Source organism: Budorcas taxicolor, chromosome 8, assembly GCF_023091745.1.
Source record: "Budorcas taxicolor isolate Tak-1 chromosome 8, Takin1.1, whole genome shotgun sequence".
In the NCBI taxonomy this organism is placed as follows: domain Eukaryota; kingdom Metazoa; phylum Chordata; class Mammalia; order Artiodactyla; family Bovidae; genus Budorcas; species Budorcas taxicolor.
In genome coordinates this window covers 36,902,863-36,974,951 of record NC_068917.1, presented here as the reverse complement: position 1 = coordinate 36,974,951, position 72,089 = coordinate 36,902,863, and the positions used below count along the sequence as shown (strand labels likewise).

The window sequence follows — 72,089 nt, the reverse complement described above, 5'->3', positions numbered from 1 at the left end:
TACAGATAGATATAGATGTGTGTATATATAGAAATCAGTATATGAATATATATTTCTTTGCTCTGTCAGGTAAGAGAGCCTAAAAGAAATAACACCCTGATAAGACTGTACACACCTAGGGACCATATCTTCATTTTGAATGATGTTGTTCTGTTGTGTGTGCTCAGTCATGTCTGACTGTTTGTGATCTCATGGACTGTAGTCCACCAGGATCCTCTGTTCATGGAATTATCTAGGCAAGAATAGTGGAGTGGGTTGTTGTATCTATTTGAGGGGATCTTCTTGACCCAAGGATAGGACTTTTGTCTCTCACAAGACTTCATTGACAGGCAGATACTTTGCCACTGTGTCACCACTTTGAATAATATTTTACAATATTTTGAGAGGGAATTCGTAGGAAGTACAGATTTCACTAACTTCTGAAAGTCAAAGCGCTGCCTAGAAAATCATGGATTACCATAGTTAGGAAAGTGAGATTCTTTCCTCACACAGAAAGCATACTGTGCTTCTCCTTGCATTAAGTGCTCAGAGACAGCTTTCTTTGCAGGTTCCAACAGCACTAGGGTATTGACACATCAAAATCATTTCCATATAATGAGATTGAATGTGGCAGTGATCAATGTGTCTTCAGCAGAGACCAGACAGATAATACAGAAATAGAAGTTTTGATGTCCTGAATTCCACTGTATAAGCCCAGACAGATATGGAAAAGGGTGGGAAATTTCCATGTATTGGAGACAAGTAGAAAATTAATAAATTCATGCTGATGTTCTACAATTGTAAAGGAAGTTTAGTTCAGTTCAGTTGCTCAGTCGTGTCTGATTCTTTGCAACCCCATGAATCGCAGCACGCTAGGCCTCCCTGTCCATCACCAACTCCTGGACTTCACCCAAACTCATGTCCATCGAGTCGGTGATGCCATCCAGCCATCTCTTCCTCTGTCGTCCCCTTCTCCTCCTGCCCCCAATCCCTCCCAGCATCTGAGTCTTTTCCAATGAGTCAACTCTTTGCATGAGGTGACCAAAGTATTGGAGTTTCAGCTTTAGCATCATTCCTTCCAAAGAAATCCCAGGGTTGATCTCCTTCAGAATCGACTGTTTGGATCTCCTTGCAGTCCAAGGGACCCTCAAGAGTCTTCTCCAACACCACAGTTCAAAAGCATCAATTCTTTGGCACTCAGCTTTCTTTATAGTTCAACTCTCTCTTCCATGCATGACCACTGGAAAAACCATAGCCTTGGCTAGACGGACCTTAGTTGGCAAAGTAATGTCTCTGCTTTTGAATATGCTATCTAGGTTGGTCATAACTTTCCTTCCAAAGAGTAAGTGTCTTTTAAATTTCATGGCTGCAATCACCATCTGCAGTGATTTTGGAGACCCCTAAAAAATAAAGTCTGACACTGTTTCCACTGTTTCCCCATCTATTTTCATGAAGTGATGGGACCGGATGCCATGATGTTAGTTTTCTGAATGTTGAGCTTTAAGCCAACTTTTTCGCTCTCTTCTTTCACCTTCTTCAAGAGGCGTTTTAGTTCCTCTTCACTTTCTGCCATAAGGGTGGTGTCATCTGCATATCTGAGGTTATTGATATTTCTCCCGGCCATCTTGATTCCAGCTTGTGTTTCTTCCATTCCAGCGTTTCTCATGATGTACTCTGCATATAAGTTAAATAAGCAGGGTGACAATATACAGCCTTGACGTACTCCTTTTCGTATTTGGAAGCAGTCTGTTGTTCCATGTCCAGTTCTAACTGTTGCTTCCTGACCTGCATACAGATTTCTCAAGAGGCAGGTCAAGTGGTCTGATATTCCCTTCTCTCTCAGAATTTTCCACAGTTTACTGTGATCCACACAGTCAAAGGCTTTGGCATAGTCAATAAAGCAGAAATAGATGTTTTTCTGGAACTCTCTTGCTTTTTCCATGATCCAGTGGATGTTGGCATTTTGATCTCTGGTTCCTCTGCCTTTTCTAAAACCAGCTTGAACATCAGGAAGTTCACAGTTCACATATTGCTGAAGCCTGCCTTGGAGAATTTTGAGCATTACTTTACTAGCATGTGAGATGAGTGCAATTGTGCAGTAGTTTGAGCATTCTTTAAGTTAGGCTTAGAGAAATAATATTTACTATTGTCATGCTTGAACAATGGAAGTTGAGAAACAGAAAACAGGAGATTTCCAAGTAATTAATCATTAAAATTTATATTTCATAAAATTTGAAATGAGGAAGTCCAATAGCTGATAAATTGGAGCTACTCTTAAAGTTAATATGCTCTGTGATCTTTAGCTCTCAATTATTGGCCTGAGAAGATCCAAGAATATTTCTCAATGGAATATAAGGGTATTCCAGAACCCAAATTAAAAAAATATTCCCAATTGAATGATAGGTAAGTTTCCTCCTTCTTATAAATATTTATTTGTTTAAGCCAGGGAGAAAGTTTAATATAGCAACATTGGCTCTAACTCTAGAGATGATGAGAAAATGAGAAAAAAAAAAATCCTTTAGAGTAGCTGAATTTATAGCTTGCCTAGAAGATAATATTTCTTTTCCATCTTAAAACTAATAAAGTAATAATAATATTCTGATCCTTGTGCTCCCTGCCAAGTCTCTCCATTCCAAGTTTCCCAGGTTAACTCTTTACACATCAACCACATACAAAACAAAACAAAACTTGCCTGTCTGAAATCCTTGACTGCCTGACCAAAATGGAAAAATAATTATACTAAAAAAAATAAAAATAAAAAAGAGGAAAATTCTGCCATTTCTACTATAGGCAGTCTATTTCATTTATATATTTTTTATTTTTTATTTCTAATAGTGCCAGGGGAAAAGGCATTAATGTTATTCAGTCTAAGAGTATGAAATTAAAAAGACAATGTTGGGAGGGAATCAATATTTTGCAACTGAATTGCAAGCAGTCCAGGGAAAGGAGAAATATGATATTAAAATCTCCCAGAACACTTCAAATGTAAGCCCCAATGAAGGACAAAACAAAAACAAAAACAAAAACAAAACTAGGTTTGTCATTTACATCAGTGAAGAAGATGCTAAAATCAAATGATTTATCTATTAGTATTCAGTAAAATAATTTAATAACTTTCAAAACTCTTGCCTGGAAAATCCCATGGATGGAGGAGCCTGGAAGGCTGCAGTCCATGGGGTCATTGAGGGTCGGACGTGACTGAGCGATTTCACTTTCACTTTTCACTTTCATGCATTGGAGAAGGAAATGGCAACCCACTCCAGTGTTCTTGCCTGGAGAATCCCAGAGACGGGGGAGCCTGGTGGGCTGCCGTCTATGGGGTCGCACAGAGTCGGACACGACTGAAGTGACTTAGCAACAGCAGCAGCAGAGTCCTTCCAAATGTGTTACATTCTCTATACCTGTACATGTAAGAAGAAACATTTTAGGAAGCAAATTAATATGTTAGTCTTTAAAACATCTACATCTGGCATCATTCTAGTTTGAGATTACTAAGTAACAAAATTAACATTTCCATGGTTCAATCGGTGACAGGATATCATAGGGAGAGGTGGTCGGACAGTTCCAATCATAGGGATATAGCACCATTTGTGGAAGTTTCTTTATGAAATATTTTCTCTAGCTTTACTTCTAATATATGCATATTTTGCAAGCTGAAGAAATATTGAAAAGTGAATAGTTCAGTGCATCGCCTCAGCAATTCTTACGGAGAATTTAGTATGCATCTTGCTTATGTAAAATTTACCTTTTTAAAAGTTTAAAGAAGCAAGGTCTCTGGCTTTTATGAATCAACTGTTCCAAATTCATACTCATGTTCACTTAGAGAGCACCCTCGTAAATCCTTGCAAGGTAGAGTGGGTTACATTTTTCTTTGCAAAGTACAAATGTGTTCTAAGTTCAAAAGTTTGCAAAAAGCCTTTAGAAAAAAAAATGATAAAATTTAATCTGAAGAATTGGTATGTCATTGAAAATCCTAATTAAGATATTCAGACTTTGGTTTCAAACAGATGGAAATAAAAAGATATTTTTCATTCTTACCTCTGAATTCTTTAGTTTAATAAGATACTTTTCTTAAAGACAATTAGCTAGCTGAGATAATTGCTTCACCTGACATGTATAAAGAATTATTGATTTGTCTAGTCTATAATTTTTAATTGTGCTGCATTTAAAAAATGAGCCGTTGTCCAGGTCCTCTACAGAGTCAATGAATGCAAATTATCTTCAGTGTTCTGGCACCTTTCGTCTTACAGTATTTGCTTACCTGCAGGATTTTCTAAGGATCAGGCAACATCTACTGCTTACTTACATAAAGAATGGAGAGAAATTAAATGTCATAAAATCAGTATTTACATGCATTTAACTAAGCTATCTTATATTAATATATACATATGTCACTGAAAAGTAAAATTTTTGTCATGTCCAGTGAAAATTATTTTTAGTATCTTCTTACAATTTTTGAGATATGATCACATTCTTGTTTTTGTTTTGAATACTGAATATTTTCCCTTTAAAAATAACTATCATTACATCAAAAATAAATTTAAAACTTGAAACCGTTAAACTTCTAGAAGAAATCATAGGTAGAAAGCTCTTTTACATTGTATTAGGAGTAATTTTTTGGACAAGACACTAAAAATACAGACAGCAAAAGCAAAAATAACTAAGTTAAATTAGAAAGGTTCTACACACAAAGGAAACCACCAACAAAATGAACAGGTAACCTACTGGATGGGAGAAAAATATCTGCAGATCATGCATCTGATCAGAAGTTAGTATCCAGAATATATAAGGAACTCATTCAACTCAGTAGGAAAAAATCCAACTTTAATATAAGCATAGGACTCAATAAGATACTTTTCCAAAGAAGACAGACAAATATCCAACAGGTACATGAAAAGGTTTTCAACATCACTAGTCATCAGGGAAATGAAATCAAAGTCATGAGACATCACCTCACACTTGTTAGTATGGCTCTTGTCAAAATGACAAGAAATAACAAGTCTTGGCAAAGACATGGAAAAAAGGGATACCTTGTGCACTGGTGACAGGAGATTAAATCAGCACAGACACTATGCTAGGTGAGTAGCTATTTATATTATTTCTAAAATATGTAATTTTAATATAGTAAATAAATATATTTGAAGAATATTGATCATAAAGTGAATTTATGTAAATCATTTTCTTTTTTAACATAAAATACAAAAGTTGGGAATTATTTACACATGCCTGTGTTCAGTTATAGAAAATCTGACTGATGATGAATTAAAATATAGAGACTCAGTTTATCTCAGTAATCTGGTTCTGCTATTTTCCCATGTTTCAGTTGGAACAAGATTCTGAATTGGCATCTATGTAACTCTCTTGACTTTACCTCAGAGTAACAGGGGGCTTTTAAACTTCATTCAATTAAAAAAAAATCAATAAATAAAAAACATGGATATAGGCAGATCTATTTTTTTGACAGTAAGTAAGAATCTTTTCCAGAAGCCCTGCCCTTCCAGTGGACATGTCCCATCATCCCACAGGCAAAATCAGTATTATACAGTTATCCCTAGGTGAAGGGGAGCCTTACTATTACAATATTTATTTAACCTCTGTAGTGGAGGTTGTCCTGGGGAATGAGCAACATAGGTAGAAATTATTTGGTGAACCCATACTGCTTTGTGATATTGTGCTTGTTAAACCATGTTTCATGGAACACTTGATTTGGGAACAACTGATGTAGCGGAAACAGAGATCTGTACTTTTTCCCTAACTGTACTCTTTTCCTTCTAGACACATACTCATATGGCATATTCCAGTTGGAATGAATTTTGGATAAAGGGATGTGGGTGTAAGTGATGTATAATATTCTATGACCTGGCCTTAAAAATCCTTTTTCCCCTTTTTTCTTTAGGTCTAAGTTTCCATCCAAATCTGTGCTATAAACTCTGTCCATAATAGTTTAACAGCACTAAATCCCAAGGATCCAACCTAGAAATAATTACTTCATTCAATAATTAAATGGTACCATTTCTGTGCTAAAGAATTGCCAAAATTTCTTAAAATGGGATAACACAGAGAACAAGATGAAGCTGGAAACCTATAAAATATGGTTCAAAGGAGATTTCAAAATGTTACACACTTAGAGTCAGAAAAAGAATACCAAAATAAATTTATAAGTGGATAGAAAAACTGTTTAATATTTTCAAGGTAATAATCAACTGCAGTCTACAGGACACACTTGTATTATATCAGCATTCTACAAGTTATTTTATATTTCTAGGTATAAAATAGCCTAATTAATGACAAACATAGGCAGAGATAACCCAGAAGGTGAATCTGTTCAGGATATTTACTAATTTTCAAGTCTCTTATAATTTTCCACTACATCAGTAAGAAACTCACAGTTTATAATCTAGTCTGTAGTGAAGAATAATTAGTCATAGAATCATGAACAAGGGGTCTTCATTTGTATATGCGAGCAGGGAGAAACTTTTAGGGGAGATGATACCTAACCTAAAATACATGTAAATATATGCAACTAAATTGTATTATTGTCCATTTTACTGACAAGAAAGGTGAGGCACAAAGGAGATAGGTAACCTGCCCTCAGTTACCAAGTGAATAAGTTTATTAAAAGAAGGGGAATTTTTAAGCATAGATTTCTCTTCCATACTTGGTCTAATGAATGCCCAACTCTATCTGCAACTGAATTTAATTTTGGTAAATGACAACATCAGTGTTTTATCTTAGTACTTCAGGGTACAGATGAGTGGTCTAGGTAATTAGACTCAACAGAATGGAACTTTTGGAAGTGTATGATCTTCTCACTTCACTTCGTGTTGCATGAAAGCCAAGTAGTATTAACAGCAAGTGCCTACCAATAAGGGCAACCCAGGCGGTGCTCAGAGAAGGCAATGGCACCCCACTCCAGTACTCTTGCCTGGAAAACCATAGACGGAGGAGCCTGGAAGGCTGCAGTCCACGTGGTCGCTAAGAGTCGCACACGACTGAGCGACTTCACTTTCACTTTTTACTTTCATGCATTGGAGAAGGAAATGGCAACCCACTCCAGTACTCTTGCCTGAACAATCCCAGGGACGGGGGAGCCTGGTGGGCTGCCGTCTATGGGGTCGCACAGAGTCGGACACGAGGGACTTAGCAGCAGCAGCAAGTGGTGCTAGTGTTAAAGACGTAATGCAGTGGTATATCCAATGCAGAAGATGTAAGAGACGCGGGTTGGATCCCGGGTTGGGAAGATCCCAGAAAGAGAGTATGGCAACCACTCCAGCATTCTTGCCTGGAGAATCCCATGGACAGAGGAGCCGGGTGTATTGCAATCGGTAGGGTCGGACAGTATCGGATAGGACTGAAACAACTTCGCACGTAAGTACCTTTCAATAAGGCAAGTCCACACATTCATAAATGTGTTTATTTTGTTTTCTGTACTTTAATTTCCCCTGGGCAAATAAATATCACCAAAGTGATCAATTCTCATGACTTCTGCAGAGAATTAGAGGGTCGTTTCATGATTACTGAATTTCTCTCTTGCCCTTTTTACTTAATTCCAGCAACACTGTCCCTTCTCTACCTCTCTATTCCATTTGAGTCAAGCATTTATTTTCATTGCTAAGTTAGGCATCACCTCTCCTAAAATATGAATTAATATTAATTAAATGAAAATATGTTGTATTTCTTTATCTCTGAATATTTAGTAGTCACAAGAAAAAAATGTACTTTATATGAGCACTCAATGCTTTATGTGCAGAAGATGGCAGAAGCTGGGAGGTTTTTTTTTTTTTTTTTAGGATATATGTTAGATCACATATAAGAAATTATTTAATATTGTAGAGAATATATTGTTCTGGAAGGTTTTTCCTCATGTTCTAGATTGCCGTAAATATATTTCTTATTCAGTTTTCTGGTATTCCTTCCCTTTAAAAAATCTATTTAAAAAACAGCAGAGTTGGTGTCAGTTTCTGAGAAACAATCAAAACTGATGTGCTTTTTTTTGTGTACAGTGTTCCTTACTCTAACTTCTATTGTTGCATAGCCACATCAAAGTAATCAATAAAGTAGCACTGACTTCAAGAGTAGCTTGACCTCTCTACAATGAAGTGATGTGCTTGCCAAAGCTTAGTGATTTTTTTTTTTTTTTTAACACTTTCCCTAATAAAAATGGCTAATTCACATCAATTCTGACTGGTTTTTCACAAGTGGTAAAAGTTAAAGGATATGTTGAGTCTCTAAATTGAAATAGCATCTGTCTAGCAGATCCTAATATAGACTTACCACATTGCAGTTATAATGTTTTTAAAGACAAATAAAAGACTAAAAAAAAAAAAAAAAAGTAAATGGTTCTGAAAGCAAAAGTGTAGCAAGGGCTTTTTGTTAGAGTGTAAGACAAAATTCATGGAATATTAGTATAAAGTAACTAAATTAAGGAGTGAAAAACCCTGGTGGTTCTAATAATACTTTATTTCATGAAATAGAATCCCATTTCTGTTTATGAGAAAAACAGCAGAAAGCCCTTAAGTCTTCCCTCAATTCTACCTCATAGGTCATGGAACGGGGTTACAAACTTCCCAATGTAAGGCAACAGGTCTCTGAGTTAACAGAATTTGGATAATGATTTTATAAAATGTTTCTGAAGGGCCTTTCACATAGGCCAGGTCCATTTTAGAAAGGCAATAAATAGTGGATATGTGCACTATCTCTGCCTCCCCCAAATCAGCTGGGAACATCCTGTAGATGCTTACTTTCTCCATGTGAAGCCCACAGCCTAACACCCTTCACTGGTTCCAAAAATATTGTCTCATGAGAGATGCTTTGGAAGCACTGAGTCACTCATTGAAGATTTGTGAGTAATGACAAAGGTCAATTTATGCAACACTAACCTTTCCTTCAACATTAATGGAAAGCTATCAGTGGTAATACCCATCAAATCACAAACTCTCTTCTTGGAAACTAAGTTAGGGAAATTATTATTTGATCACATAACCAGTATATAGACAATACATATGATATCCTTCAAAATAGCAAATACTGTATAGTCTAAATAATGGAATATTATGTCAGCATTTAATGTTTTTAAAGAAAATTTAATAAAAAGTGGATTGCTGCCTATGACATAATGTTTAAAGATTAAAACATAAGAAATTGTATAGCTACAGACTAAGATTATATTGTAACTGACAAAAAGGGAAGTGGTTTTTCTATATAATCTAAAATTTTTCAAATTAGTAGAATTTTAAAATTCTACAAATTTAAGAACTTTACGAAAGTTGGGCTCCTAAATTCTAATAAATTTGGTTTACTTAAAAAAAAAAAAAAGAACTTTACAAATTCTTTCAATATAAGAAAAAATACTAAATATTATAGACATAGACTTTAGGGTATGGATAAACAACCAAGATCATGGCATCTGATCCCATTACATCATGGCAAATAGATGGGGAAACAGTGGAAACAGTGGCTGACTTTATTTGGGGGGGCTCCAAAATCACTGCAGATGGTGATTGCAGCAAATGAAATTAAAAGACACTTACTCCTTGGAAGGAAAGTTATGACCAACATAGATAGCATATTCAAAAGCAGAGACATTTCTTTGTAAACAAAGGTCAATCTAGTTAAAGCTATGTTTTGTCCAGTAGTCATGTATGGATGTGAGAGTTGGACTATAAAGAAAGCTGAGTGCCAAAGAATTGATGTTTTTGAACTGCGGTCTTGGAGAAGACTCTTGAGAGTCCCTTGGACTGCAAGGAAATCCAACCAGTCCCTCCTAAAGGAGATCAGTCCTGAGTGTTCTTTGGAAGGACTGATGCTAAAGCTGAAACTCCAGTACTTTGGCCACCTCATGTGAAGAGGTGACTCACTGAAAAAGACTCTGATGCTGGGAGGGATTGGGGACAGGAGGAGAAGGGGACAACAGAAGATGAGATGGTTGGATGGCACCACTGACTCAATGGACATGGGTTTGGATGGACTCCAAGAGTTGATGATGGACAGGGAGGCCTGGCGTGCTGCAGTTCATGGGATCACAAAGAGTCAAACATGACTGAGTGACTGAACTGAACTGAACTGAATATAGTGTTAACAACTTTCTTTAGCTTATGTTGTTCCAGAAAGGAAATTATTGTCCAAACTCACAGTATGGTCATGCAAACTACAGATCTGTATGCCTTGCCTCTTTGAAAATTGCAGACACTAACATTCCTGTTAATATTTGTTAAATATTTTATAATTTATTGTATGGAAAAGACCCTGAATAGCCAAAAAATTTCTTGAGAAGGAGGAACAGACAGGGAAGAATCATTAGCCCTAACTTCATACTATACTACAAAGCTACTGTAATCAAAACAGCATGATACTGCCTCACAATGTGTGCACATATACACACACACATAAACATACATAGACAGACACATAAATCAATGGAATAGAGAGCACTAAAATAAATTTATGGTCATTTCAGCTATGACAAAGGAGGCAAGAGTATACCATAGAGAAAAGACAGGCTCTTCAATAAGTGATGTTGGAAAAAACAGACAGCTATATGTAAAAAATAAAACCAAAATAAAATATCAAACATAAAAATAAACTCAAAATAAGTTAATTAATAAACTCAAAAAGACATAAATATTAGATGGGGAAGCCATAAAACTCTTAGAAGAAAATATAGATCATTTTTTGATATAAATATCAACAATAATTTTTTTGGATCTGCCTCCTAAAGCAAAGGAAATAACAGCCAAAATAAGCAAATGGGATATAATTAAACTTAAACACTTTTGCACAGCAAAGGAGCCATCAACAAAATGAAAAGGCGTCTTACTGAAATTGAGAATATATTTGTAAATGATATGACTGATAAGGGATTAAAATCTAACATATACAAAAAGCTCATAAAACTCAACACTGAAACAAACAACCTGATTAAAAATGAGTAGAAAAACCGAACAGACATTTTTCCAAAGAGGAAATGCAAGTGGCCAATAGGCACATGAAAAGTTGTTCAAATCTCTAATCACCAGTAGAATGCAAATGAAAACCACAACAAATATTATCTCATACATATAAGAATGGCTGTCATAAAAAAGAAGACAAAATTGTTTGTGAGGATGTAGAGAAAAGGGGATCCTCATAAACTGTTGGTGGAAATGTAAGTTGGTGCAGCTGCTGTGGAAAACAGTGTGGAGGTTCCTAAAAAAAATAAACATAGAACTACCATATGACCCAGTAATCCCATCCCTGTGTATATATTAAAAAATCAAAACCATAATAAAAACAAACACACTAATTTGAAAAGATATATGCACCCCAGTGTTCACAGCAGCATTATTTACAATTGTTAATGGAAGCAACCTAAATATCCACCAACAGATGAATGGATAATGAAGATGTGGTGTATAGATAATGGAATACTATTAAGCAAAAAAAAAAAAAAAAATAATAATGAAATTTTGCTGTTTGCAATAACATGGATGGACTTGGAGAGCATTGTGCTAAATGAAATAAGTCAAAGAGAGAAAGACAAAATGTTTGCTAACTATATTGTTGGGCCAGATTTCTTTAGGCCTCCAGAGCTAGTTCTAAAGCCTGCTCGTGTCTGGCTAAACACCAACCTCATGATATCATCTTATGCTTATGATTTTCTCAACCTTTTATTTAATGTCAGTCAATTTTAGATGTAAGATTCTTGAGGAACAACTGAAGGTTATATTTTGGTAGAAGATACTATAAATTAGAAATCTCAAGGCCCAGATTTGATCTTGTTTACCAATAACTGGCTGAACTTATAAGTGCATTTATTTTGGCAGCTTTTATTGGTGAAGTAATTATGGAGGAATAAACCAAGTGATCTCTAATTTCTTTAAATATCCATATTTTCTAAGAAGCTTAGATACCTCTTAAATGTGAAGACTCCCATAGTCTATTTATTTTTGAAGGCTAACTGATTTATTTCTTTGGAAAGTCTGAGTTAAAGGAGATTCCATGACAGGACATAATTTAGAACATGTACCTAAGGTAAGACCTTAGACTTCTAGATATTTTAGGCAGTAATATAGTTTTTGGAAGTGTGTGACAGCAATCAAATGTGCATTTCTGACTATCAGCACATGTTTTGGTTATAAATTATCTGCTGATCCTGTATTTTAATTTCTGTAGCACATTGCTGGTCACATAGTAGGGGCTCCCTATATGTTCATGAATTGAACTTCCCCATTTCTCAGTTAGCCTAGGGCCTAGCAATTAGCTTTTATGTAAGAAAATCTTGGAGGGAATGAGGTTACTTAATTGTTAAACTACTGCCTGTCAGGAACTCAGTAGGTGTTCAGTAGCTCTATTGTGATGATGGATAATGCCTATTTTAATGCAAGACTTGGTTTTATGTGGCTATTTGTCATTGCTTTTGATAATACCTCTTTTGCATAATATCTCACAGCTCAGAGAACAGGTTCTTATTTTTTAAGTTTATACACTTTAGTTGTATGGTGATATTTCAGGAAATTTATAGCCCTTCTGAGCCTCCACAATATGGTCATCCTAATGTAAATATTGTGTACAAAGAGGGTAAACATGTTAAAAAGAAATATAAAAGCAAATATATCAATCATTTTCTCAAAAAGAATGTTATAGTTGTTCCAAATCTACCACACAACAATGAATTTTAGACTTAACTTTCAGGCTTCCCTGGTAGCTTAGATCGTAAAGAATCTGCTGCAGTGCAAAGAGATCTGGATTTGATCCCTGTGTCAGGAATATCTCCTGGAGAAGGGAATGGCAACCCACTCCAGTTTTCTCACCAGGAAAATTCCATGGACAGAACATGGGGCTGTAAAGAGTCCACATGAATAAGCGACTAACACTCACTTTCTTTCACTTTCCCCAGACTAAAAAAGGTAATAGTAAGTCGATGTTGCAGACAAGTTACAGGCTAATTATGGCCTGTAGGTATGGAGAAGGTCTATACAGTAAGCAAAAACCAGACTAGGAACTGACTGTGGTTCTGATCATGAATCCTTATTGACAAATTCAAACTTAAATTGAAAAAAGTAGGGAAAACCACTAGACCATTTAGAGATGACCTAAATCAAATCTCTTATGATTATACAATGGAACAACAGATTCAAGGGATTAGATTTGATAGGCAGAGTGCCTAAAGAACTATGGACAGACGTTCATGACATTGTACAGGAGGCAATGATCAAGGTCATCCCCAAGGAAAAAGGCAAAATAGTTGTCTGAGGAGGTCTTACAAATAGCTGAGAAAAGAAGAGAAGTGAAAAGCAAAGGAGAAAAGGAAACATGAACCTGTTTGAATGCAGAGCTCCAAAGAAGAGCAAGGAGAGACAAGAAAGCCTTCCTCAGTGATCTGTGCCAAGAAATAGAGGAAAACACTAGAATGGGAAAGACAAGAGATCTCTTCAAGAAAATTAGAGATACTAAGGACAATTTCATGCAAAGATGGGCACAATAAAGGACAGAAATGATATGGACCTAACAGAAGCAGAAGATATCAAGGAGAGATGGCAAGAATACACAAAGAACTGTACAAGAAAGGTCTTCATTACCCAGATAAGCACAATGGTGTGATCACACATCTAGAGCCAGACATTCTGGAATGTAAAGTTAAGTGAGCCTTAAGAAGCATCACTATGAACAAAGATAGTGGAGGTGATGGAATTCCAGTTGAGCTATTTCAAATCCTAAAAGATGATGCTGTTGAAGTGCTGCACTCAATATTCCAGCAAATGTGGAACACTCAGCAGTGGCCACAGGATTGGAAAAGTCAGTTTTCATTTCAGTCTCAAAGAAGAGCAATGCCAGAGAATGTTCAAACTACTGCACAATTGAACTCAGCTCACATACTAGCAAAGTAATGCTCAAAATTCTCCAAGTGAGGAAACAACAGTATGTGAATTGTGAACTTCCAGATGTTCATGCTGCATTTAGAAAAGGCAGAGGAACCAGAGATCCAATTGTCAACATCTCTCGAATCATTGAAAAAGCAAGAGAGTTCCAGAAAAAAATATATTTCTGCTTTATCAACTGTACCAAAGCTTTTGACTGTGCAGATAATAATCTGTGGGAAATTCTTCAAGAGTGAAAATATTAGAGCACCTTACCTGCCTCCTGAGAAATCTGTATGCAGATCAAGAAGCAACAGTTAGAACTGGACATGGAAAAACAGACTGGTTTCAAATTGGGAAAGAAGTATGTCAAGGTTGTATATTGCCACCCAGCTTATTTAACATATATTCCAACTACATCATGTGGAATGCCAGGCTGGAAGAAGCACAAGCTGGAATCAAGATTGCTGGGAGAAATATCGATAACCTCAGATATGCAGATGACACCACCCTTATGGAAGAAAGTGAAGAAGAACTAAAGAGACTCTTGAAAGTGAAAGAGCCTCTAGATGAAAGTGTAAGAAGAAGAACTCAAGAGCCTCAGATGAAACTGGCTTAAAACTCAACATTTAGAAAACTAAGATCATGGCATCTGGTCCCATCACTTCGTGGCAAATTGGTGAGGAAACAATGGAAACAGTGAGAGAATTTAATTTTGGGGGTTCCAAAATCACTGCAGATGGTGACCGAAGCCATGAAATTTAAAAATTGCTTGTCCTTGGATGAAAATCTTTGACCAACAGCATATTAAAAAGCAGAGACATTAGTTTGCCAACAAAGTCCATCTAGTCAAAGCTATGGTTTTTCCAGTAGTTATGTATGGATCTGAGATTTGGACTATAAAGAAAATTGAGCACCAAAGAATGGATGATTTTGAACTATGATGTTGGAGAAAATTCTTGAAAGTCCCTTGGACTCCAAGGAGATCCAACCAGTCCATCCTAAAGGAAATCAGTCCTGAATATTCATTGGAAGAGCTGATGCTGAAGCTGAAATTCCAATACTTTGGCCACCTGATGTGAAGAACTGACTTCTTAGAAAAGACCTTCATGCTGGGAAAGATTGAAGGCAAGAGGAAAAGGGAATGACAGAGGATGAGATGATTGGATGGCATCAACGACTCTATGGACATGAATTTAAGTAAGCTTTAAGTAATCCTGATGTGCCGCAGTCCATGGGGTTGCAAAGAGTCAGACACAACTGAGTGAGTGAACTGAAATGAATTGAGGTAGTAAATAGAATGTGGATATTTAGAGCTCTTAAATAAAAATATATCAAGGCACTTCAAAAAATTGTTATGGAAAATACCAGCAGTAGCACAGTGATTTGTATATTAATGAAACAGTAATTTATTCAAAGAAATTTTTTGGACTAGAGTCTATTTGTAGTAAATGCTAAAATTGTCAGTAGCTTTCTGTTCAAAATACCTGCAATTACATATCTTTCTGATTCTCCAAATTCTCTTCTTAAACTTAAAAATCGATATATGTAATAGTTTACTAGACACACTGAAATATCAAGCAATCAGTAATATCAGCTAAATATCTTAATATGTACATTCATTCTATAGTTGAATCTCATCACACAGGTTACTGATCTTATTCATTTACTTATTTCTTTGTTTCTTATAGGCGTTGATATATATGTCTATGAGTGATAGAAACATAATGCAGTTCCACACGATGTTGTTATCTAGTAAGTTAATGGATTGATTCCACATTGATTCTTTTTTATTTTTATTTATTATAATTATTATTATTTTGATTCTTAATATGTATTTAACAATAATAGTGAGTCTGCTATCATTAAGATCCCCTAATATATCAAAATCTTCTTGTTAAGTCAAGCTAAATGCTGTACATCTTACGTTTTCCCAGGGCTAATTGGTTAAAAATATTTTTACACACTATAAGCCCTTGAAACAGATTGAATAATTTAGTTAAGCAAATCAATTTTTGTGGGTACAGCAGGGCCAAAGATAACCTGTTAATTTGTTGATTTTTGATGAAGATAAAGTTGTGAAGGGATATTAACTAGGACATATACATATGCATTTATGAGTAAACTAACTCATTAGAGATGTTATCCATTTCAGTATATGAACATCAATCACTATGATTCCTCAACATCATTAGAATTCATTAAGTAATTATGAATGCATTATACACCTCAACTTAAATTTAAAGGGACCTGCTAAATGAGGATTTTGTAACTTGTTTACAATCTACACTCACACTCATTTATTTCTCAATTTCCATAGTTGAAAATAGATTATATAGTTAAAGGTTTACAAATTAATGCATAATACTTCTTGTTCTCATACTGTGTAGTCTAAATATCTCAATGAACAACTGAAATAAGCATAAATAATAGCTAATTATTATGACCAAAACTCCCAAAAGAAATAAGTTGCTAAGAATCCAACACTGATGAAGTAAACTTAACAGGGGACAGAGAATGGTAAGATCTAAGCAAGTTTACATTTCCCTTTGCACTATATTTCTCAGCCCACCTTGGGTTTGCTACTAGAAAAGACTAGACTGTCAATCATTTGGCAAGAGGTGTAATGAATAATTAGAGAAAATTTGTTTTATATTCTTGTCCTGTATATTCAGTTCAGTTCAGTTCAGTTCAGTTCAGTCACTCAGTCGTGTCCGATTCTTTGCGACCCCATGAATCGCAGCACACCAGGCCTTCCTGTCTGTCACCATCACCCGGAGTTCGCTCAGACTCACATCCGTCGAGTCCGTGAGGCCATCCAGCCATCACATCCTCTGTCGTCCCTTTCTCTTCCTGCCCCCAATCCCTCACAGCATCAGAGTCTTTTCCAATGAGTCAACTCTTCCCATGAGGTGGTCAAAGTACTGGAGTTTCAGCTTCAACATCATTCCTTCCAAAGAAATCCCAGGGCTGATCTCCTTCAGAATGGACTGGTTGGATCTCCTTGCAGTCCAAGGGACTCTCAAGAGTCTTCTCCAACACCACAGTTCAAAAGCGTCAATTCTTCAGCGCTCAGCCTTCTTCATAGTCCAACTCTCACATCCATACATGACCACAGGAAAAACCATAGCCTTGACTAGATGGACCTTAGTCAGCAAAGTAATGTCTCTGCTTTTGAATATGCTATCTAGGTTGGTCATAACTTTTCTTCCAAGGAGTAAGCGTCTTTTAATTTCATGGCTGCAGTCACCATCTGCAGTGATTCTGGAGCCCCCGAAAAATAAAGTCTGACACTGTTTCTACTGTTTCCCCATCTATTTCCCATGGATTGATGGAACCAGATGCCATGATCTTCGTTTTCTGAATGTTGAGCTTTAAGCCAATTTTTTCACTCTCCTCTTTCACTTTCATCAAGAGGCTTTTTAGTTCCTCTTCACTTTCTGCCATAAGGGTGGTGTTCTTTATATTAGCGACCTAAAATAAAGATACCAAGCCCCGATTATACAACTCACAACATCGTAAAATCTCAAAATTACTAGTCAATTCCATGACTAGTAAACTCTATGTGGGGTTATCATTGAAACTTATTTTACTTGTGCATCTGCTATGTTATAGACATAGTCTAGTGATTGTGTACATATCTCGGGATAACAAAGATAAGGTCTCTGTCCTCTTGGAGACTACAGATTAGCAGAGATAGATACTTAAACCGGTTATCCCAAACTGTCAACCATGTTGAAGAAGAAATATATGCTCTTTAGGAAACTGTCAAAAGTAATTGCCGAAGGATTTTTGTTAAGATTTAAAGAAGAGAAACGAACTCAAGATCTGAGCACAGTCCTAAGATGACAGAGGAATAGGACAAGGAAACCACTTCCTCTCCTACAAATTCATCAAAAGATAATTTGAACACTGAGAAAATTCCACAAAACAACTTCTGAACACTGGTGGAGGACATCAGGCACCCAGAAAGGCAGCCCATTCTCTTCAAAAGGAGGTCGGACAAAATATAAAAGATAAAAAGAGAGACAAAATAATTAGGGAAGGAGACCCGTCCCAGGGAGGGAGTCATGAAAAAGTTTCTAAACACCAGGAAGCCCTCTCATCAGCAGGTCTGTGGGGAGTTTTGGAATCTCAGAGGGCAACATAACCGGGAGGAAAAACAAAAAATCCAGTTTACGTGTCTAACCACAACTCCCAGTGGAGAAGTAGCCCAGATTATCCTGTCTACCAGGAGTAGGTGGGGGCTGAATAGGGAGGCACAAGCTACATGCTTAAGGTAAGGACCTGCCTGAATGCCCTGAGGATAATCCAAGGGAGCTAACATGAGATAGCAACCCAAACTGTTGGATAGCCAGAGATAGGAAAAAAAAAAGACAGAGAACATTCCCAAGAAAAGCTATAAGGCACAACCTGGCCAGCTCACAGAACAGAGGATTGAGCAAATGCCAGAGGAGAGCTAGCAGACTGCAGACTAGCCCCTCTCCCTGCTGGAGGCAGAGAGGCGACTGACAGAACTAGAAGGCAATGTGCAATCTCAGCCCCAGAGATGGCATCCTCCAGCAAACTGTGAGCAGGCTCCCAATTGCTAACCAAGTCTTCCTGGACGGATTTAGGATGGTTGACATCTGTCAGGATGGTCGCAGTCAGAGATGAGCTCCCCAGAGGAGACACACGACACACCTGAGACGGAGCTCCTGCTGTGCACCCAGGAAACCAAGGGGTTAGGACCAGAGAGGTGATAAGACACACCGCCAACCTGGGGAGAGTACACTTGCCAAGCCCCTGGTCACCTGAGATGCTTGGACCTGGGAAGGGCACAAAACGCAGGCACAACTGAGTCTGTGCCTTTGTGGAGTACCTGAGAACCTGAACCTGAGAGGCTTAGACCTGGGAAGTGCACGCGACCCAGGGCCCACTTTAGACAATTCCCCTGCAGAGCAACCCGGAGCCTGAGCAGTGTAGACTGGGAAAGCACATACGCCATGAACAGGGGGCAAATCCTGTGGCCCAGACACTGAGAGCTCTCCCCACACACGCCAGTGATATTTGCTTGCAGTGTTCCTCCCTCCCCACAGCACAACTGAACAAGTGAGTCTAATAAGTGACCACCTTCACCCCCTTATGTCAGGACAGAAATTAGACACTGAGAGGTCTCATACAAACAGAGGAAGCCAAAATAAACACAAAAGAGGGAATCGCTTTGGAAGCAAGAGGTGCAACAGATTAAAACCCTGCAGTTAGCATTGACTACATTGGAAGGGGCCTATAGACCTTGAGAAGAATTATAAGCAAAAAAGGAACTATCTGAAACTAAACTGACCCCACACTGCCCTCAACAGCTCCAGAGAAATTCCTAGATATATTTTACTATTATCATTTTTAATTTTTTTATTTTTAAGTTCTTTATTGCTCATTTAATTTTCATTTTATAACCTACTATTACCTTGCTTAAAAGACCCTATTTTTAAAGCAAATTTCATATATATATAAAATGATTTCTGTGATTTTGTTTTTTTGATATTGTGTTTTTGAGAGTCTAACCTCTACTCTAGATTTTTAATCTTTGCTTTTTGGTATTTGGTATCAATTTTGTACCTTTAAGAATCCAATCTTCAGTACTCATTTTTACTTAAGAGTGTGATTATTAGCCTGGTTGCTCTCCCCACCTTTTAACTCTCCTTTTTCTCCCCCAGGTCACCTCTATCACCTCCCTCCCCCTTCTCTTCTCTACCCAACTCTGTGAATGTCTCTGGATGTTCTGGGCTGTGGAGAGCACTTAGGGAACTGTTTACTGGCTAGATCTGTCTCTCTCCTTTTGACTCCCTCTCTTCTCCTCCTGGTTACCTCTATCTCCTTCCTCCCTCTTTTCTTCTCTATGGAACTCTGTGAACCTTTCTGAGTGTTCCATACTGTGAAGAGCAAATAAGGAATTGATTACTGGCTAGATTTCTCTTTCCCCTTTTGATTTCCCCTCTATTCCTCCTGGTCACCTCTATCTCCTTCCTCCCTCTTCTCTTCTCCATGTAACTCTGCAAACCTCTCTGGGTGTCCCTCACTGTGGAGAATCTTTTCACCATTAACCTAGAAATTTTATCATCAGTTCAGTATGGATGGAGAAGTCGAGGTAAGAATAAGACTGAAAGCCAGAGACAGGAGGCTTAAATCCAAAATTGAGAACACCAGAAAACTCCTGACTCCAGGGAACATTAATTGGCAAGAGGTCATCCAAAAGCTTCCATACCTACACTGAAACCAAGGTAGCCAACAAGTTTCAGAAGCCAACAAGTTTCAGAGCAAGACATACCAAGTTAATTCCCCAGCAACACAGGAACATAATCCTGAGCATTAAAATACAGGTGGCCAAAAGTCACACCAAACCCATAGGTACCTCAAAACTCACTACTGGACACTTAATTGCACTTCAGAGAGAAGGGGTCTAGCTCCATCTACCAGAATACCGATGCAAGCTTCCCTAACCAGGAAATCTTGACAAGCCACTTGTCCAACCCCACCCACAGGGAGGAACCACCACAGTAAAGAGGAACCACAAACTTCCAACATACAGAAAGGCCACCCCAAACACAGCAATCTAAACAAGAAGAAAAGGCAGATAAATATTCAGCAGGTAAAGGAACATGATAAATGCCCATCAAACCAAACAAAAGAGGAGATAGGGAGTCTACCTGAAAAAGAGTTCAGAATAATGATAGTAAAAATGATCAAAAATCTTGAAAACAAAATGGAATTACAGGTAAATAGCCTGGAGACAAGGACTGAGATGATGCAAGAAATGTTTAAAAAAGACCTAGAAGAAATTTAAAAAAAAGAGTCAATACATAATGAATAATGCAATAACTCAGATCAAAAACACTGGAGGGAACCAACAGTAGAATAACTGAGGCAGAAGATAGGATAAGTGAGGTGGAAGATAGAATGGTGGAAATAAATGAAGTGGAGAGGAAAAAAAAAATAAAAAAAAAAATAAAAGAAATGAGGAAAATCTCAGAGACATCTGGGACAATATTAAACTCCCCAACATTCAAGTCTTAGGAATCCCAGAAGAATAAGAGAAAAAGAAAGGCCATGAGAAAAGACTTGAGGAGATAATAGTTGAAAACTTCACTAAAATGGGGAAGGAAATAGCCAACCAAGTCCAAGAAACCCAGAGAGTCCTAAACAGGATAACTCCCAAGGTGAAACACCCCAAGACACATATTAATCAAATTAATGAAGATCAAACACAAAGAACAAATATTAAAAGCAGCAAGAGAAAAACAACAAATAACACACAAGGGGATTCCCATAAGGATAACAGCTGATCTTTCTACAGAAACTCTTCAGGCCAGAAGGGAATGGCAGGACATACTCAAAGTGATGAAAGAGAAAAACTTACAACCCAGATTACTGTACCCAGCAAGGATCTCATTCAAATATGAAGGAGAAATCAAAAACTTTACAGATAAGCAAAAGGTGAGAGAATTCAGCACCACCAAACCATCTCTTCAACAAATGTTAAAGGATATTCTCTAGACAGGAAATACAGGAAAGGTTTATAAACTTGAACTCAAAAACAAAGTAAATGGCAGTGGGGTCATACTTATCAATAATTACCTTAAATGTAAATGGGTTGAATGCCCCAACCAAAAGACAAAGATTGGCTGAATGGATACAAAAACAAAACCCCTATATATGTTGTCTACAAGAGGCCCACCTCAAAACAAGAGACACATACAGACTGAAAATGAAGGGCTGGAAAAAGATATTTCACGCAAATGGATACCAAAAGAAAGCAAAAGTAGCAATACTCATATCAGATAAAATAGACTTTGAAACAAAGGCTGTGAAAAGAGACAAAGAAGGACACTACATAATGATCAAAGGATCCATCCAAGAAGAAGACATAACAATTACAGATGCACCCAACATAGGAGCACTGCAGTATGTAAGGCAAATGCTAACGAGTATAAAAGGGGAAATTAACAATAACACAATGATAATGAGACTTTAATACCCCACTCACACCTATAGGTAGATCAATTAAACAGAAAATTAGCAAGGAAACACAAACTTTAAATGATACAATGGACTAGTTAGACCTAATTGATATCTATAGAACATTTCACCCCAAAACAATGAATTTCACCTTTTCCTCAAGTGCACATGGAACCTTCTCCTGGATAGATCACATCCTGGGCCATAACTCTAGCCTTGGTAAATTGAAAAAAAAAAAAAAATGAAATCATTTGAAGCATCTTTTCTAATCACAATACTGTAAGATTAGATGTCAACTACTTGTGGCTCAGACAGTAAAGCATCTGCCTGCAATGCGGGAGACCTGGGTTCAATTCCTGGGTCAGGAAAATCCCCTGGAGAAGGAAATGGCAATCCACTCCAGCACTCTTGGCTGGAAAATCCCATGGACTGTATGTCCATGGGGTCGCAAAGAGTTGGACATGACTGAGCGACTTCACTTCACTTCACTTCACTTCACTTTAGGCTATAAAGAATTAGACTTCCCTGGTGGCTCAGATGGTAAAAGCATCTGCTTACAATGCAGGAGACCTGGGTTCGATTCATTACTGGAGAAGGAAATGGCAACCCACTCCAGTATTCTTGCCTGGAAAATCCCATGGACAGAGGAGCCTGGCAGGCTACAGTACATGGGGTCGCAAAGAGTCAGACATGACTAAGCGACTTCACTTCACAGGAAAAAAAAGCATATTAAAAATACAGACATATGGAGGCTAAACCACAGGCTTCTGAATAACCAACAAATCACAGAATAAATAAAAATAGAAATGAAAATACTAATAGAAACGAATGAAAATGAAAACACAAAAACTCAAAACCTATGGGATGCAGTAAAAGCAGTGCTAAGGGGATGGTTCATAGCGATACAACCTTACCTCAAGAAACAAGAGAAAAATCAACTAAATAACCTAAATCTATGCCTAAAGCAACTAGAAAAAAGAAATGAAGAACCCTAGTGTTAGTAGAAGGAAAGAAATCATAAAAATTAGGACAGAAATAAATGAAGAAGAAACAAAGGAGACCATAGGCAAAATCAACAAAGCTAAAAGCTGGTTCTTTGAGAAGATAAATAAAATAGACAAACCATTAGCCAGACTCATCAAGATAAAAAGGAGAAGAATCAAATCAACAAAATTAGAAATGAAAATGGAGAAATCACAACAGACCACACAGAAATACAAAGGATCATAAGAGACCACTATCAGCATCTATATGCCAATAAAATAGACAACTTGGAAGAAATGGACAAATTCTTAGAAAAGTATAACTTTCCAAATTTGAACCAGGAAGAAATAGAAAATCCTAACAGATCCACCACAAGAATGGAAATTGAAACTAATCAGAAATCTTCCAGCAAACAAAAGCCCAGGACCAGATGGCTTCACAGTTGAATTCTAGCAAAAATTTGGGGAAGAACCAGCACCTATCCTACTCAAACTCTTCCAGAAAATTGCAGAGGAAGATAAACTTCCAAATACATTTGATGAGGCCGCCATCACCCTAATACCAAAACCAGACAAAGGTGCTACCAAAAAAGAAAACTACAGGCCAATATCACTGATGGACATAGATGCAAACATCCTCAACAAAGTTCTAGCAAACAGAATCCAACAACACATTAAAAAGATCATCATACACCATCATACATCATGGCCAAGTGGGCTTTATCCCAGGGATGCAATGATTCTTCAATATTTGCAAATCAATCTATGTGATACACCACATTAACAAATTAAAAGATAGAGACTATATGATTATCTCAATAGATGTAGAGAAAGCCTTTGACAAAATTCAATATCCATTTATGGTAAAAACCCCTCCAGAAAGCAGACATAGAAGGAACATACCTCAACATGATAAAAGCCATATATGATAAACCCACAACAAACATTATCCTCAATGGTAAAAAATTGAAAGCATTTCCCCTAAAGTCAGGAAAAAGACAAGTGTGTCCACTCTCACCACTAGTATTCAACATAGTTTTGGAAGTTTTAGTCACAGCAATCAGAGCAAAAAAGAAATGAAAAGAAATCCAGATTGGAAAAGAAGAAGTAAAACTCTCACTGTTTGCAGGTGACGTGATCCTTTACATACAAAACCCTGGAGACCCCACCAGAAAATTACTAGAGCTAATCAATGAATATAGTAAAGTTGCAGGATATAAAATTAACACAGAGAAATTCCTTGCATTCCTATACACTAACAATGAAAAAATAGAAAAGGAAACAATTCCATTCACCATCGCAATGAAAAAAATAAAATACTTAGAAATAAATCTACCTAAAGAAACAAAAGATTTATATAGAGAAAACTATAAAACACTGAAGAACAAAATCAAAAAGACAAAAATAGATGGAGAAATGATCCATGTTCATGGATCAGAAGAATCAATATAGTGAAAATGAGCATACTGCCCAAAGCAATTATAGATTCAATGCAATCCCTGTCAAACTACCAATGGTATTTTTCAGAGAACTAGAACAAATAATTTCACAATTTATATGGAAATACAAAAAACTTCGAATAGCCAAAGCAATCTTGAGAAAGAATAATGGAACTGGAGGAATCAACCTCCTTGATTTCAGACTATACTACAAAGCTATAGTCATCAAGACAGTATGGTACTGGAACAAAGACAGAAATATAGATCAATGGAACAAAATAGAAAACCTAGAGATAAATCCACACACCTATGGATACCTTATCTTTGACAAAGGAGGCAAGAATATACAATAGAGAAAAGAGAATCTCTTTTACAAGTGATGCTGGGAAAACTGGTCAACCACTTGTAAAAGAATGAAACTAGAACACTTTCTAACACCATACACAAAAATAAACTCAAAATGGATTAAAGATCTAAATGTAACACCAGAAACTATAAAACTCCTAGAGGGTAACATAAGGAGGACTCTCTCTGGCATAAATCACAGCAAGATCCTCTATGACCCACCTCCCAGAGTAATGGAAATAAAAGCAAATATAAACAAATGGGACCTAATTAAACTGAAAAGCTTTTACACAACAAAGGAAACTATAAAAAGGTGAAAAGACAGCCTTCAGAATGTGAGAAAATAATAGCAAACAAAGCAACTGACAAAGAATCTCAAAAATATACAAGCAGCTCCTGCAGTTCAATTCCAGAAAAATAAACGACCCAATCAAAAAATGGGCCAAAGAACTAAACAGACATTTCTCCAAAGAAGACATACAGATGGCTGATAAACACATGAAAAATGCTCAACATCGTTCACTATCAGAGAAATGCAAATCAAAACCACAATGAAGTACCATCTCACACTGGTCAGAATGGCTGCTATCAAAAAGTCTACAAACAGTGAATGCTGGAGAGGGTGCAGAGAAAAGGGGACCATCTTAAACTATTAGTGGGAATGAAATCTAGTACAGCCACTATATAGAACATTGTGGAGATTCCTTAAAAAACTGAAAATAGAACTGCCATATGACCCAGCAATACCACTGCTGGGCATACACACTGAAGAAACCAGAATTGAAAGAGACACATGTACCCCAATGTTCATTACAGCACTGTTTACAATAGCCAGGACATGGAAGCAACCTAGATGGTCACTGGCAGACAAATGGATAAGAAAGCTGTGGTATGTATAGACAATGGAATATTACTCAGCCATTAAAAATAATTCATTTGAATCTGTTATAATGATGTGGATCAAACTGGAGCCTATTATACAGAGCAAAATAAGTCAGAAAGAAAAACACCAATACAGTGTATTAATGCATATATATGGAATTTAGAAAGATGGTAATGATGACCCTATATGCAAGACCTCAAAAGAGACATAGATGTAAATAACAGTCCTTTGGACTCTGTGGGAGAAGGCAAGGGTGGGACAATTTGAAAGAATATCATAGAAACATGTATATTATCATATCTTAAATATATCACCAGTCCAGGTTTGACACATGAGACAGGATGCTCAGGGCTAGTGCAATGGGGTGACCCTGAGGGGTGGGATGGGGAGGGAGGTGGGACAGGGTTTCAGGATGGGGAACACATGTTCACCCGTGGCTGATTCATGTGAATGTATGGCAAAAACCACTACAATATTGTAAAGTAATTAACCTCCAATTAAAATAAGTAAATTAATTAAAAAAAAAAAAAGAACTCAAGATCTGCTTGGATGATTGGAAGTTCAAATATGTGTATTTGATTTAATATTAGGGTGTGTCACAGATCTGATAACCAAAAAGAAACAAAAGTGTGAGTGTAATAAACTGAATTGGGAAAAAGGTTTTCCTTATAGTTTAAATATAGAAGTTAAAAATTTAACTATCTGTAAGATCAACCCTGGGATTGCTTTGGGAGGAATGATGCTAAAGCTGAAACTCCAGTACTTTGGCCACCTCATGAGAAGAGTTGACTCATTGGAAAAAACTCTGATGCTAGGAGGGATTGAGGGCAGGAGGAGAAGGAGACGACCGAGGATAAGATGGCTGGATGGCGTCACGGACTCGATGGACGTGAGTCTGAGTAAACTCCGGGAGATGGTGATGAACAGGGAGGCCTGGCATGCTGTGATTCATGGGGTCGCAAAGAGTCAGACACGACTGAGCTACTGAACTGAACTGAACTGAAGGTAAAAGTGAGTAGAACTGCTTTTAAATGCATGTCCATTATGGGATTATCAAAGTATACAGCTGATTAAAATAATGCTTGAGTACTTGGGTTTGATTCCTGGGTCAGGAAGAACCACTGGAGAAGGAAATGGCAACCCACTCTAGTATTCTTGCTTGGAAAATCCCATGGACAGAGAAGCCTGGCAGGCTACAGTCCATAGGTTGCAAGAGTCAGGCACGACTTTCTTTCCTGAGTATGTCTACACATAACTGAAAACTAAAGTTCACTGGATGGATCTTTAATTTTTATGGATTTTTGTCATTAGAGAGTTATATTATATATTATATCTGGATGTCTTGTCTTTGCAAATAAACACATTAACTGATAATTACCAAATTATAATGACTATATATATTTTCTTATTTCAGTGGCAGTTCAAATGTGTAGTCTGATGATGAAATGTTTATATATATTTAGTTTTGTTATTGGTAGTACTTATCAAAGAATATGGCTTAAGAAGAAAAAAAAAATAGCCAGACTACTTGCAAAAGATTAAGCCTTAAAAATGTTTTTTTAGGATTTAACTGAAAATAATAATAGTTGCTATACATAACATATTACATTTATATATATTCAGACTCGCTATGTTTAAAAAAAAATGTCAATTTTTCCCATTTTCACAATTTCTCCTGTTTTGCATTCTGATTCCTATCTAAATTCAGGGAAAATTCCAGCATCAAATTCGATTCAAATTAATGATAACCATGGAGTCTTAATTAATGGAAAACTACCAGTGTTTCCAGGTTATTCTAAAAATTATACTATGTAGGTGAAGGAACTAGAGTAAAAATGACATTTCATATTAGAGACTTATAACAGTATTGAACAAGCAGCTATGCGACTGACTGGGACATAAAAGGAAAAATATTACTGCAGATGCATTAATTTAAAGTGGAATTAGGTTGTTATAAATTGGAAAGGAAAAATAAAGTATAAAATAGAAATCTTTATTTTGCTGCACTCAAATAGGGATTACAAGGCAATTTCAGATAAGAGGATTTCCTGTTTTTATCCAACTTGAGGTCATTTTATATACTTTGTGCTTCTTTCTTTCCTTTTATTCTTTTGTGTTTACTCAGGCAAGGTCAACAGTCTGGAGTGTTTTGAAGCTACCCATTTATTTTAAAGACTCAATCTTCTGTAATTAAAATACTCCTTATACCATTTTTGAGATATGTTCCTGCCTTTCTCCTTCTTGTGTTGTTGTGTGTAAGCATCCAAATAACAGATGGTTTACTTCCTCCAAAACTTCCATGAGTCAGCAGCCTGTGATTGATCAGTCATTAAATAAAGTTTTATTTTTAACTTTAAAAAATGTTATCTTTTCATTACTAACAGGATTATTCAAGTATGAAAACTATTTCTTGACCTAGGTTCAAATAATTTACTGTATAATGTGGATAATATGAAATATAGCATTTTGTGATTGCTAGTATTTTTAACTGTTAGGTAGTGAAATATAGCAGAAAACAAGAATGAAAGTTGCTTAGTTGTGTCCAACACTTTGTGACCCCATGGACTGTATAGTCTCTGGAATTCTCCAGAGTACTGGAGTGGGTAGCCTTTCCCTTCTCCAGGGGATCTTCCCAACCCAGAGATCAAACCGGGGTCTCCTGCATTGCAGGTAGATTCTTTACCAACTGTAACTATCAGAGACATTAGAAAATAAGAATGCTCTATTCTTAATTCAACATCTGAAGTAGTTTAATGAAAGTAATAACCAGTAATAATTGATCTATGGACAGGGGAAAGGTGAAGAGAATTAAAATTGTGTAAAGTAGAGCACAAATGAAACATAAAAGAAATAAAAATTGAAGTTTCATTAGAGAAAAAACACTTTCCACAAACAATGCCCAAGAGACAACACCAAGTGGCCATTAGGTGTTATTTACTAGCATTATGTAACTTTTACTTTCTATAGAAAGACGATCATAAAAATTTCCTCTCAACTTCTCCCTTGATTATACATATTTGAGGTCAGCAAGATAGCTTATATTCCTTTATGTGCTTTGCAGTGAGTGACACTATGTAATTGCTGATAATGTATAAATTGATTGTCAGTATGGTGTATTCTGAGGTATCCTGAAGAACATTTATGCCAAGTTTCAAAGACATTCAGCTTTTAGAAGCATTTCCTCTTCAATAAAAGTGTATTTCCTGTCGATCTGTTCAGAGCCATGAAGTTATGAAGTTTATATAACTTCAGGATATAAGATATGAAATATAATCCTAAACCCTGAACTTTTCTATGACAATTTTAGGGCAGTCAAAGGAGGACAAGTTCAAGAGTAATGAATATTTTCAAGATGGAATTTCTAGAACTTTACTAAGTAAATCAGAGAATGAAGAAATTGTTCATAACTAGCTTAACATTATTCACAATCAATCATCCCAAATATGTAGAGTCTTTTCAATAGCACAGTTCTTACCATGTAATTTCTCTATTTAAACTCTCTGATGACAAGCCATGTCCTTCAAGATAAAATCCAAATTCACAACAAAAGTGTAGGTGTGTTTGAGGGTTTTGTCTTCTGCAGGTGTTTCTTACTAATCTTTGTTTATTTTTACTGCATATTTATGTCTGCTTCTATGACTTTGGCTAACACACAATTGGTATCTCCTATCTATAGTTTGATTTGGAGAACCAAACTCTACAAATCTGACAACTGGAAATATAATCACCTAACAGTTAATCTCTTAGGTCTGTAACTAACCTCACCATCTTACTTGCAAACCCTGCTTTTCCTAATTTAAGGGTATTCACCATCACTTTAGTATCATCAAAGTCATGGTATAATAGAAGACAACCAGAATATCTCAGTGCCTTAAAAAAAAAATAGACATTTATTTCATTATCTTACTCTTTTGCTTTGCATAGTTTTTACTCAAGGATCCAGGCTGTTAGACACTATTACATTACCAGCAAAGGGAAAGAGAGAGCATGGGAAATTACACTTGGGTTTCTATAGCTTCCTCTGAGAAGTAGAAACTTCATTTCTAGAATTTCATTAGATAAGGTAAGCCATGTGGTTACACTCTTCAACAAAGGCAGCTTCCATATTCTTGGAGAAAGTAATAAATATTGTGATACAGAAGCATTAAAGATGGTCATACCCACCCTCCTCACTAAGCTAAAAATTAGGTAGTCTTTATATTTCTTCACATTATTATTGTTCATATCACATCTTATTAATGCTAGTTTCTAAATATCTTCTCAAATCTTTTTCCTATCTCCAATCCAGCTACTACCTTAGTACTACTCAGATAAATTCATTGTCCCCATAGGTTACTGCATAAGCTTTGTTACACTACAAATTTTCCCTGTCCTAATCCATTCTTCATACTGTAACTAGAGGATGTTCTAAAAGGTGGATCTAATTTTATCCATCCTTTCTTAACATTCTTCAATACTATGGGTACAGTTCAATTTAGTTTTAGTTTAAGCTTCCTAGCTTGGAATATAGGGTGCTTCACTGTTAGGCCTTGGTCCACTTTTCTTTACCAACTCATACCTCTTTTCTCTGACACAGTTTTATGGTCCTGACATAATGCATTTGTTATTCTCAAAAAGAAAATCATCACTTTCACATTGTTAAACATTGCACATACTTTCTTTTCCAAAACGTTCATGTTCTCAAACCTTTATTTATCTTTCAAGATTAATTTCAAACATAAGCTCCTTATCATGATTTTCTTGGCTCTTTAAAATAGCAGAATTAATTTTCTCAGCTTCTGCTTTCAGAGACTAGAGCACTTAATGCACAGCTCTATTAATCTAACTCTCATTATATTTGACTATATGTGCCTGTGAGCTCATTCAGGGCCAAGATGCATCTTCTTTATAGTCCATGGCATGGCTAGGGGATTCAATAAACATGTATGAAATTTAAATAAATAGTTTGATTTTTTTTTCTACTCTTTGTGGGCCATTTTGCCAAGTATTACTTTAAAATGTTTAGATAATTTACCACATGGATTAAAAATTGGGGGGAAGTTGGCCCTTAGGAAGCCAATATTTTGAAACAGTATTTGAACCATAGTCAAATTACTCATCAGAAACTGGATTTAAATAGCATTGTTTCAAAAATACTACTATGTAGGCAAAAAAATATGAACTTTGCATATTGAAATTTCTCATTTATAAAATCAAATGGAGTGGTAATCTAGCTTACAATACAAATTTTAATGTTTAACCTCTTAATCTGAATTTGATTTACAGGACTTTAGAGAGTATTGCGACCATCTGGCTTTACAATTTAGGTCCATTGCTACCTAAAATAAGAGATTCACCTTTCTATTTTCCTAACAATCATTTATCTCACAGAGAAATTACTGTAATTAATTCTGCTTTACATATTTCATAGCAAAGTAGATATGAGGATGTGTAATAGGAAAGATTTCTGGTAAAGTTGATATATATGTGTTGAAAGTTTTCAGTAACTATACCATATATTCCCTGGTGGCTCAGATGGTAAAGTATCTGTTTACAATGCAGGAGACCTGGGTTCGATCCCTAGGTCAGGAAGATTCCCTGAGGAAAGAAATGGCAACCCACTCCAGTACTCATGCCTAGAAAATCCCATGGAAAGAGGAGCCTGGTGTCCATGGGGTCGCAGAGTTGGACACGACTGAGAGATTTCACTTCACTTCATACTATATATACTAAAAACAGTGGGTCAAAGTATATTACGTTTTGAATCATCAACATGATGAACAATTAAGGCATCACATATTTACTGACTACCTGAGATATTCTTGGAAAGATTTTTGCTAAGAATAAAGTAATTAAAATAAACATTGTTTGTCCACAGGAAAATGATAGTCTAGTAAGACAGACAAGAATGCATACAAATGGTTTTACTGAGTATAAGGGGAAATATAGAAAAAGAGCAGGAGAAATAACAAAACTTTCCTCAGTGACCAATGCAAAGAAATAGAAGAAAACAGTAGAATGGGAAGGACTAGAGGACTTTTCGAGAAAATTAGAGATACCAAGGGAATATTTCAAGCAAAGACAGGCACCATTAAGGACAAAAATGGTATGGACGTAACAGAAGCAGAAGATATTAAGAAAAGTGGCAAGAATACACAGAAGAACTATGCAAAAAGATCTTCATTACCAGATAACCACAAAGATGTGATCACTCACCTAGAGCCAGACACGCTGGTGTACAAAGTCAAGTGGGCGTTAGGAAGCATCACTACAAACAAAGCTAGTAGAGGTGATGGAATTCCAGTTGAGCTATTTCAAATCCTGAAAGATGGTGTTGTGAAAGTGCTCTATTCAATATGCTAGCAAATTTGGAACACTCAACAGTGACCACAGGACTGGAAAAGGTCAGTTTCATTCCAGTCCCAAAGAAAGGCAATGTCAAAGAATACTCAAATTACCACAAAAATGGCCTCATCTCACATGCTAGTAACATAATGCTCACAATTCTCCAAGCCAGGCTTCAACAGTACATGAACTGTTAACTTCCAGATGTTCAAGCTGGATTTAGAAAAGGCAGAGAAACCAGATCTCAAATTACCAACATTCATTGGATCATAGAATAAGCAACAGAATTCCAGAAAAACAACTACTTCTGCTTTATTGACTATGTCAAAGCTTTTGACTGTGTTGAGCAAAACAAACTATGGAAAATTCTCTCCTGAGAAATCTGTATGCAGGTCAGGAAGCCACAGGTAGAACCAGACATGGAACAATGGACTGGTTCCATTTGGGAAAAGAGAACATCAAGACTGAATATTGTCACCCTACTTGTTTAACTTACATGCAGAGTACATCATGCAAAATGCTGGGCTGGATGAAGTACAAGCTAGAATCAAGATTACTGGGAGAAATATCATAACACAGATATGCAGATGATACCACTTTTATGGCAGAAAGTGAAGAGGAACTAGAGAGGCTATTGAAGAAACTGAAAGAGGAGAATGAAAAAGTTGTCTTAAAACTCAACGTTCAAAAAATGAAGATCATGACATCCAGTCCCATCACTTCATGGCAAATAGATGAGGAAACAATGGAAACAGTGAGAGACTTTATTTCTGGGGCACCAAAATCACTGCGGATGGTGATTGCAGCCATGAAATTAAAAGACGCTTGCTCCTTGGAAGAAAAGCTATGACCAACCTAAACAGCATATTAAAAAGCAGAGACATTACTTTGCCATTAAAATCCATCTAGTCAAAGCTATAGTTTTTACAGTAGTCATGTATAGATGTGAGAGTTGGATTATAAAGAGAGCTGACCACCACAGAATTGATGCTTTTGAGCTGTGGTGTTGGAAAGATTCTTGACAGTCCCTCGGACTGCAAGAAGATCCAACCAGTCCATCTTAAAGGAAATCAGTCCTGAATATTCATTGGAAGGACTGATGCTGAAGCTGAAACTCCAGTCCTTTGGTACCTGATAAGAAGAACTGACTCATTTGAAAAGTCCCTGATGTTGGGAAAGATTGAAGCCAGGAGGAGCAGATTATGCAAGAGGATGAGATGGCTGGATGGCATCACCAACCTGAATTTGAGTATGCTCTGGGATTTGGTGATAGACAGGCAGCCTGGTGTGCTGCAATCCATGGGGTTGCAAAGAGTCAGACACAACTGAGCAACTGAACTGAACTGATAGGAAAAACATAACTTTCACTATAGGTTTTCTATTAAGTGCAATATTCCTTTCAACATTCTTGGGTATTCAATGTTGCTATTCCATTTTACATGGGTATAACCAGTAGCTCAATAGTAAAGCATACCCCTGCAATGCAGGAGCCTCAGGAGATGCAGATTTGATTCCTGAATTGGGAAGATCCCCTGGAAGAGAGTATGGCAACCCACTCCAGTATTTTTGCCTGGAGAATCCCATGGACAGAGAAACCTGACAGGCTACAATCCATGGGGTCACAAAGAGTCAGACACAACTGAATTGTATTAGCATGGATGTACACGTTATGTTTTACAGGTGAGAAAAATCAGAGAGGAATATAATCTGTCTGCTGTTTCATGGCTAATCAGTAAATATTTTAATTAAAGTCTGCATATCTTCCAAGGCCATGGTAAATGTTGTCCTCAGTTCAGTTCAGTCACTCAGTCATGTCCAACTCTTTGCAACCACATGGACTGCAGCACGCCAGACCTACCTGTCCATCACCAACTCCAGAGTTTATTCAAACTCATGTCCATTGATTTGCTGATGCCACCCAACCATCTCATCCTCTTTCATAACCTTCTCATTCTGCCTTCAATCTTTCCCAGCATCAGGGTTTTTTTATTTTTTTATTTTTCCCAGTGAGTCAGTTCTTCGCATCAGGAGGCCAAAGTATTTGTGTTTCAGCTTCAGCATCAGTGCTTCCAATGAATACTCAGGACTGATTTCCTTTAAGATGGAAAGTTGAATCTCCTTACTGTCCAAGGTACTCTCAAGAGTCTTCTCCAACATCACAGTTCAAAAGCATCCATTCTTCGGCACTCAGCTTTCTTTATAGCTCAACTCTCACATCCATATATGACTACTGGAAAAACCATAGCTTTGACTTGATGAACATTTAACAGCAAAGTAATGTCTCTGCTTTTTAATATGCTGTGTAGTTTGGTCATCGGGGAAAGCAATGGCACCCCACTCCAGTACTCTTGCCTGGAAAATCCTATGGATGGAGGAGCCTGGTAGCCTACAGTCCATGGGGTCGCTGAGAGTTGGACACGACTCAGTGACTTCACTTTCACTTTTCACTTTCATGCACTGGAGAAGGAAATGGCAACCCACTCCAGTGTTCTTGCCTGGAGAATACCAGGGATGGGGGAGCCTGGTGGGCTGCCATCTCTGGGGTCGCACAGAGTCAGACACGACTGAAGCGACTTAGCAGCAGCAGCAGTTTGGTCATAGCTTTTCTTCCAAGGGGCAAGCATCTTTTAATTTCATGGCTGCAGTCACTATTTGCAGTGATTTGGGGACACCCCCAAATAAAGTCTCTCACTGTTTCCATTGTTTCCCCATCTATTTGCCATGAAGTGATGGGACCGGATGCCATGATGTTAGTTTTCTGAATGTTGAGTTTTAGGCCAACTTTTTCACTCTCCTCTTTCCATTTCATCAAGAAGCTGTTTAATTCTTCTTTGTTTTATGCCAGAACAGTAGTGTCATCTGCATATCTGAGGTTATTGATATTTCTCCCAGCAATCTTGATCCCAGCTTGTGCTTCATCCATTCCAGCATTTCTCATGAGTATTCTACATATAAGTAAAATAAGCAGGATGACAATATACAGCCTTGGCATACTCCTTTCCAAATTTGGAACCAGTCTGTTGCTCCATGACCAATTCCAATTGTTGCTTCTTGACGTGCATACAGATTTCTCAGGAGGCAGGTCAGGTGGTCTGGTATTCCCATGTCTTGAAGAATTTTCCACAGTTTCTTGTGATCCACATAGTCAAAAGCTTTGCCATAGACAATAAAGCAGAAGTAGATGTTTTTCTGGAACTCTCTTACTTTTTCCATGATCCAATGAATGTTGGCAATTTGATCTCTGATTTCTCTGCCTTTTCTAAATCCAGCTTGAACATCTGGAAGTTCAAAGTTCACATACTGTTGTAGCCTGGCTTGAGCATTACTTTGCTAGCATGTGAGAGATGAGGGCAATTGTGCCATAGTTTGAGCATTTTTTGGCATTGTTCTTGTTTGGTATTGGAATGAAAACTGACTTTTCCCAGTCCTGTGGCCACTGCTGAGTGTTCCAAATTTGCTGGCATATTGAGTAGAGCACTTTCACAGCATCATCACTTAGGATTTGAAATAGCTCAACTGGAATTCCATCACCTCCACTAGCTTTGTTTGTAGTGATGCTTCCTAAGGTCCACTTGACTTTGCATTCCAGGATGTCTGGCTCTAGGTTAGTGATCACACCATCATGGCTATCTTGGTCATGAAGATTTTTTGTTTGTTTGTTTAGTTTTTTTGTGTATTCTTGCCACCTCTTCGTATCTTCTGCTTCTTTCTGTTATGTCCATACAATTTCTGTCCTTTATTGTGCCCATCTTTGCATGAAATATTCCCTTGGTATCTCTAATTTTCTGAAAGAGATCTCTAGTCTTCCTCATTCTATTGCTTTCCTCTGTTTCTTTGCCTTTATCACTGAGGAAGACTTTTTTATCTCTCCATGCTATTCTTTGGAACTCTGCATTCAAATGGGTATACCTTTCCTTTTCTCCTTTTCCTTTCTCTTCTCTCCTTTTCACAGCTATTTGTAAGGCCTTGTCAGACAGCCATTTTGCCTTTTTGCATTTCTTTTTCTTTGGGATGGTTGGGATCACTGCCTCCTGTCCAATGCCATGAACCTTTGTCCATAGTTCTTCAGGCACTTGGTCTATCAGATCTATTTCCTTGAATCTATTTGTCACTTCAACTGTATAATCGTAAACGATTTGACTTAGGTCATATATAAGTGGTCTAGTGGTTTTCCTTATTTTCTTCAATTTAATTCTGAATTTGGCAATAAAGAGTTCATGATCTGAGGCACAGTCAGCTCCTGGTCTTGTTTTTGCTGACTGTATAGAGCTTCTCCATCTTTGGCTGCACAGAATATAAACAATCTGATTTTGATATTGACCATCTGGTGATATCCATGTGTAGAGTCTTCCCTTGTTTTGTTGTCCTAGCTTTCCTTAATGATTATGAATCATCATTAGTAGCAATTACTATTTACACTCTGAGTCCCTGTCACTCACATGCTATTTGCTTCCTTCACTCAGATAATTTACAATCTAATAAGTATGCTTTAAAGAAATAATTTTATTTCCAGGAATGTTGTGTTTATTATTTCTTGCCTTGTTATAATTTTGTTTGAAAAAACTATCTCATTATTGTCAATTTGCAAGAAAATGTTCTACATGTTGGTTCATGTAGGTTTTAACTATGTGACCATGGCATATGGTAAAGAATCTGCCTGCAGTGTGGAAGAACCAGGTTCGATCCCTGGGTTGAGAAGATCATCTGGAGAAAAGAATGGCAACCCACTCCAGTATTCTTGCCTGGAAAATCCCATGGACAGAGCAGCCTGGCAGGCTACAGTCCATGAGGTCCAAAAGAGTAGGACACGATTGAGTGACTAACACACACACACACACACACACACACACGTGACCCAACTCAAACAGATGCCCTGATAAAATGCTAGTGCTCGTGAAATCCCAACATCAACCAATCCTTTTCTTTCTATTCGTTAATTTTTTTACTTTTTTTTCCCAATTTCAAAGTGCATATACATAGTCTCTGAGTATCTCATGAGACATTTCAAATCCTGATAGAAATGTTGCTCTTTAGGAGACAAAGTGAAAGTATTGAGTATCTACACAGAAAGGTATTCTAGGGAGAGTAGGTGGCTCCAGGGAATTCTGAAAACAACCTGAAAGAACAAGGAAAGAATGGCAAGGAGTTTTTATTGTGATTTTATTGTGACCATCCTGTAAGTTTTTAATTTCCCAGTATGGCAAATGAGAGAGTATTTGGGCTTGCCTAGATGTGGGGAAAAGGGGACACGCAAAGAGTAAGACTTAAAAGCTGTCAGTAGTCAAACATCAAAAATGTAATTAGACTCTATATTACAGAGATATTTTCCACTTTATCTTACAATGACATCTGTTTCACAAGTTTAAGGCAGTCTATTTTTCAGTCAGCATATTGAAGACTTAGAATGATTACATTCCAAAACAACAACTACAGTTTTGCCTTTTCACAACTGGCTACTAAAGGTCATAGGATCTCCCTTTGACACTATCAGTTAATGTGAAAAATTAGACATGAAATAAGTCCATCTTGGCCCACATAAGAAGAAATGGACAATAAATTACAAAAGTAAATCAGTTTCAAGATACATAACAAGCAACTTTTGGCCCAGAGAGCAGTGAGCACCAGTATATGCTTATAGTATGTAGTTTAGTCACTCAGTCCTGTCCAGCTCTTTGCGACCCCATGGACAGTACCAGACAAGAGTACTGGAGTGTATTGCCATTTCATTTTCCAGAGCCAACCCAGGGCTCGATCCCAGGTCTCCCACATTGTAGGCAGATGCTTTACTGTCTGAGCCACCAGGGAAATCATAATAAGCATAATCATCATAAGCATAAGTATACGCTTATGATGCAGCTATTCTTTCCCTGGTCTTGGGTCATTGTGCTTAACTGTAAACATATTAACATTTAATCATTTATACTTATTAGTAATTTTTTTCTTGCATATATACTGCTGTTGCTAAGTCGCTTCAGTCATGTCCGACTCTGTGAGAACCCATGGATGGCAGCCCACCAGGCTCCCCCCATCGCTGGGATTCTCCAGGCAAAAACACTGGAGTGGCAGCTATCATTATTGCTAAATTGCAACATTGCTTTATGATATAATAGCAATTATGATTTTAATCTAAGATCTAATGTAAACACTTGAAGATGACTGCTGCAAGGACTTCTAGTAGGTCTTCAACTAGATGTTATATTTCATTTCACTGTGTCATTGGAATGCTACTGAAAAAAAGAATAAATGATAATTAGCTAATTTTAATTATATTATATTTTAGTTCTCTCTGTGTTGAAAGGTTGGCAACTTTCACAATACTTGGGGTAAATCATAATGGGAGTAAGTCAATTAATTAAAAACAAATAGTATACAGACATATTTTGAAGTCATAGTGATTACTATATCTATGACTTTAAATTGGATAAAGAATATTTAACAGTATTATTATGATAACTGCCATTCTAAATAAATGTAATACATGAAACATAGCTATAATCCATTTTCATTGTAATTACAACATTTAATGAACTTAAATTTACATTAAGAAAATGTTATGTTTCTGGGGAAAAATGTATTGTATAGGTGTCACTCATTATGTAAAGTTATATTTAAGTATTTCCAATAAAAGTTAATTTCATATGAAAATAAAAAAATGTAAATGAGTTTCTGGATAATTTTCTTTAGAATTTTGAAAAAATATCTTTATTCTAATATTTTAAAGAAAACTATGAATATATGAATTATTTTAATAATTTACTTTTTGGATACAGATATTCATTTAAGTATGAGATAATAAATAAGATTTATTAATTTAGAAAATATGTCCTCTGCTAAAAAATTACATTGAGTTTAAAACAGCTAACTATCTTAAACCTCATATAAGAGATAAATGGAGCTTTTATCCCCATGGGAGATAAATTTCTATAATTTTGTTATTCATTCCTGAGATTTGGCGCTTAAAACATTTTGAAGAACAACTTTAAAGTTTCTGTACCAGAATAGCCATTATATGTTTTATTAATACCTAGTTCATTGTTAATTAGAAGAATTAATTCACACAACAAATAACTTTATGAGGTCTGAACAAATAAAGATGAAACTTAGAAGTTACAGATGTAGCTTACTGCTTTTTTTTCCTTTTCACATGAATTTCTTATTTATAGAGAATCAGAGTTACTACAATATTTAGGAATAGATGGCACTATCTAGAGTATTGATGAAAAAAATTTAGAAAAAATTGGTGAAAAAAGTATTAGAATTTCTTATGCTTTTTCTAATAGACTAGTTGTACATTTTCTAACTTTATTCTATTTATGGTAATTTAAAGCCTCAGGTGTCTAGGATCACTTGATTAATTTTCTTTTCTGTGATGAATGATGTCATTTCCATGAGAATATATATGAATTTCCAGTACTGTACTTACTTTATAATCTATGATTAATTGTCATATCATTCTGATATTAAGAGAGAAGAGATATGTCTCAGAATATTAAAAATAATAAAATGTAGGAAACTAAGTGAATTTAGCAAAGATTTGCCTCAAAAGGATTTATATTTTCTCAGTGAAACACAACTGTCCTTTGTAATTTTGAAAATAATTTCACATTCATTGTATTATTTGATCTTTACTAAATTTCACTGCAGTAGATAATGCTATCATTACATTAATTTTGCAAATGAGAAAATTGAACCTTAGAGGGGTTAAGTATCTTTTTGAATATATGGATTTAAATATTCATTCTTGCAACAAATTTTTATTGAAAAACCATCATATGCTGGGCATGGTCTGATTACGAGACAAACAAAAAAGTGTGAGTCCTAATGGAGCTTGCATTTTAAAAGGAAAGACAAACAAAAGCCAAATGCGTAAATAAACATGTAGCATTAAGTGTTGGTAAAGAAAGTGAAGGAAAAAGAATCTGGAAAGAACAGAGTATGATATGAGGGTAGATAAAGATAAGATGGGTACAAAAACCTTTTGAAAAAGTGCCACTTGAGCAACGACATGTATTAGTATTAAGTAATGTATTAAGCTATGTGAACATATGAGAGAAGAGCAATGTGGCAACCAAAAAAATTAGAGCAAGAGGCTTTGAATTTGGAGCATGTTTAGCTTGCTGCAGGTGAATAATGAAGGTTTTAAATGCTATGGGAATGTGTCAAGAATTTATTCTGAGAGATATGGGAAGCCATTAGACAATTTTTAGCAGTGAAATATTTATCATGTTTAAATTTTTAAAAGCTCACTTTGTAGTTAGAAGACCAAAATATAAATGTGTGTACTGACCAATCAGAATGGTCAATATCTATAAATATCTGGCAGTTTCATACTGATGAACAAAAAGATGAATATCAATCAAACTGCTAAAGAGAGAGAGGGAATAATAAATATATCATTCTAAATGCTGATTGAGAATTTGTAAGAATGGTAGATATTTGACTGAAAAGGAGTACTTCTGATCTGGTGTTCTTTTCATTATCATATTCTCTCTCGTATTACTAAACAAAACTCACTACACAATGGAATTTTCAAATTTATTTTTTACATATACTAATGTTAAAGTAGTAAGACAATGAAAATTTTAATTTGAAAACTTTTCTTCATAAAGGTTGCAATTTTTTTCCATATAGAATTTCTAGAAAAAAAAAAAAAAGCAATATTTTTGTAAAACTATACCTTATGGCAGTCAAAGAGGTTTTTCACAACTTGAAGCAAGGAGATAATTTAACCTATAATTTTTTTCTTAGCATCATATTGCAAATATAAGATAGAAGTCTTAAAAACATTGCTATGCCATTAACCCCTTATTCTTTCAATCAATTTTTAGCAATATAACCAATAAAAAATCAGAAATGGAACATAGAAAATACACACAGTAATTATAGCTCTATGTAAAGTAGTAGGAGTATAAGCTAAAGGAAAGCAATGAAGAAAAACAGGTAATGAAATAAAACAAGTTACAATATATTATGATAAGGTGATGAATTCTATATAGTCATTAATATCTGCACTTCCATTGACTATTTAACATTAATATGTTTAGGATTTATTTAAGGTTTAAATGGTGTCACAAAATAGCAGATGAGATAAAACGCAGAGCAATTTTTAAGATGTGTTTCAAACTGATTACAATTACAAAACTATCAAAAGCAAGAATCAAAGATAGGAATGCAGTCAAATGTTAATTTTTTGTAAATCTCTTCTGTCTTATGGATATACTGATTTTATCAGAATGTCGCTGCTGCTGCTAAGTTGCTTCAGTTTTGTCCAACTCTGTGCGACTCTATGGAAGGCAGCCCACCAGGCTGCCCCGTCCCTGGGATTCTCCAGGCAAGAACACTGGAGTGGGTTGCCATTTCCTTATCAATGCATGAAAGTGAAAAGTGAAAGTGAATTTGCTCAGTCGTGTCCAACTTGGAGCGGCCCCACAGACTGCAGCCTACTAGGCTACTCTGTCCATGGGATTTTCTAGGCAAGAGTACTGGAGTAGGGTGCCATTGTCTTCTCCATTTATCAGAGTATGAGAATATAAAATTGAAAATGAATCCACTAGCTATGCATTATATAGATGCCTCTCATATATGTTATATATATATTACTTCCCATTACATTGACTGCTGTATTCCCCTTTAACCACCTCTACTCTATTGCTAATATTTACTTAAGGTTTATAGACCAGAAGATTAAGAAAGCAAATAAAAATTGTACATAGGTCCCTTCCACTGCTCAAATATTTCATATACCTTGTCCCAAACTGCTGTTCCTATCTCTGTTCCAACTTTATATTATCCTGGCTAGAGGTAAACTAATAGAAAATGAGAGCATAGGCAAAATAGCAAATTCATGTTTTTACCTTCTAGTACAGAGGAACCAGAGATCAAATTGCCAACATCTGCTGGATCATCAAAAAAGCAAAAGAGTTCCAGAAAAACATCTGTTTCTGCTTTATTGACTATGCCAAAGCCTTTGACTATGTGGATCACAATAAACTGTGGAAAATTCTCAAACAGATGGGAATACCAGACCACCTGACATGCCTCTTGAGAAACCTGTATGCAGGTCAGGAAGCAACAGTTAGAACTGGACATGAAACAACAGACTGGTTCCAAATAGGAAAGGAGTACGTCAAGGCTGTATATTGTCGCCCTGCTTATTTAACTTATATGCAGAGTACATCAAGAGAAACGCTGGGCTGGAAGAAACACAAGCTGGAATCAAGATTGCTTGGAGAAATATCAATAACCTCAGATATGCAGATGACAGCACTCTTATGGTAGAAAGTGAAAAGGAACTAAAAAGCCTCTCGATGAAAGTGAAAGAAGAGAGTGAAAAAGTTGGCTTAAAACTCAATATTCAGAAAACTAAGATTATGGCTTCTTGTCCCATCATTTCATGGGAAATAGATGGGGAAACAGTGGAAATAGTGGCTCACTTAATTTTGGGGGGCTCCAAAATCACTGCAGATGATGATTGCAGCCATGAAATTAAAACATGCTTACTCCTTGGAAGGAAAGTTATGACAAACCTAGATAGCATATTGAAAAAGCAGAGACATTACTTTGCCAACAAAGGTTCGTCTAGTCAAGGTTATGTTTTTTCCAGTAGTCATGTATGGATGTGAGAGTTGGACTATAAAGAAAGCTGAGCATCGAAGAATTGATGCTTTTGAACTGTGGTGTTTGAGAAGACTCTTGAGAGTCCCTTGGACTGCAAGGAGATCCAACCAGTCCATTCTAAAGGAGATCAGTCCTGGGTGTTCTTTGGAAGGAATGATGCTGAAGCTGAAACTCCAGTACTTTGGCCAACTCATGCAAAGAGTTGACTCATTTGAAAAAGTCCTGAAGCTGGGAGCAATTTGGGGACAGGAGGAGAAGGGGACGACAGAGGATAAGATGGCTGGATGGCATCACCAACTCAATAGACATGAATTTGAGTGAACTCTGGAAGTTGGTGATGGACAAGGAGGACTGGAGTGCTGCAATTCGAGGAGTCGCAAAGAGTCGGACATGACTGAGTGACTTTAATGACTGATTATCTTTCACTTATTAACATTGTTGAAAAGATTTTACTATAGAATACAGAAGGCTGGAGAATACAGGGATAATTAGATGACAACAGTATGGCAAAAAGTACTCTGCAGAAAAGCAGGGGAAAAAATAGAACTGAGAAAGATAGAAATCCCAGGAAAACTGGTTCACTTCTTTCTTTCTACCTCCCCTCTTTAACTAAGGGCCATTGGTTTGCAAGGAGCCTGTTAAGTGTCTATGAACTTGATAAGGTCCAGAGGGTTTCTAAAGGCAGGAAAGTCTCAAGATTACCTTGCAGCAGCTTCCTGGAATCCACTTGACATAGATACTGCTCACTTCTGCCTTGCCTATATATCCCTGTCCACAACCCAGTGCAATGGAATCCTCACTTTTGATTATGAGTGGGCATTGGACAAGGTTCAAGACAATTATGGTCATCAATACTATATAGCCAAGCCAAGTAGAGCCTATCAAGTCCTTTCCCAGGAGCTATACTATCATAAGGAATTGATAGGAAAATTTCCTTTCCTTTGGCTAGCTGTATGGAAATAACTTGAGAGCTGTTCTTTTCTGCTTCGATGATTATCTATTCAGTAAGAGAAACAAAGCCCAACTGTGGAGAAATAGAAAAACAACATTTAAACAGAAAGAGAGGAACAATGATAAAACACAAGTCCTATGAATAGATTCCAGACTCTCAAGTTCCCAACTTCTTCAGGTCAATTTAGTTTCCCATCTGATGTGTCAATAAATAGATACACAAGCTAGGAGGTATTAACTGTGCCAAGATTTAATTGTTCATAGTGTTGAAGTAGAAACCACAATTATAAGAAAGTTTAAGAAAGATTGAATATTTTGGTATTATAAAACACAAAAGGTAAAAATAAGCTTGTATATAACAAGCGAGAAGGGACATATAAAAATGGTCAAGTATCATTCTTCTTGATCTGTCCCTAGTGTCTCATAGTATATTCATTATGTGAATATTCAGGTTTAACATTACCAAGTCAGTGCAAGTAAACTGATAGTTTAACAGTCTACTTACGTTCTACATGGTTACATTTATAGTACTAGCCATCCTTTACAAAAATATATTGTGCACTGGTAATGGCTCTGCTTGGAAAATTTCTTTTTAATCTTAGTGTAAAAAAAAGAGCTTTTGTTTATAGCCACATGCAAAATCTAAAAATATTCTTTTACATTTTGATTTAGAAAATACAAGAGACCAAAATGTACAAATTATTGCTAAGAACAACTGTGAAGGATTCAGCAAAGATATTGTCATCAGCCACAATGGGAGAATAGATGAGAGTATAAGGAAAACAATGACTGCACATCTACCTACTTATTACAATACGTATGTTAGTAATTCCTTTTGACTCCATACTTGTGATGAAGGCAGTGAGAGATCCACATCTAAGTTGTACATGATACAATGAGGACATTTAAACCCCGAAGAAATGATTTTAAACTACTTTTAAATGTTAGAGTTTTAGAGTATTTTGCAATATCTGCAATTTTATTACTGCATTGTTTGATTTACCCCATGGAAGCAGACACAATATCCTTTCCCAATAAGAAACTACTAAAATTAGCTAAGGGGCAATAAATTGCCACATTAAAGACAGTATCATTGCAGAAACAAATCCCCAGCATATTATCTATTATTTTTCCTTATAACACTGATCTACAGTTCTGCAAGCTACAGTGCTTGGAGCCATTTACCCTCTACAATTGTTCTAATTATATCTATCTAATGTGATCCATGTTTAATTGCATTTTAATAGGACGATAGCTCCTTGTTTAGCAGCAAGTTTAACAGGAGAGTAATTTATTGCTGATAAAGTATGGGGTCTTCAGTTCTTTCTACTAAATAAGAATTGGAAATGTGTTTGAAAACCGATGTCTTGGGTGAAGTTCCTTTTCTGAAAGCAAATCCCTATAAATCAAATTGGGTGATTATTTTGCCTAAGTAATGAATGGATCAAGAACAGATATTAAAATGTTTAATAGCCTTGCCTATGAAAAATATTGAAAAGAGTGCTGCCTAAAATTTTATTCAAATTAATTAGATATTAGGTGCAAATTTTCATGATAAGTTTGTAACAACAGGTACATTTGCTGCTTGAGGGAAGTATAAGCCAACAACAAACAAATTTTGTGAAAACGTGAACAAACTAGCTGACCAAAGTTGTAGTGTTCATCAAAACACCAAAATACTGACATGTAAAGAAAGTGAAGGATTTTTAAGCAGCAATTTCAAGGCAATTTAGTCCATTATCATTTTAGGTTCTAGACATTTTCCTAAGAATATATTAGAAGCTTTTAAACTATATTAATGCAGAATGGTACTTGATGTGTCTGAGACAATCACAATCTTTTTTTTTTTTTTTTACTATGATACCAAAAGCTTATCTATCTCATGTGAGTTGGTATGCATTTTTACAGTAGTGATAGAGCAATGGGTAGGGGTTAATCATTGCATTGTCAGAACAGTCCCCTAAATAGTTGAGTAGTAATTTGAGGTATCTTTGGAAAAGCAGATACTATAGGAGTCAGGAAGAAGCAGGGCTTCGATAACAGTGTGCTTTTATCATTAATATACATGTATGCATTCTTTAACATAAGTTAAACAAGATAGTCAAAGCTATGGTGTTTCCAGTAGTCATATATGGATATAGGAATAGGACCATAAAAAAGGCTTAGCACTGAAGAATTGATGCTTTCACACTGCAGTGCTGGAGAAGACTCAGGAGAGTTCCTTGGACTGCAAGGAGATCAAAGTAGTCAATCCTAAAGGAAATCAACACTGAATATTCATTAGAAGGACTGTGGCTGAAGTTGAAGCTCCAATACATTGATCACCTGATATGAAAAGCTGACTTACTGGAAAAACCCCTGATTCTAGGAAAGACTGAGGGCAAGAGAAGAAGGAGGTAAAAGAGAATGAGGTGGTTGGATGGGATTACTGACTCAGTTGATCATTATTGACTATGCCAAAGCCTTTGACTGTGTGGATCAAAACAAACTGTGGAAAATTCTTAAAGAGATGGGAATACCAGACCACCTGATCTGCCTCTTGAGAAATATGTATGCAGGTCAAGAAGCAACACTTAGAACTGGACATGGAACAAAAGACTGGTTCTAAATCAGTTAAGGAGTACATCAAGGCTATATATTGTCACCCTGCTTATTTAACTTATATGCAGACTACATCATGAGAAACACTGGGCTGGAGGAAGAAAAAGCTGGAATCAAGATTGCCAGGAGAAATGTCAATAGCCTGAGATATGCAGATGACATCACCCTTATGGCACAAAGTGAAGAAGAACTAATGAACCTGTTGATGAAAGTGAAAGAGGAGAGTGAAAAAGTTGGCTTAAAACTCAACATTCAGAAAACTAAGATCATGGCATCTGGTCCCATCACTTCATGGCAAATAGATGGGGAAACAGTGGAAACAGTGACAGACTTTATTTTGGGGGGCTCCAAAATCACAACAGATGGTGATTGCAGCCATGAAATTAAAAGACATTTCCTCCTTGGAAGAAAAGCTATGACCAATCTAGACAGCTTATTAAAAAGCAGAGACATTACTTTGCCAACAAAGTTCCAATCAAAGCTATAGTTTTTCCAGTAGTCATGTATGGATGTGAGAGTTGGGGTATAAAGAAAGTTGTGCACCAAAGAATTGATACTTTTGAACTGTGGTGTTGGAGAAGACTCTTGAGAGTCCCTTGGACAGCAAGGAGATCAAACCAGCCAATCCTAAAGGAAATCAGTCCTGAATATTAATTGATGTTGGACTGATATTGAAGCTGAAGCTCCACTATTTGGCCATCTAGTGGAAAGAGCTGTCATTACAAAAGAGCTGGATGCTGGGAAGATCGAAGGCAGGAGAAGGTGACAACAGAGGATGAGATGATTGGATGGCATCACTGACTCAATGGACATGAGTTTGAGGAAACTGGGAGTTGGTGATGGATAGGGAGGCCTGGTGTGCTGCAGTACATGGGGTCGCAAAAGGTCAGACACGACTGAGCGACTAAACTGAACTCAACTGAACTGACTCAATGGACGTGAGTTTGAGCGACTCTGGGAGATAGTGAAGCACAGAGAAGCCTGGTGTACTGCAGTACATGGGGTTGCAACATGACTTAGTGACTGAATAACAACTACAACAATTAGGTATTATTATTTTCACCCTTTCAAATTTCGCAACAATGGAAATTGATTAAAGTTAACATATATTATGGCAACCCACTCCAATACTCTTGCCTGGAAAATCCCATGGATGGAGGAGCCTGGTAGGCTGCAGTCCATGGGGTCACTAAGAGTAGGACATGACTGAGCGACTTCACTTTCACTTTTCACTTTCCTGCATTGGAGGAGGAGATGGCAACCCACTCCAGTGTTCTTGCCTGGAGAATCCCAGGGATGGGGGAGCCTGGTGGGCTGCCGTCTCTGGGGTCACACAGAGACAGACACGACTGAAGTGACTTAGCAGCAGCAGCAGCAGCAGCACATTTTAGAAGAGTTGATGAAATAAACTTTGGAAATTTCAGTTGAATCACAAATCATTACATGTGTTTGGTACTAACAACCTGTCTCTCATACTATTTATTCCATGAAATATATAAAGCTACTTCAAAATATATGTCATTAATACTTATCCACCTTCTGTGCTTAATTGTATAAAGAAACAAAACAATAGCAAATTCAATTATGAAAACAAGAGTCATTATGTGATGTGCAGGTGCTGGTAAAATAAAAAATACAGTACATTCTTTAAAAAAAAATCAATTAGGATATTCAAGACTACATTTTCTAGTACCCTAGATCATAAAGCTCAGGATCAGTACTTCTCTTTTCAATCAGATTTTGATCAAAAGCATGATAATAGGTTCTGTATATATGAATGTTGCCTACATCATTGTACTTTGAATTCCGACATGATTTGGAAGCCTGCAAAGCATAAGTACTTGACATTCATTTTCTCTCTCACATTCTATATGTAGAGCATGGCATGAACTAATTTCTATAACCTCCTGTAGCAAGAGTGTAAATCAAGGAGTTATGTGGTAGAAAGCAAAGGGAAAAGAATGACCTGTGCTCTTAATTAGGCCAGATAGTTCTTGCAGAGAAAGAATATATACGTAAAACATAACTCTACAAGAGGGCTTATGAAAATGTCAATTGAATTTAGATCTACTTTTAAGCACTACAGGAAACAGATTTCTAGCCAACTTCCACATAGAATACTGAAAATGTTCACTATATTACCATTCACCTTCAAGTGTTTATGAATTTGTTACACACCTGACATTTCCAGTGAAACCTATCTTTTCCCATCTGGTTCATCAAACCATTCAGAGCTAACATCTTCTACAGAGGTGTGCATGACAGGGTATACGTAACATACGCATGGCATTTTAAGCTGTGATCTCTGTGTTTCTGTCTCTGGCTCTGCCAATTATAAGTTGCATGATTTTGAATACATTACTCAATACCTATGAGACTAGCTATCCACACCTGTAAGATGTGGATTATAATGTTGTATTAAAATGAATGTTGAATTGAATGAATTTAATGTTGTATTAAAATGAATGTTGTTTTATTAAAAGAAGTAAAACTTTTACTTATTAGCACACTCCCTGGTTCACAGTAAGTGCTTGGGCATTCGTTGGATGGTGCTGGTAACTGTCCTATAGGCAGCTCTCTACAAGCTTTTGTTTATGTTGAATCTGGGAACAGCACACACTGAACACCTTCATTGTAACTATGTACTTTCTTGGACAGAACTATTGTTGTCTAATTGCTGCCTGCACTTGGAAGCTGATATGGCTTGATGAGGGAAAGTAATGACAACCAAACACTGCTGATATTCAATATTTGTGTTTTTGTTTTGTTTTTCTGGGTGATTAAGATAAACACAAAGTTGAAAGGATATGAGTAAGATGTATTTATATAGGGTTATGGCTGATATTTGGAGAAGGCGATGACATCCCACTCCAGTACTCTTGCCTGGAAAATCCCATGGACGGAGGAGCCTGCAGTCCATGGGGTCGCGTAGAGTCAGACGCGACTGAGCAAATTCCCTTTCACTTTTCACTTTCATGCATTGTAGAAGGAAATGGCAACCCACTCCAGTGTTCTTGCCTGAAGAATCCCAGGGACGGGGGAGCCTGGTGGGCTGCCGTCTGTGGGGTCACACAGAGTCGGACATGACTGAAGTGACTTAGCAGCAGCATGGCTGATATTAACTTGGTCTTCTATGCAATGTGTTCTATGGCCTAATAATATCATTTAACATGAGTATTTTTTTTTTGTTAATTATTAGTAAGAAAAACTGTTAGCCTTTTATTTTTGATTATTCTAATTAGCATGTCAAATCTATATGAAAACTAACAAGATTTAACTCAAATTCAACTTCACGCAATTAATTTTGTGCATTTAGTTTGGCAATGATTTCTTGGCTACCAAAAGCACAGACAACAACAAAAAAGGGCAAGTGAGGCTACATCAAACTAAAAAACTTTTATATCAAAAAGGAAGCAATAAATAGAATAAAAAGAAAACTTACTGAATAGGAGAAAATATTTTCAGACCATGAATGTGATATGGAGCAGCAGCTGCGCCTTGCTGGAGCAGCCGTGAAGAGATACCCTATGCCCAAGGTAAGAGAAAACCAAGGAAGATGGCAGGTGTTGCAAGAGGGCATCAGAGGGCAGACACACTGAAACCATACTCACAGAAAACTAGTCAATCTAATCACACTAGGACCACAGCCTTGTCTAACTCAATGAAACCAAGCCAGGCCAGCGGGGCAACCCAAGATGGGTGGGTCATGGTGGAGAGGTCTGAAAGAATGTGGTCCACTGGAGAGGGGAATGGCAAACCACTTCAGTATTCTTGCCTTGAGAACCCCATGAACAGTATGAAAAGGCAAAATGATAGGATACTGAAAGAAGAACTCGCCAGCTCAGTAGGTGCCCAATATGCTACTGGAGATCAGTGGAGAAATAACTCCAGAAAGAATGAAGGGATGGAGCCAAAGCAAAAACAATACCCAGCTGTGGATGTGACTGGTGATGCAAGCAAGGTCTGATGCTGTAAACAGCAATATTGCATAGGAACCTGGAATGGCAGGTCCATGAATCAAGACAAATTGGAAGTGGTCAAACAAGAGATGGCAAGGGTGAACGTCGACATTCTAGGAATCAGCAAACTAAAATGGACTGCAATGGGTGACTTTAACTCAGATGACCATTATATCTACTACTGTGGGCAGGAATCCCTCAGAAGAAATGGAGTAGCCATCATGGTCAACAAAAGAGTCCGAAATGCAGTACTTGGATGCAGTCTCAAAAACAACAGAATGATCTCTGTTAGTCTCCAAGGGAAACCATTCAATATCACAGTTATCCAAATCTATGCCCCTACCAGTAACACTGAAGAAGCTGAAGTTGAATGGTTCTATGAAGACCTACAAGACCTTGTAGAACTAACCCCCCCAAAAGATGTCCTTTTCATTATAGGCGACTGGAATGCAAAAGTAGGAAGTCAAGAAATGCCTGGAGTAACAGGGAAATTTGGCCTTGGAATGCAGAAGGAAGCAGGGCAAAGACTAATAGAGTTTTGCCAAGAAAATGCACTGGTCATAGCAAACACCCTCTTCCAGCAACACAAGAGAAGACTCTACACATGGACATCACCAGATTGTCCACACCGAAATCAGATTGATTATATTCTTTGCAGCCAAAGATGAAGAAGCTCTATAGAGTCAACAAAAACAAGACCAGGAGCTGACTGTGGCTCAGATCATGAACTCCTTATTACCAAATTCAGACTCAAATTGAAGAAAGTAGGGAAAACCGCTAGACCATTCAGGTATGATCTAAATCAAATCCCTATGATTATACAGTGGAAGTGAGAAATAAATTTAAGGGCCTAGATCTGATAGATAGAGGAGTGCCTGATTAACTATGGACGGAGGTTCCTGACATTGTGCAGGAGACAGGGATCAAGACCATTCCCATGGAAAAGAAATGCAAAAAAGCAAAATGGCTGTCTGGAGAGGCCTTACTAATAGCTGAGAATAGAAGAGAAGTGAAAAGCAAAGGAGAAAAGGAATGATATAAGCATCTGAATGCAGAGTTCCAAAGAATGGGAAGAAGAGATAAGAAAGCCTTCTTCAGCAATCAATGCAAAGAAATAGAGGAAAGCAACAGAATGGGAAAGACTAGAGATCTCTTCAAAAAAATTAGAGATACCAAGGGAACTTTCATGCAAAGATGGGCTCAATAAAGGACAGAAATATTCTGGACCTAAGAGAAGCAGAAGATATTAAGAAGAGGTGTCAAGAATACACAGAAGAAGTGTACAAAAAAGATCTTAACGACCTAGATAATCATGATGGTGTGATCACTCATCTAGAGCCAGACATCCTGGAATGTGAAGTCAAGTGGGCCTTAGAAAGCATCACTACGAACAAAACCAGTGGAGGTGATGGAATTCCAGTGGAGCTGTTTCAAATCCTGAAAGATGATTCTGTGAAAGTGCTGCACTCAATATGCCAGCAAATTTGGAAAACTCAGCAGTGGCCAGAGGACTGGAAAAGGTCAGATTTCATTCCAATCCCAAAGAAAGGCAATCGCAAAGAATGCTCAAACTACCGCACAATTGCACTCATCTCACATGCTAGTAAAGTAATGCTCAAAATTCTCCAAGCCAGGCTTCAGCAATACGTGAACCATGAAATTTCTGATGTTCAAGCTGGTTTTAGAAAAGGCAGAGGAACCAGAGATCAAATTGCCAACATCCGCTGGATCATCGAAAAAGCCAGAGAGTTCCAGAAAAACATCCATTTCTGCTTTATTGACTATGCCAAAGCCTTTGACTGTGTGGATCACAATAAACTGTAGAAGATTCTGAGAGAGATGGGACTACCAGACCACCTGACCTGCCTCTTGAGAAATCTGTATGCAGGTCAGGAAGCAACAGTTAGAACTGGACATGGAACAACAGACTGGTTCCAAATAGGAAAAGGAGTACGTCAAGGCTGTATATTGTCACCCTGCTTATTTAACTTCTATGCAGAGTACATCATGAGAAATGCTGGGCTGGAAGAAACACAAGCTGGAATCAAGATTGCTGAGAGAAATATCAGTAACCTTAGATATGCAGATGACACCACCCTTATGGCAGAAAGTGAAGAGGAGCTAAAAAGCCTCTTGATGAAAGTGAAAGAGGAGAGTGAAAAAGCTGACTTAAAGCTCAACATTCAGAAAACAATGATCATAGCATCCAGTCCCATCACTTCATGGGAAATAGATGGAGGAACAGTAGAAACAGTGTCAGACTTTATTTTTTGGGGCTCCAAAATCACTGCAGATGGTGATTGCAGCCATGAAATTAAAAGACGCTTACTCTCTGGAAGGAAAGTTATGAGCAACGTAGATAGCATATTCAAAAGCGGAGACATTACTTTGCCAACAAAGGTCCGTCTAGTCAAGGCTATGGTTTTTCCTGTGGCCATGTATGGATGTGAGAGTTGGACTGTGAAGAAGGCTGAGTGCTGAACAATTGATGCTTTTGAACTGTGGTGTTGGAGAAGACTCTTGAGAGTCTCTTGGACTGCAAGGAGATCCTACAAGTCCATTCTGAAGGAGATCAGCCCTGGGATTTCTTTGGAAAGAATGATGCTAAAGCTGAAACTCCAGTACTTTGGCCTCCTCATGGGAAGTGTTGACTCATTGGAAAAGACTCTGATGCTGGGAGGGATTCGGGGGAGGAGGAGAAGGGGACGACAGAGGATAAGATGGCTTGATGGCATCACAGACTTGATGGACATGAATCTGAGTGAACTCAATGAGTTGGTGGTGGACAGGAAGCCTTGGCGTGCTTTGATTCATACGGTTGCAAAAATCGGACATGACTGAGCGACTGAAATGAATTGAACTGAATGTAAAGAATTCTTACAACTCAGTAGGAAATAAATAAATAAATAAATAAAACAAATAACCCAATTCAAAATGAGCTGAAATAGTAAAAAAAAATACATACAAATAGTAAACAGGCATATAAAAAGGTGCTCAACATCAGTGTTAGGAAAAAGCAAATCAAAACCACTGTGAGATATGACCTATCACCTCATACTTGCTAGGATAGGTATTAAAAAAAAAAAAAAAAAACAGCTAAGATATAGAGAAAAGGGAACGCTTGTACACTGTTTTGACAAGTGTAAGTTGAGGCATCCATTACAGAAAACAATATGAAAGTTCCTCAAAATATTAAAAATGAAACTAGCATATGAATCAGCGATTTTATTTCTGGGTGTATATATATATATATATCTGAAAGAATTGAAATCAATATCTTGAAGAGATACCTGCACTTCTGTGTTCATTACACATTTATTCATAATGCCCAAGATATGGAAAAGACCCAAATGTCCATCAAAAGATAAATGGATAAAATAAATGTGATATATACATATAGCAGAATGTTATTCAGCCTTTAGAAGGAAGGAAATCCTCCAAAATTGAACACTGATAAACCCTGAAGACGTTATGCTAAGTGAAATAAGTCAGTCACAGAAGGACAAGCATGGAATGAGTCCACTTTACAGGTATCTAAAATATTCAGACTTATAGAAACTTGTAGAAACAGAGAATAGAATGGTGGTTGCCTGGAGTTGAAGGAGGGGTAAATAGTGAGTTGTTCAATGGCTATAAATTTTTAGTTATGCACAATGAACAAGCTGTATAGATCTGCTGTGAAACATAGTGCCTACAGTTAACAATGCTGTACTGTACACTTAATAGATTTGTTAAGAATGTAGATCTCAAGTTGTATGTGTGTGCTCATTCACCGAACTCTTTGTGACCCCATGGGCTGTAGTCCACCAGGCTTGTCTTTGGAATTTTTTTAGGCAGGAATATTGGAGTGGATTGCCATTTGCTACTCCAGAGGATCTTCCCAACCTAAGGATCAAACCTGTGTCTCCTGTGTCTCTTACACTGGCAGATGGATTCTTTACCACTGCACTATCTCATGTTAGTGCTCTTAAAACACACACACAACAAAGGGGTGTGAGGAAACTTCTGGAGGTGATGGTTATATTTATTGCTTTTACTACAGTTGTGGTTTCATAGATGTATGTGCATGTATGTTAGTCACTCAGTGTGTCAGACCCTTTGCAACCCCATGGACTGTGGCCTGCCAGGCTCCTTTATCCATGGAATTCTCCAGGCAAAATTTCTGGAGTGGGTAGCCATTCCCTTCTCCAGGGGATTTTCCTGACCCAGGGATCGAACTCAGGTCTCCTGCATTGTAGGTAGATTCTTTACCATCTCAGCCACCAGGGAAGCCTGGCGTGTGCATATGTATGCATATGCATATATACTTAGTGTATGCAAATGTCCAAACTATCAAATTGTATACATTACATATGTGCAGATTTTTATATTAATTGCATGTCAATAAAGTTGTTAATTAAAAAATAAAATACATTTATAATTGGGTATTTGAGTTTAGGGTTTGTAAGGACATGCACTAAAGTCAAATGTACTGAGTTCGAATTTTATTTCCACTGTTTATGACCCATAGGGTCAAAAATAATGGGTAAGGTGGTTAACCTGATTGAAACTCAGTTTACCCACATTTAAAATGAGAATATTGATAATACACCCCAAGAGCAGTATTCCATGGTTTAGAGGAGACTGTGTTTGTGAAGCACTTCACATAGTCCATGATATGTTCTAAGTGCTCAGTAAGTTTCAGCTATTACTATTATCCACAACACAAATTAGAATTTCCTCAAGTTTTAAAATTATTATTGGTCAAATGCTTGAGATCTGTATGAGGTCAACTGAACCAAGAATTTCTGGAGAGGAGATTCAGGCAAGTACATGCTTTTAAAATTCTCCACAGGCTTTTCTTTCTTTTTTTTTTTTTTTTAAGTGATAAATATATTTTATTATATTACATAACAAATAACCTTCATGTAAGCAGTTCAAGTGCTCCTAGAGAAGCTCAGTGACTTTAGTGACAATTTTTGATACAAATACTTTTTTATTTTTTATTTTATTTTACTTTACAATACTGTATTGGTTTTGCCATACATCAACATGAATCCACCACGGGTGTACACGTGTTCCCAATCCTGAAGCCCCCTCCCACCTCCCTCCCCATACCATCTCTCTGGGTCATCCCAGTGCACCAGCCCCAAGCATCCTGTATCCTGCATCAAACCTAGACTGGCAATTCATTTCTTATATGATATTATACATGTTTCAATGCCAGAGGCTTTTCTAATCGTATTCATGACAGGAAGAAAACTACTGGATTAGAGAAACACTAGAAGTAAGTATAGACAAGAGATGGTTGACTGGCTGTGGTAGGTTAGAAAAAGGTAGGAGTTAAGGAGTATCCATGTAGTTTCTTTTTATCATAGGATGGACTACAATAACAATTACTGAAAAAAGAAATGCAGAGAGAGCATATTTTTGGTGAGAAGGTAGATTCTGCTTGAATGTGCTGAGTTTGATGATCCTATTATACCTGCAAGTGCAGAGTTAGGGGAGGCAGGTAGGTTTGAGATCTGGGACTCAGAGGGAGGAAAAACATATGGTATGAGGATGTAAAGCTAGAAAGCTTTGTCTATAGATAGATGGCACGTGATATTATGGGAGAGGATGCAGTCTACAGAAAAAAAAAAAAAAAGTGAAAAGGCTATCAACATTAAATCCCAAGGAATTTCAACATTGAATATTTAGATAAAGTAGTAGGAACCTAGAGAGAAAACTCAGAATGAACGTTATAGTGTATTCAAAGTCAAGGGAATAGATTTCAGTAAGGGGACTGTGGTCAAATATGTTTGCTTTTGCTAAGAGATGTATTGAATGTGTTCACTTTGTTACCTGAAAAAATTCAGGTGTCCTGCAATTCAAATTCTGCCTATCTCTTTTTTACACTGAAACAGCACAAGGGGTGTCCAGAGGAAAATGAAAGCAATAAAGAATAATAATATATAGTTCTACCAAAATTTCCTTGGATATATTATTTCTCGTCTTCTCACATTTTCTCCTCAAATTCATATCTCTTCATCTCTCGGTCCTTCAACATTCATATCCCACTTATTCTTAACTGATGGACTGACTTGTTTTTACTAAGAAAACAGAAGCAAATAGAGACAACTATTTTATTTCCCAATTTCTTCTCTATAGCCTATCTGCATCAATGCTTGCAATATTTCTTTCATTCCTGTTACCATGGAGAAACAGCCTTATCCTTGTCTTATGGCAGCCTCTCCAGTTTTAAACTAAATCATTTTATTCCATCAAAGTCAGCTATTGCTATGACCCTCCCTCCATCTTGCATCACCATTTCCCCCATTTTTCTTAAATTCTTTAATCTGCTCCCTTAATGTATTTTTGTATAACAACATGCAAGCAAATCTTCCATCTGAAAAATCAATACCCTTTTTTGACCCCCAAATGCCTTTATCTATCTAGTCATTTATTTTTCTTCTTTAGTGCAAACAAGAAAAAATCCTTTTTTAGAGTAAAGTTCATAGCAAAATTGAGGCTAAGGTAAAGAGATTTGCCATATATCTCTTCACCCTACATCCCTACATGTAGAATCTCTCCCATTATCAACATTCCCTGCCAGTGTGGTGCATTTATTACAACCTATTTGACACATCATAATCATCTCAAATCCGTAGTTCATATTAGGGTTCATCCTCTGTGTTGTACGTTGCACACACTTGGACGAAGAATGACATGTACCCGTCATTATAGTATCACACATAGTATTTTCACTGTCCTAGAAATCCTTTATACTCTGCTTATTCATTCCTTCCCTCATCTTCCAATCCCTGGGAACCATTGATCTCTTTACTGTCTCCATATTTTCTTTTCTGGAATGTCATATAGTGGAAATCATACAATATGTAGCTTCTTTAGGTTGGTTTCTTTCACTTAGTAATATGTATTTAAGTTTCTGTTATGTCTTTTCATGGTTTCATAGCTCATATCTGTGTGTCTACAGGTATTCTCTCTTTATACTGCCACAGTTCATTTACATATTTTATTAACATTTAGCCTTTCTTATGGCAACTCACTTCAGTGTCCTTGCCTGGAGAATCTCAGGGATGGGGGAGACTGGTGGGCTACCGTCTATGGGGTCGAACAGAGTCCGACACGACTGAAGTGACTTAGCAGTAGCAACAGCCTTTCTTTTGATACTGGCCAATTTTTATAGGTGCAAAATATACTTTAATTATGTTAATCTTTTGTCATTGATTTTTCTTTTAAAAAAAATGCTATTTTATTCCTTTTTCTCTTATTCAATGGGGCTTTTGTTCCTGCCATTTCAGTGAAGTTATTCTTGTCAGCATTACTAACAGACACATTCATATCAAGTCCTGTAGCAAATACTCACACATTTTTAATCTACTTATGACACGACTGTCCACACCCACTTTCTTCAGATACTTGCTTACTTGGTTTCTAGCACATTACTCTTATCAAATTGTACTTTTTTCCCATAGTTTCTCCTGAGTTCCCTTTTATGCTTCCTCCTCTTTGTGGACACCCCTAAATATTGAAATAACCCTATTACTAATTTTCATTAACTCACAAGTGTTTTGCAAATTTTTGTTATTTATATTACCTCCTTTTGTGACCATATCTTATATCACAGCTTCACATTCCATCTCTAGACTGAAAATTCCTGTTTATATCACAAAATCTGACCTTTCTACTGGGCACCAAATTCACATTTCATAACTCCCTTTTGATATTTCTGATTATAAAGCTAATAGTCATGTGTACCTAATAAGACCAAGGCAGAATTATTCATCCACCTCCTACCAATGCCCAACTGTCCTGCCCTTATTAGTTCTTCATCTCTATTCATAGTACCATCATTGACATAGTTTTTGGAATCAAACTTTTCAAAGAATTTCTTGATTGCTGTCATCCGTCCAAACCAAAATTGTTTTGCTTCAGGGACTTTATGTGTATTGTTCTTATTTCTAGAATGTTCTTAAAAATAAACTTCTTGAGACTCAGCATTTCTCATTATCTGAGTAACTGTCTAAATATTTTTTTCTCAGAGAGATTTTCCTTGAAAGATGTATCTGAAAGAGCCTACTTCTCAATTATCCTCTGTGCATATATGCAATGCTACTCTTTCCATACCGTTGTTTAATCATCTGAAGCTAAATTGCTTATGGGTTTATGTATCTTCTGTCTCCTTATTGGAGACAAAATACCGATATGTATAAATATAATGATGGGGAGGACCCTGTTGGTGTAGTACAACATTCTTGACTCATTATCTGAATAATTATGTATAGATCAGGGCTTAGCTGCAATCAAGATTGCCAGGAGAAATATCAATAACCTCAGATATGCAGATGACACCACCATTATGGCAGAAAGTGAAGAGGAACCAAAAAGCCTCTTGATGAAAGTGAAAGTAGAGAGTGAAAAAGTTGGCTTAAAGCTCAACATTCAGAAAACTAAGATCATGGCATCCGGTCCCATCACTTCATGGGAAATAGACGGGGAAACAGTGGAAACAGTGTCAGACTTTTATTTGGGGGGCTCCAAAATTACTGCAGATGGTTACTGCAGTCATGAAATTAAAAGACACTTACTCCTTGGAAGAAAAGTTATGACCAATCTAGAAAGCATATTGAAAAGCAGAGACATTACTTTGCCAACAAAGGTCCGTCTAGTCAAGGCTATGGTTTTTCCAGAGGTCATGTATAGATGTGAGAGTTGGACTGTGAAGAAAGCTGAGTGCTGAAGAATTGATGCTTTTGAACTGTGGTGTTGGAGAAGACTCTTGAGAGTCCCTTGGACTGCAAGGAGATCCAACCAGTCCATTCTGAAGGAGATCAGCCCTGGGATTTCTTTAGAGGGAATGATGCTGAAGCTGAAACTCCAATACTTTGGCCACCTCATGGGAAGAGTTGACTCATTGGAAAAGACCCTCATGCTGGGAGGGATTGGGGGCAGGAGGAGAAGGGGATGACAGAGGATGAGGTGGCTGGATGGGATGACGTACTCAATGAACGTGAGTTTGAGTGAACTCTGGGAGCTGGTGATGGACAGGGAGGCCTGGCATGCTGCAATTCACGGGGTCCCAAAGAATCAGACACGACTGAGTGACTGAACTGAAATGAACTGAGGGCTTATATACATAGTTGAAAGACAATATGAATAAAAGGATGCTACATGTGCAAAAACAGATAAAAAGTAACCAGAGCAAGAGAGATTGAGTAGGTGTCATTATTAAGGACAACAAACCAAAAGAGAGAGAAAGAGAACTTAGATACTGAGGAACAAATGCTTTGTGTCATAAGTATAGAACTGCCCACTGAAGTGCAGATGTCTCATGTGTGGCTGATGGACATGGATTTGGACATGAACATGCTTGTGTTCAGTTCAGTTCAGTCGCTCAGTTGTATCCGACTCTGTGACTCCATAGAATGCAACATGCCAGTTGGAATGCACCAACTCCCGGAGTTTACTTAAACTCGTGTCCATTGAGTTGGTGATGCCATCCAACCATCTCATCCTCTGTTGTCCCCTTCTCCTCCCACCTTCAATCTTTCCTAGCATCAGGGTCTTTTCCAATGAGTCAGTTCTTTGTATCAGGTGGCCAAAATATTGGAGTTTCAGCTTCAGGATTAATCCTTCCAATGAATATTCAGGACTGATTTCCTTTAGGATGGACTGGTTGGATCTCCTTGAAGTCCAAGGGACTCTCAAGAGTCTTCTTCAACCCCACAGCTCAAAAGCATTAATTTTTTGGCTCACAGCTTTCTTTATATTCCAACTCTCACATTCATACATGACTACTGGAAAAACCATAGCCTTGACTAGAAGGACATTTGTTGGCAAAGTAATGTCTCTGCTCTTTAATAAGCTGTCTAAGTTGGTCATAACTTTTCTTCCAAGGAGCAAGTGTCTTTTATTTAATTTTTTTTCATGTTCATAAATCTGACTTTATTATTTATTTTTCCAGCTATTTCCATTTTTGATCTGTATATCCTTGTGTATTTTTTAAATATACATTTATTTATTTTAATTGGAGGTTAATTACTTTACAATATTGTATTGGTTTCATGGCTGCAGTCACCATCTGCAGTAATTTTGGAGCCCCCAAAAATAAAGTCTGACACTGTTTTCACTGTTTCCCCATCTATTTGCGAAGAAGTACTGTGACGAGATGTCATGATCTTAGTTTTCTGAACATTGAGTTTTAAGCAAACTTTTTCACTCTCCTCTTTAAGTTTCATCAAGAGGCCCTTTAGTTCCTCTTTGTTTTCTAAATATTGAGCTTTAAGCCAACTTTTCCACTCTCTTCTTTCACTTTCATCAAGAGGCTTTTTAGTTCCTTTTCACTTTCTACCATAAGAGTGCTGTCATCTGCATATCTGAGGTTATTGATATTTTTCCCGTCAATCTTGATTCCAGCTTGTGCTTCATTCAGTCCAGCATTTCCCATGATGTACTCTGTATATAAGTTAAATAAGTTAAATAAATACTTGACATACTCCTTTCCCAACTTGGAACCAGTCTGTTATTTCATGCCTGTGTTGTTGCTGCTGTTGCTGCTGTTAAGTCACTTCAGTCGTGTCTGACTCTGTGCGACCCCTAGACAGCAGCCCACCAGGCTCCCCCATTCCCAGGATTCTCCAGGCAAGAACACTGGAGTGGGTTGACTGTTATGCACCGAGCCCGTATCTCTGAACCGACCGAGAGAAAGCAAGTCCTCCACGGTAATGCAAAAAGGCAGGAAGGGAGTTTATTTCTAGCGCGCTAGGGTCTGAGTCTCATCCGACACAGCGGAATCCGACAGGGACCCCAAACAAAGGGATATGGTGGTTTATATACAGTCAGTTCTTTGTCTCAGTTACAGGAGTAGCTGGCGTTACATGATTGGCTAGACAGGATGAGCGCATGTTCTGTCTCTTTCTGGTTGGTGTGTACGGGAAGTCTTCCTAATTTGGTCAAGGAATGTTGTTTTTTCTTTCCAGCTAACAGGAAACATGACTCAGGTCCCTGGTGTTATGCACCTCATTGAGCCGTCTGGCCTTCCTGACATTCCCCCCTGTTTTTAGATCATACAGAGGAATCTTCCTCTGGTTCCTGAGACACAGTCTGATATTGTTGCCGAAGCACAAACAGCTGTACTGTATTTATGCGTTCCTTTACAAAGGCTACAAGTCTATTGATAATGCATGGGCCAAAGGTAAGCATTAATAAAAGTACTAATAGGGGTCCCAGCAATGTGGAGATTAGGGTGGTCAACCAAGGGGACTGTTGAAACCAAGACTCAAACCACCCTTGTTGAGCCTCATGTTCTCTTTTACGTTGGGCTAATTCTTCTCTCACTTTAGCCATAGATTCCCTGACTATTCTGGTGTGATCAGCATAAAAACAGCACTCTTCTCCTAGGGCTGCACAAAGTCCTCCTTGTTGCAGAAAAAGCAGATCTAAACCTCTCCTGTTTTGCAGGACCACTTCAGATAGTGAAGTTAAAGATGATTCTAAATGACTAATAGATTGTTCTATATGGGTAATGTCTTCATCTATGGCCACTCTTAAAGAGTTAAATCCTTAACTTTGCATGGACAGAGCTGCTATTCCAGTTCCGGCCCCAGCTATTCCCAGACTGAACATAGTTGCTATGGTTATGGCAGTAATGGGCTCTCTCTTAAATTTATAAGCTCTTTCTTGTTGATTAAGAGTGAATTTGTGGGCCCAATAATCGTATACAGCTTCTTCTGGTCGATACAGTATCTTTGGTATCACAGCCAACATAACACAGAATTCTTTTTTAGGGTCAAAGATTGAGCTGTGTAAGTGTGGAGTCAGCCCCGTGTGTGAACAGACCCACCATCCTCCCATCCGTGGTATTAGCCACCTGGCTATGGGCAAGTCCATAGGCTCAAAGACATGCGCACACAGTGGAGACCTCTCTGATAATATCTTGCCCATACATAACCCTTTTCCCCCTACCTCTCCCATTGTAAGTCCTACTTTTCATTCTCCCCATTGACATTGGGGAGGATCGGTGCCGTTGGCCAGGTTGTAAGAGGCGTTGAGGCCTACTACCTCGTAATAAGGGGGAATTAAGTTGTAACAGAACCAACAGGATTTAGTTGCCTCAGGATGGGTTTGATTTAAGGTAGCATAAGCTGCCTTTACTAATTTCCACAGTGGATCTGTTTGTCCAAGTTTAGCAAGGGGGCCCGCCTCTGGGTCTTTTGTTGGTCCCTGGGATGTAGGTAGGGAGGTTGTCGGGTAGAGCGTTGCATGGACCTGTTCAACGGGGTTTGGACCGATACTATACATTTGTACTGGTTCTAAAACTTGACTCACAACAATGATCCCATTATAAGTAGTCAGGTCATTTCTAGTCTGAAGTCCCCATGATATCCCGTTGACCCAGGCCTTCTCTTTTTTTGCTTTGTCAATGTTAAACCTTATTTTTACCTGGGCAAAGTTATGATCCTTTTCCCTATTGGAGTACGGAGGTACGGGTCCTACAAATGAGAAGTTAAGCAAGTCCCGATTTCCTACATCCCCCCGTCTATACCCTGGAGTCTCTGACCCATCATTAGAAGTTACGCAGTCCCAAGATTTACAATAAGAGTCCTGTATCCCCCCACAGATCTTCCAGTTGTGCCTGGGTGCACCTGGACATGCCCAGAATGCATGATTCTGGAGGTAGCCCCTCTTCCAAGGTACATTTACCACCGGCTTAAGGTCAAAGTATAAGTCTGGCCACCAAGTATTTGGTGGATGTATTGCGGTGGTGGAGTTAAGCATCTCACGTGTTAGTCCATTTTGCAGTTTCCAGGTGATTTTGACGGGTCGGTGCGGGTTCACGCTGGCAGCTTCAGAGCAGAGTAACATGGTCATCCATAAGATGGTCCAGATGAGTTGCCTTGGTCCTGTTGACGACGCCGGAGCTTCAGCCTCAGGGGGTTGGACGGGTGCAGAGACGCTTCCCATTCTTTTTTAGTGTCTTCCTGCTCTGCTGAAGTAGCTGGGTGTACGTGGTTGCAATGCACCCAAGTGCCGATACCGTCTATCTTTAGGGCAGTTGGGGTGGTAAGAAGAACAACATAAGGACCCTTCCACTTAGGTTCTAGTGCCTTGATGTGGTGCCTTTTGACCCAGACCCAATCTCCGGGGCCGATGTTATGTGAGGGGCTGGTCCCCTTGTTTTGACCCTCATGTATTTCCCGGAGCAGTTTCCAGACATGAGAATGCACTTTGCCCAAAGCCATCAAAGCCTCCTGGAATTGTCCCAAAGTAGGAGGTGGAAGTTTCTTTCCTTCAAATATTGGACATACAGGGGGAGGTCACCCATACAGAATTTCAAATGGGGTCAGATTAAGCTGATAAGGAGTATTACGTGCACGAAAGAGGGCGAAGGGAAGGAGAGTCACCCAGTCCCTGCCAGTCTCTATAGCCAATTTAGTTGAAGTTTCCTTTAGGGTCCGATTCATTCTTTCAACTTGCCCTGAGCTCTGTGGGCTGTATTCACAATGTAATTTCCATTTGGTCCCCAGAGCTAGGGCAAGGCTCTGAACTATTTGGCTCACAAAAGCAGGTCCATTATCAGAGCCAACAGTCACCGGCAGACCAAACCTGGGAACTATTTCTTCTAAAATATTTTTAGCCACTAACCATTGCAGTTTCTCCCTTAGTAGGAAAAGCTTCTACCCACCCTGAGAAGGTATCTACCAACACTAACAAGTACCGGTAACCATACTTGCCTGGCCTTACCTCGGTGAAATCTATTTCCCAGTGCTGTCCTGGCCTTTCTCCCTGATACATCAGTCCTGCATGTTGCCTCTTTCCTGGCCTCATCTGTTGACATGCCTTACAAGCATGTACTGTGTTCTTCACAGTTGTTTGGTGCTGGGGGAATTGCAGGCGCACAGTTTGAAAAAGCATCAGAGTCTTTTTCTCTCCCAGATGAGTAGACGAGTGTAGATGCTCACACAGTTGCCGTCCCAACTGAGCAGGGAGTATCAAGTAACCATCGGAGTCTCGGTACCATCCATCCTCTCCTTGTTGGAGGTTAGGACGTTCCTGGATCCAGGCAAGGTCTGTGGATGAATACTCAGGGGTTGGGGTCAAAGTTCCCATACCTGGGGGTGGAAGTCTGATCACCAACACCAGAGCAATAAAATCTTCATCAGCCACTTTTCGAGCTGCCAGATCTGTGGCACGATTTCCTCGTGCTGTGCGGCTATCCCCTTTTTGATGTCCAGGTACATGTACTATTGACACAGCCTGAGGCAACTGCACAGCCTCCAGAAGTCGACGGATTTCTGGCAAGTTTTTAATCTCTTTTCCTTCAGCTGTCAAAAACCCCCGTTCCCGATATATCGGGCCCTGGATGTGTACCGTGCCAAAAGCATAGCGACTGTCAGTAAAAATAGTTATTCTTTTTCCTTTACTCTCTCTAATGCCTGAATCAGGGCAATTAACTCTGTTCTTTGTGCTGAGGTGTCTGGGGAAAGAGTCTCCACCCATATCATCTGTCCAGAATCATCTATCACTGCAGCCCCCACCCATCTCTCTCCATCTTTTACATAGCTGCTTCCATCTGTAAACCATATTAGCTCACTGTTATCCAGTGGCGTATCTGTTAAGTCCTTCCGTATTGCCATTACTCCGGCCAGTATCTCATTGCAATCGTGGAGGGGGCTATCCCCCTCCGGATTGGGCAAAAGAGTAGCCGGGTTTAGAGTGCAGGGCGTTTGAAAATGAATCCGTGAGGTGTCAAGTAGCAGGGCCTGGTAGTGTGTCAAGCGGGCATTGGAAATCCATTTACCCGGGGGTTGTTTCAGAACTCTCTCTATAGCATGAGGAGTGTAGACCAAGAGTCTCTGTCCATAAGTCAGTTTATCAGCATCATGGACTAGGAGCATGGTGGCTGTGATGATTTGGAGGCAAGGTGGCCATCCAGCTGCCACTGGGTCCAATTTCTTGGAAAGGTAAGCTATGGGATGCTTCCAAGGTCCCCACTTCTGTGTTAGTACCCCTTTTCCTATCCCTCGCCATTCATCTATAAATAATTGGAAAGACTTAGATGGGTTAGGAAGGGCAAGGGCAGGAGCTTCCAGCAAGGCATGCCTGAGCTCCTGAAAGGCCGTTTTCATTGACTCAGTCCATTTCCAGTCTTTGTTTTCTTTGGTCCCTTCATACAGGGGCCTGGCCTTTTCTGCAAACCCCAAGATCAATAATCGGCAATATCCCACAGTTCCCAGAAATTCTCTCACTTGTCTAGGGTTGGCCGGCTCAGGGATCTGGAGGATGGTTTCTTTCATAGCCTGTGTTAGCCACCTCTGGCCCTGTTTTATCTTATAACTGAGGTATGTAACCTCTTGCTTGGCAATCTGGGCCTTTTTGGCACTGGCCCTGTAACCTAAAGTCCCCAAGGTTTGGAGAAGGTCACCTGTTGCCCCTTGGCACTCTGTTTCCATAGTTGCTGCCAGAATAAGGTCATCAACATATTGTAATAAAACAATGGTAGGGTGTTCAAACCAATACTCACAGAGGTCTTCATCCAAGGCCTCGTTAAACAACGTGGGTGAGTTTTTGAAACCCTGTGGTAAGCGAGTCCACGTCAGCTGCACAGGAGTCTGACCACCGTCTTCCTGCCATTCTAAGGTGAAGATCTCTTGGCTTGCAAGGGCAAGAGGCAGACTGAAAAAGGCATCTTTTAAATCTAAAACAGTATACCAAACGTAGCTTGGTGGCAAGCTGCTTAGCAATGTATAAGGGTTAGGAACTGTAGGATGAATATCACTCACCCGTTTGTTGACTTCTCGCAGGTCTTAAACCGGTCTAAAATCAGTTCCCCCAGGCTTCTTTACGGGAAGCAGGGGAGTGTTCCATGGGGACCGGCACTTTCTCAAGACCCCAGCATCTATGAGGCATTGTATGTGAGGAGTAATTCCTTGCCAAGCCTCTTGACTCATGGGATACTGCCGCACTCTCACCGGTGTGGCACTGGCTTTCAGTTCCACAATAATAGCGGGCCTCTGTTTGGCCAGTCCCATTCCTGCTGTTTCAGCCCAGGCCTGAGGGTATGTCTGAACCCATGGCTGTACTTCAGGACTTATTGTCACTGGGGCCTCTGGCAAGTACAGTCTGTATTCATCCTTTAATGCCAGAGACAAGACCTGAAGAGGATGCCCGGTTCCATCTAAAACTGACACTTGCCCGTGGTCGAAATGAATTTGGGCATTTACTTTAGACAGTAAATCTCTTCCCAGCAAGGGCGCTAGACACTCAGGTATCACCAGAAAGGAATGGGTTACCTGGTGGGCCCCCAAGTTCACATGCCGTTTTGTAGTCCATCCATATTGTTTAGTCCCGGTTGCTCCCTGCACCCAGCTACTTTTCTTAGACATGGGTCCATCTCTTTGGCTTAAGACTGAGTATTGAGCTCCCGTATCCACCATGAAGCCAACCGGTTTCCCCTCCACATTTATAGTTACCCAGGACTCGGAGAGGGGCGTTGAGCCCTGACCCCCCTAGTCACTATCCTCACCCGCGTAGAGGATATGACTGTCTGGAGAGGGAGTCTCGTTCTTGGGATTTTTGGGCCCCTCTTTTAGGTTTTTCTTGGGGCATTTATCTTTCCAATGTCCAATCTCCTTACAAAACACACATTGGTTTTTTTCAAGCTTACGCGTTGCAGGTTTTTCCTCAGTCTTTGAGTCTAGCTTTTTCCCTTTCTGGAACCTATTTTTGTTTTCAACTCTGGCGAAAAATATCTGAGCCAGCTCTTTTTGGTTCTTACAGTTTTCTTCAGCTCTAAATTCTCTTTCCTCCCTTCTAATGTGGTCCTCTCTCTCCTCTGGGGTCTCTCTATGATTGAAAACTCTCTCTGCTGCCCTCACTAGATCTTGCAGGGACTGTTCACCCAGCCTCTCTACCTTTTGTAACTTTCTCCTAATATTGGGGGCTGCCTGATTCACAAATGCGAGCATAACTGCTGCTCGAGACTCATCTGCCTGTGGGTCCATAGGAGTATACTGTCTAAAAGCTTCCATTATCCTTTCAAGGAAGGCTGCTGGGCTCTCATTTGGCTCTTGCCTCACTGAATTTACCTTGGCCAAATTAGTTGGCTTTCTGGCAGCCACTCTAAGGCCGGCCATAAGGATCTGGCGGTACATTTGGAGACTCTCCCTACCTTCAGCGCGTTTGAAGTCCCAGTTGGGTTGCACCAAGGGGAACCCCTCCTCAATGAGGTTAGGCTGTGTTGTGGGCCTTCCATCTACCCCCGGCATGTTCTTCTGAGCTTCTAACAGGATTCGCTCACGCTCCTCTGTAGTGAAAAGCACCTGTAACAGTTGCTGACAATCATCCCAAGTGGGGTTGTGAGTAAAGAGGATAGATTCTAAAAGATCAATAAGACCCTGCGGTTTTTCAGAGAAAGAGGGAGTCTGACTTTTCCAATTGTACAAATCACTAGTGGAAAAGGGCCAATACTGATATGTCCGTTCCCTGCCCTCTCTGGCTGGCCCCGTCCGGACCAGAAACGCTTGAACAGAGGAGGAGGGAATTTCCGGGCCTTCTTCTTCCACTGTGCTGGCCACTTCCCTTGCTCTTCCCTGAGTTCCCTGGGCGGGGCCCCCTTCCCTAGGAGGAGCCGAGGGCTCCGCCCTCCTCCGGGCTTCTCCCGATGAAACTTGTGGAACCTGTGGAAGCAAGGGCGGATGTGGATCCGCATACGGGGGTGGGAACAATTCGGTCTCCAGATCTATCAGATTAGGATACAGAGAAGATTCCTGGAAGACCAGCTTTGGTTGATTGTCGTCCTTTTTTCCTTCTTTTTCTTCGGAAGACTTCATGACTAATACCTGCAGGTTTGGCAAGGTTGGGGTTGGGGAAGAGGGACGGGGAGGTTTAGAGGGTTTAGGAGGAGCAAGAACGAAAGGTTTAAGCCATTCCAGTGGATTCCTCACTAGATCCTGCCAGACTATGATGTAGGGAGTCTGATCAGGGTGTCCGGCAGGACTAGGAGCAAATACCGCTCTTTAACTGCTTGGACAATCTGGGGACTGAAGGTTCCCTCTGGTGGCCATCCAACATCAAAGGTGGGCCACTCCGTGGAAAAGAAAGTCACCAATTTGCTCTTCTTCACCAGTAACAAAAGATTCTGAGCTCTAGACTTGAAATCAGAAAAATGGTCAGTCATCAGAGACAGCGGAGTAGAAGTAGATTGCCCCATGGGTACAGAGAACACTAACAGCAACAGCGAGATTCACACAGACAGACAGTGCTGGCACACTGAGACACGAAAACAACACTACAAACAGACTCCAACTCCAATATTACTTTCAGTTCTCTCTACAGCACTTATAACCCCTTCTCTGCTTGCAAGCATCTTACCGCCAGGATGTCCTCTGTGCCAGCTGCCCTCCTGGTATGCTACCGGGGACCCGGCCTTACGCTGGACTTGCCTCTTCACTTTATACTTAGATGCCTCCCCAGCACGATACTGGGCCCCGGACTTAATCTGGGCCTCTGCTACATTAGCACCGGTGCTCAGAGTTCTTACCTCCTAACGAGGTGGCCCCCTTCTACCAGGAGAGTTGTTCCCCCCCGGTGGGACAGAGATCCCGGACGAGCCCCCAAATGTTATGCACCAAGCCCGTATCTCCGAACCGACCGAGAGAAAGCAAGTCCTCCACAGTAATGCAAAAAGGCAGGAAGGGAGTTTATTTCTAGCGCGCTAGGGTCCGAGTCTCATCCGACACAGCGGAATCCGACAGGGACCCGGAACAAAGGGATATGGCGGTTTCTATACAGTCAGTTCTTTGTCTCAGTTACAGGAGTAGCTGGCGTTACATGATTGGCTAGACAGGATGAGCGCATGTCCTGTCTCTTTCTGGTTGGTGTGTACGGGAAGTCTTCCTAATTTGGTCAAGGAATGCTGTTTTTTCTTCCCAGCTAACAGGAAACATGACTCAGGTCCCTGGTGCTATGCACCTCACTGAGCCGTCTGGCCTGCCTGACATTGACATTTCCTTCTTCAATGCAGGGAAGTGAAAAGTGAAAGCAAAGTTGCTCAGTCATGTCCGACTCCCATGGACTGCAGCCTACCAGGCTCCTCTGTGCATGGGATTTTCCAGGCAAGAGTACTGGAGTGGGTCCCATTGCCTTCTCCCCATGCTTGTGTTAGGGAAATTAAATTAATAGTCTTATTTATGCTTCAGAGACAAAGCAGAGCAGGCCTCTGACCTTGGTTCTAACCTGCCTGGACACTGCCCTGACTGATAGTGACTGTGAGTGACTGCCTGCTGTGAGTGCAAGGTTTGCAACACCATGGATAAGATGGGGGAGGAATCTTTGAGATTTTTGAGACACTGAAGGGGGCCTGGCCAACCAAGCCCTAGACTTAGCAACATTCCAAGTTTTACAAGACAAAACAAACAGTATTAATGTTAAACCAGGCTTGCAATTTGGTTACATTTTGATAAAGATAACAGTTTGTGTCCCTCCTGGGATTATAAACAGGGACCCCTGAACTGCAGTCCTTGAAATCTCACCCATGGATCCTACACACTGCCTGGGACCCTTTCCAATTTGGGACTCTGGATGCACTGTGATACGGGACTTCCCAGTGTTGTTTAAGTCTGGATGTTGGACAAAACCCAGTTTGATGATGTACTCTCTGCTCTTTCTATTTCTCTTTTGTTTTAATGTTTGTATATTGAAAGTAAGCTAGATAATTCCCTAATAAATATCTGTGTTATTTATTTGTATTTAATGAGTGGCTTATTTTGTTAACAAATCCTTTGATCCTGAGACAAAAGTGAAAACTTTCAGCAAAACAGCTTGTTAGAATTTATATTTGGTATGTTTGAAGTCTAAAATTGAGAAGCAGTGGTTTCAGGTTCATGGAGAACAGAAAGAACAAGAACAAGATCACGTGTATATATATATATATAGATAGATATAAAATATATAATTATATACTTGTTCAGATCTAAAATCTTAAGAGTCTAAATACTGTTTGACATTTAATGCTCAGTTTTATTTTTAAACAATCCTGTCTTTTCTAGCTAATTTTAAAGAGGCTTAGGAAGCAATACATTGTGGAAAATAATGTGCGGAGTTCAGATACATAAATCTTAAGTACAGATCCTGGCTGTTCTGACAACTCTCTGTATAACAGGACACTGGCTTATTCATTAATCTCTGACATCCAAAGTTTCATATTTGAACATGTAGGGATAATAATGACAAGATTGATTCTGAGGTTGACTGAGATAGTATGTACAACTGTTAATTCTCACTCCCCTCCTTACCAAATCTTTACCCTGAGTTATTCTTTTTGGATATGACTGCCCGTTCTAAATAATGAATGTGTGCTAAGTCACTTCAACTGTGTCCAACTCTTGGTGGCTCCATGGACAGTAGCCTGACAGCCTCCTCTGTATGGGATTCCCCATGCGAGATTACTGAGTGGGTTGCTATTGCCTCCTCCAGGGGATCTTCCTGACCCAGGGGTGGAATCCACATCTCTTATGTCTCCTGCGTCGGCAGCTAAATTCTTCACCACTGAGTCACCAGGGGCACCCTGTTATAAAATAAGAATAACTTGGAAAAATTATTCTCTGAATATAAAATGATGGCAACAGAAAACATTTAGAAGAAATTTTAAAGGAGTTTGAGGGCTTTAGTTAGGCATGTATCAGTGAATTTGAGGGGTATTTTCAGTAACAAGGTCAGGTGTTATTTGAAAGGTATCTTCATGTCATGTAATAGTGATTATTGTTTATTCTTGTTCAAGTATTGTCATGTCAAGTATGTATCCTTTATAGATACTATTGGATATGCTGTCAAGTACACTTGCTCTCTTATTCAAAACTCCTTTTTCGAAGATTCTATGTAAAGCAGATAGCTTCAACAAAGTATATTTGTTATGCAAAAAGAGTTAGCAACATTAATGTCAAATGGCAAATTCAAATGTCTTTGTATTTTTTTTAATAATAAAATAGCTCATGTAAAATATGCACCACATTGTTAGATGCCAGTTCAACAATTTGAAATGATGGTAAGTGATGTCTCAGTCAGTGTGCTTCTCATGGGTTTCTGCTTTAAATAAAAGACTAAATTTTGAATTTAAATATGTCTCAGCAAAGCAGTTAAGCATCTAGGTTACTTTAGGGTCAAATGCATAGTTTGTTATACCAGGTTTACCAATTAGTAACTGTGGATATGTGATTCAAACTTTATGAATCTCAGGATTCTCATTTTTAAAAGAAATATGAGAATAATAAAAAACTGAGCCCACTTATCTTTTGAGAATAAAAGGACATAGTATATATAAAATCTGTAGTGTGTTCGTCTCTTAGTTGTGTCTGACTCTGCAACCTTGAGAATTATAGCTCACCAGGCTCCTCTGTCCATGGAATTCTCTAGGCAGCAATACTGGAGTGGGTGGCCATTTCCTTCTCCATGGATCTTCCCGACCCATGAATAGAAACTGGATTTCTTGCATTGCAAGTAGAGTATTTACCACCTTAGCCACCAGGGAAGCCCAAAGTAAGTAGAGAAACTATTATTTAATAATTCTTCAATAGACATTATTATTCTTTTATTAGCAATCCAGACTTAACCTCCCCATAATACATTTATAGAAGCCAACCTTTTAAAACCAGTCAGATATGTATAATTCCTTTGCAAAGCCATTGCACTTTGCAACTTGTTTTTCCTCTGTTCACATGATTGTCTCATTCATAAGCCTTGAGTGCTTTAAAGTTGGTGAATTTATTTCTTATTGGTGTTCTCGGTGCCCAGCATATTACTTGGCACACGATGGTTCTACATCTCATATTGATTGAACAAATTGGAAGATTCAAGTTCATATAACATGGCATTGCCTGAGAAAACTTATTTAAGCATTCTTTAAAAAAAAACTGCTTTGTTAAGGTAGTGATTTAAACAATGTTGTTATTTATAAGAATTTTTTTTTCCATAAAATATATCTCTATGTTAAATTCTTGATTGTGTTCGCCATTTTAGGAAGAGTGTGAATGCTTGGATAATTGAAATTTATTTTCTGATATAATTTCTATAAGAACTAAAGTGGAGAAAAATTGTAAATATTATATCACATTCTCATAACACATATTTACCAACTTTCTGTGATAGCCCTTCAATTCACTGAAAAGACATACAAGAATAAATTTCAGTAACCCTTTGAA

General features: G+C 38.3%; 1 protein-coding gene across 1 annotated transcript; it reads right to left on the bottom strand.

The window, feature by feature from the left end:
- Positions 1-61,881: 61,881 nt before the first annotated feature.
- On the bottom strand, positions 61,882-67,724 carry LOC128052043 (uncharacterized). Its single transcript, XM_052644516.1, is given in 5 exon segments — positions 61,882-62,601; positions 62,895-63,533; positions 63,535-64,319; positions 64,322-67,358; positions 67,407-67,724. Coding segments are annotated over 5 exon segments (5,499 nt in total).
- Between the last annotated feature and the right edge of the window lie 4,365 nt (positions 67,725-72,089).